The following is a 72,089-nucleotide window of genomic DNA, read 5'->3' as shown; positions in this document are numbered from 1 at the left end:
AATCAACTGCCCTGAGCCAGTTTTCTGAAACTATGTTGACTTTCACAAAATCCACTTTTGGCCTCTTCCAAGCTTGAAACGTATTTTAAGAGCATAAAAGGCTGAGAATGTACCGTAAACCAGTAAAGGTGGGTAAGCAGGTTGTAATGAAAACATCATGAAAGAGTGAAATGCACTGCCCTAAGCCAGTTTTTTAAAACTATGTTTACTTTCACAAAATCCACTTTTGGCCTCTTTCAAGCCTGAAACGTATTTTAACAACATAAAAGGCTACATTAAACCAGTAAAGGTAGGTACGCATCAGGTTCTAATGAAAACATCATGAAACAATGAAATCAACTGCCCTGAGCCAGTGTTTTGAAGAACATCCTTGAAACTATGTTTACTTTCACAAAATCCACTTTTGGCCTTTTCCAAGCCTGAAACGTATTCAGCAGAAAAGGCTGAGAATATACCGTAAACCAGTAAAGGTGGGTAATCATCAGGTTCTAATGAAAACATCATGAAACTGAACTGCCCTGAGCCAGTTTTTTGAAGAACATCCTTGAAACTATGTTTACTTTCACAAAATCCACTTTTGGCCTTTTCCAAGCCTGAAACGTATTCAGCAGAAAAGGCTGAGAATATACCGTAAACCAGTAAAGGTGGGTGAGCAGGTTGTAATGAAAACATCATGAAACAGTGAAATCAACTGCCCTGAGCCAGTTTTCTGAAACTATGTTGACTTTCAGAAAATGCACTTTTGGCCTCTTCCAAGCCTGAAACGTATTTTAAGAGCATAAAAGGCTGAGAATGTACCGTAAATCAGTAAAGGTGGGTAATCATCAGGTTCTAATGAAAACATCATGAAACAATGAAATCAACTGCCCTGAGCCAGTGTTTTGAAGAACATCCTTGAAACTATGTTTACTTTCACAAAATCCACTTTTGGCCTCTTCCAAGCCTGAAACGTATTTTAAGAGCAGAAAAGGCTGAGAATGTACCGTAAACCAGTAAAGGTGGGTTAGAATCAGTTTCTATCGAAAACATCATGAAACAGTGAAATCAACTGCCCTAAGCCAGTTTTTTGAAACTATGTTGACTTTCAGAAAATGCACTTTTGGCCTCTTCCAAGCCTGAAACGTATTTTAAGAGCATAAAAGGCTGAGAATGTACCGTAAATCAGTAAAGGTGGGTAATCATCAGGTTCTAATGAAAACATCATGAAACTGAACTGCCCTGAGCCAGTTTTTTGAAGAACATCCTTGAAACTATGTTTACTTTCACAAAATCCACTTTTTTGAGGAAAATCTTTTAAACTGTTTACTTTCACAAAATCCACTTTTTAGAAGAAAATCTTTGAAACTATGTTTACTTTAACAAAATCCACTTTTTTGAAGAAAATCTTTGAAACTGTTTGCTTTCACACAATCCACTTTTGGCCTCCTCTCTGCTTGAAATGTCTTTTAAGAGCATACAAAGTGAAAATGCATCTCTAGCCCTTGTGTTGTCCTGAAGAAATATTTTGCTGTCAAAATATGTTTTTTATTCATCAAATGGTCTGAAAATAATGGGGGGCGTTCGATACTATGCTCTTCATGATTAAAATTAATTTGAGGTAATTTGATTGAATTAACGGTGATTTATTGAATTGAATAACTTCTGTTGTCCTCTGGGGTCAAAAAGACCCCGCAGCACAAAGTGGCTCAATGAGGCAAGTTGTCACACCATACTGCTTTCCAAAACATCTTTGATCTTGGATGTTTGATGTGTGGGGTCAAGCAATGGTTATGACAATAAAAAAATAGGTCTTTTCTCACAGGTGTTGGGGCATTTCACATTTTAGAGAGAGACAGGCAGCACAATGAGGAGGCAGAAGCGCTATACTGCACAAAAATCTTTGAAACTATGTTTACTTTCACAAAATCAACTTTTGGCCTCCTCTCTGCCTGAAACGTCTTTTAAGAGCATAAAAAGTGAAAATGCATCTCTAGGCAGGAAAGTGCTGAAAGCTGCAGATATTCATGAACATGACATCAGACTGTGAAATCAACTGTCTTGAGGAAGTTTTTTGAAGAAAATCTTTGAAACTATGTTTTTTTCACAAAATCCACTTTTGGCCTCTTCCAAGCCTGCAACGTAATTTAAGAGCAGAAAAGGCTACATTAAACCAGTAAAGGTGGGTAAGCATGTTGTAATGAAAACATCATGAAAGAGTGAAATCAACTGCCCTGAGCCAGTTTTTTGAAGAAAATCTTTGAAACTATGTTTTTTTCACAAAATCCACTTTTGGCCTCTTCCAAGCCTGAAATGTATTTTAAGAACATAAAAGGCTACATTAAACCAGTAAAGGTACGCATCAGGTTCTAATGAAAACATCATGAAACTGAACTGCCCTGAGCCAGTTTTTTGAAGAAAACCTTTGAATGTATTTTGACTGTCACAAAATCCACTTTTTTTCTTTTCTTCCAAGCCTGAAATGTATTTTAAGAGCATAAAAGGCTAAGAATGTACCGTAAACCAATAAAGGTGTGTAAGAATCAGTTTCTATCGAAAACATCATGAAACATTGAAATCAACTGACCTGAGCCAGTTTTTTGACACTATGTTGACTTTCACAAAATCCACTTTTGGCCTTTTCCAAGCCTGAAACGTATTTTAAGAGCAGAAAAGGCTGAGAATGTACCGTAAACCAGTAAAGGTGGGTAAGCAGGTTGTAATGAAAACATCATGAAAGAGTGAAATCAACTGCCCTGAGCCAGTTTTTTGAAGAAAATCTTTGAAACTATGTTTTTTTCACAAAATCCACTTTTGGCCTCTTCCAAGCCTGAAATGTATTTTAAGAACATCAAAGGCTACATTAAACCAGTAAAGGTACGCATCAGGTTCTAATGAAAACATCATGAAACAATGAAATCAACTGCCCTGAGCCAGTGTTTTGAAGAACATCCTTGAAACTATGTTTACTTTCACAAAATCCACTTTTGGCCTTTTCCAAGCCTGAAACGTATTTTAAGAGCATAAAAGGCTGAGAATGTACCGTAAACCAGTAAAGGTGGGTAAGCAGGTTGTAATGAAAACATCATGAAACAGTGAAATCAACTGCCCTGAGCCAGTTTTCTGAAACTATGTTTACTTTCACAAAATCCACTTTTGGCCTCTTCCAAGTCTGAAATGTATTTTAAGAGCAGAAAAGGCTGAGAATGTACCGTAAACCAGTAAAGGTGGGTAATCATCAGGTTCTAATGAAAACATCATGAAACTGAACTGCCCTGAGCCAGTTTTTTGATGAAAACCTTTGAAAGTATTTTGACTGTCACAAAATCCACTTTTTTTTCTTTTTCCAAGCCTGAAACATATTTTAAGAGCATAAAAGGCTACATTAAACCAGTAAAGGTGGGTACGCATCAGGTTCTAATGAAAACATCATGAAACAATGAAATCAACTGCCCTGAGCCAGTTTTTTAAAGAACATCCTTGAAACTATGTTGACTTTCACAAAATCCACTTTTGGCCTCTTCCAAGCCTGAAACGTATTTTAAGAGCATAAAAGGCTGAGAATGTACCGTAAACCAGTAAAGGTGGGTAAGCAGGTTGTAATGAAAACATCATGAAAGAGTGAAATCAACTGCCCTGAGCCAGTTTTTTGAAGAAAATCTTTGAAACTATGTTGACTTTCACAAAATCCACTTTTGGCCTCTTCCAAGCCTGAAACGTATTTTAAGAGCATAAAAGGCTGAGAATGTACCGTAAACCAGTAAAGGTGGGTAAGCAGGCTGTAATGAAAACATCATGAAACAGTGAAATCCACTGCCCTAAGCCAGTTTTTTGAAACTCTGTTTACTTTCACAAAATCCACTTTTGGCCTCTTCCAAGCCTGAAATGTATTTTAAGAACATCAAAGGCTACATTAAACCAGTAAAGGTACGCATCAGGTTCTAATGAAAACATCATGAAACAATGAAATCAACTGCCCTGAGCCAGTGTTTTGAAGAACATCCTTGAAACTATGTTTACTTTCACAAAATCCACTTTTGGCCTTTTCCAAGCCTGAAACGTATTTTAAGAGCATAAAAGGCTGAGAATGTACCGTAAACCAGTAAAGGTGGGTAAGCAGGTTGTAATGAAAACATCATGAAACAGTGAAATCAACTGCCCTGAGCCAGTTTTCTGAAACTATGTTTACTTTCACAAAATCCACTTTTGGCCTCTTCCAAGTCTGAAATGTATTTTAAGAGCAGAAAAGGCTGAGAATGTACCGTAAACCAGTAAAGGTGGGTAATCATCAGGTTCTAATGAAAACATCATGAAACTGAACTGCCCTGAGCCAGTTTTTTGATGAAAACCTTTGAAAGTATTTTGACTGTCACAAAATCCACTTTTTTTTCTTTTTCCAAGCCTGAAACATATTTTAAGAGCATAAAAGGCTACATTAAACCAGTAAAGGTGGGTACGCATCAGGTTCTAATGAAAACATCATGAAACAATGAAATCAACTGCCCTGAGCCAGTTTTTTAAAGAACATCCTTGAAACTATGTTGACTTTCACAAAATCCACTTTTGGCCTCTTCCAAGCCTGAAACGTATTTTAAGAGCATAAAAGGCTGAGAATGTACCGTAAACCAGTAAAGGTGGGTAAGCAGGTTGTAATGAAAACATCATGAAAGAGTGAAATCAACTGCCCTGAGCCAGTTTTTTGAAGAAAATCTTTGAAACTATGTTGACTTTCACAAAATCCACTTTTGGCCTCTTCCAAGCCTGAAACGTATTTTAAGAGCATAAAAGGCTGAGAATGTACCGTAAACCAGTAAAGGTGGGTAAGCAGGCTGTAATGAAAACATCATGAAACAGTGAAATCCACTGCCCTAAGCCAGTTTTTTGAAACTCTGTTTACTTTCACAAAATCCACTTTTGGCCTCTTTCAAGCATGAAACGTATTTTAACAACATAAAAGGCTACATTAAACCAGTAAAGGTGGGTACGCATCAGGTTCTAATGAAAACATCATGAAACAATGAAATCAACTGCCCTGAGCCAGTTTTTTAAAGAACATCCTTGAAACTATGTTGACTTTCACAAAATCCACTTTTGGCCTCTTTCAAGCATGAAACGTATTTTAACAACATAAAAGGCTACATTAAACCAGTAAAGGTGGGTACGCATCAGGTTCTAATGAAAACATCATGAAACTGAACTGCCCTGAGCCAGTTTTTTGATGAAAACCTTTGAAAGTATTTTGACTGTCACAAAATCCACTTTTTTTTTTTCTTCCAAGCCTGAAACATATTTTAAGAGCATAAAAGGCTACATTAAACCAGTAAAGGTGGGTACGCATCAGGTTCTAATGAAAACATCATGAAACAATGAAATCAACTGCCCTGAGCCAGTTTTTTGAAGAACATCCTTGAAACTATGTTGACTTTCACAAAATCCACTTTTGGCCTCTTCCAAGTCTGAAATGTATTTTAAGAGCAGAAAAGGCTGAGAATGTACCGTAAACCAGTAAAGGTGGGTAATCATCAGGTTCTAATGAAAACATCATGAAACTGAACTGCCCTGAGCCAGTTTTTTGATGAAAACCTTTGAAAGTATTTTGACTGTCACAAAATCCACTTTTTTTTTTTCTTCCAAGCCTGAAACATATTTTAAGAGCATAAAAGGCTACATTAAACCAGTAAAGGTGGGTACACATCAGGTTCTAATGAAAACATCATGAAACAATGAAATCAACTGCCCTGAGCCAGTTTTTTAAAGAACATCCTTGAAACTATGTTTACTTTCACAAAATCCACTTTTGGCCTCTTTCAAGGCTGAAATGTATTTTAAGAACATAAAAGGCTACATTAAACCAGTAAAGGTGGGTACGTATCAGGTTGTAATGAAAACATCATGAAACAGTGAAATCCACTGCCCTAAGCCAGTTTTTTGAAACTCTGTTTACTTTCACAAAATCCACTTTTGGCCATTTCCAAGCCTGAAACGTATTTTAAGAGCAGAAAAGGCTGAGAATGTACCGTAAACCAGTAAAGGTAGGTAATCATCAGGTTCTAATGAAAACATCATGAAACTGAACTGCCCTGAGACAGTTTTTTGAAGAACATCCTTGAAACTATGTTGACTTTCACAAAATCCACTTTTGGCCTCTTCCAAGCCTGAAACGTATTTTAAGACCATAAAAGGCTACATTAAACCAGTAAAGGTGGGTAAGCATGTTGTAATGAAAACATCATGAAAGAGTGAAATCAACTGCCCTGAGCCAGTTTTTTGAAGAACATCCTTGAAACTATGTTTACTTTCACAAAATCCACTTTTGGCCTTTTCCAAGCCTGAAACGTATTTTAAGAGCATAAAAGGCTGAGAATGTACCGTAAACCATCATCAGTTTCTATCGAAAACATCATGAAACAGTGAAATCAACTGCCCTGAGCCAGTTTTTTGACATTATGTTGACTTTCACAAAATCCACTTTTGGCCTCTTCCAAGCCTCAAACGTATTTTAAGAGCATAAAAGGCTGATAATGTACCGTAAACCAGTAAAGGTGGGTAATCATCAGGTTCTAATGAAAACATCATGAAACTGAACTGCCCTGAGCCAGTTTTTTGAAGAACATCCATGAAACTATGTTGACTTTCACAAAATCCACTTTTGGCCTCTTCCAAGCCTGAAACGTATTTTAAGAACATAAAAGGCTACATTAAACCAGTAAAGGTGGGTAAGCATGTTGTAATGAAAACATCATGAAAGAGTGAAATCAACTGCCCTGAGCCAGTTTTTTGAAGAAAATCTTTGAAACTATGTTGACTTTCACAAAATCCACTTTTGGCCTCTTCCAAGCCTGAAATGTATTTTAAGAACATCAAAGGCTACATTAAACCAGTAAAGGTACGCATCAGGTTCTAATGAAAACATCATGAAACAATGAAATCAACTGCCCTGAGCCAGTGTTTTGAAGAACATCCTTGAAACTATGTTTACTTTCACAAAATCCACTTTTGGCCTCTTCCAAGCCTGAAACGTATTTTAAGAGCAGAAAAGGCTGAGAATGTACCGTAAACCAGTAAAGGTGGGTAAGCAGGTTGTAATGAAAACATCATGAAACAGTGAAATCAACTGCCCTGAGCCAGTTTTCTGAAACTATGTTGACTTTCACAAAATCCACTTTTGGCCTCTTCCAAGTCTGAAATGTATTTTAAGAGCAGAAAAGGCTGAGAATGTACCGTAAACCAGTAAAGGTGGGTAATCATCAGGTTCTAATGAAAACATCATGAAACAGTGAAATCCACTGCCCTAAGCCAGTTTTTTGAAACTCTGTTTACTTTCACAAAATCCACTTTTGGCCTCTTTCAAGCATGAAACGTATTTTAACAACATAAAAGGCTACATTAAACCAGTAAAGGTGGGTACGCATCAGGTTCTAATGAAAACATCATGAAACAATGAAATCAACTGCCCTGAGCCAGTTATTTGAAGAACATCCTTGAAACTATGTTGACTTTCACAAAATCCACTTTTGGCCTCTTTCAAGCATGAAACGTATTTTAACAACATAAAAGGCTACATTAAACCAGTAAAGGTGGGTACGCATCAGGTTCTAATGAAAACATCATGAAACAATGAAATCAACTGCCCTGAGCCAGTTTTTTGAAGAACATCCTTGAAACTATGTTGACTTTCACAAAATCCACTTTTGGCCTCTTCCAAGTCTGAAATGTATTTTAAGAGCAGAAAAGGCTGAGACTGTACCGTAAACCAGTAAAGGTGGGTAATCATCAGGTTCTAATGAAAACATCATGAAACTGAACTGCCCTGAGCCAGTTTTTTGATGAAAACCTTTGAAAGTATTTTGACTGTCACAAAATCCACTTTTTTTTCTTTTTCCAAGCCTGAAACATATTTTAAGAGCATAAAAGGCTACATTAAACCAGTAAAGGTGGGTACGCATCAGGTTCTAATGAAAACATCATGAAACAATGAAATCAACTGCCCTGAGCCAGTTTTTTAAAGAACATCCTTGAAACTATGTTGACTTTCACAAAATCCACTTTTGGCCTCTTCCAAGCCTGAAACGTATTTTAAGAGCATAAAAGGCTGAGAATGTACCGTAAACCAGTAAAGGTGGGTAAGCAGGTTGTAATGAAAACATCATGAAAGAGTGAAATCCACTGCCCTAAGCCAGTTTTTTGAAACTCTGTTTACTTTCACAAAATCCACTTTTGGCCTCTTTCAAGCATGAAACGTATTTTAACAACATAAAAGGCTACATTAAACCAGTAAAGGTGGGTACGCATCAGGTTCTAATGAAAACATCATGAAACAATGAAATCAACTGCCCTGAGCCAGTTTTTTGAAGAACATCCTTGAAACTATGTTGACTTTCACAAAATCCACTTTTGGCCTCTTCCAAGCCTGAAACGTATTTTAAGAACATAAAAGGCTACATTAAACCAGTAAAGTTGGGTACGCATCAGGTTCTAATGAAAACATCATGAAACAATGAAATCAACTGCCCTGAGCCAGTTTTTTAAAGAACATCCTTGAAACTATGTTGACTTTCACAAAATCCACTTTTGGCCTCTTCCAAGCCTGAAACGTATTTTAAGAGCATAAAAGGCTGAGAATGTACCGTAAACCAGTAAAGGTGGGTAATCATCAGGTTCTAATGAAAACATCATGAAACTGAACTGCCCTGAGCCAGTTTTTTGATGAAAACCTTTGAAAGTATTTTGACTGTCACAAAATCCACTTTTTTTTTTTCTTCCAAGCCTGAAACATATTTTAAGAGCATAAAAGGCTACATTAAACCAGTAAAGGTGGGTACGCATCAGGTTCTAATGAAAACATCATGAAACAATGAAATCAACTGCCCTGAGCCAGTTTTTTGAAGAACATCCTTGAAACTATGTTGACTTTCACAAAATCCACTTTTGGCCTCTTCCAAGCCTGAAACGTATTTTAAGAACATAAAAGGCTGAGAATGTACCGTAAACCAGTAAAGGTGGGTAATCATCAGGTTCTAATGAAAACATCATGAAACTGAACTGCCCTGAGCCAGTTTTTTGATGAAAACCTTTGAAAGTATTTTGACTGTCACAAAATCCACTTTTTTTTTTTCTTCCAAGCCTGAAACATATTTTAAGAGCATAAAAGGCTACATTAAACCAGTAAAGGTGGGTACACATCAGGTTCTAATGAAAACATCATGAAACAATGAAATCAACTGCCCTGAGCCAGTTTTTTAAAGAACATCCTTGAAACTATGTTTACTTTCACAAAATCCACTTTTGGCCTCTTTCAAGGCTGAAATGTATTTTAAGAACATAAAAGGCTACATTAAACCAGTAAAGGTGGGTACGCATCAGGTTCTAATGAAAACATCATGAAACAATGAAATCAACTGCCCTGAGCCAGTTTTTTAAAGAACATCCTTGAAACTATGTTGACTTTGACAAAATCCACTTTTGGCCTCTTCCAAGCCTGAAACGTATTTTAAGAGCATAAAAGGCTGAGAATGTACCGTAAACCAGTAAAGGTGGGTAAGCAGGTTGTAATGAAAACATCATGAAACAGTGAAATCCACTGCCCTAAGCCAGTTTTTTGAAACTCTGTTTACTTTCACAAAATCCACTTTTGGCCTTTTCCAAGCCTGAAACGTATTTTAAGAGCAGAAAAGGCTGAGAATGTACCGTAAACCAGTAAAGGTGGGTAATCATCAGGTTCTAATGAAAACATCATGAAACTGAACTGCCCTGAGCCAGTTTTTTGAAGAAAACCTTTGAATGTATTTTGACTGTCACAAAATCCACTTTTTTTCTTTTCTTCCAAGCCTGAAACGTATTTTAAGAGCATAAAAGGCTAAGAATGTACCGTAAACCAATAAAGGTGTGTAAGAATCAGTTTCTATCGAAAACATCATGAAACAGTGAAATCAACTGACCTGAGCCAGTTTTTTGACACTATGTTGACTTTCACAAAATCCACTTTTGGCCTCTTCCAAGCCTGAAATGTATTTTAAGAGCATAAAAGGCTGATAATGTACCGTAAACCAGTAAAGGTGGGTAATCATCAGGTTCTAATGAAAACATCATGAAACTGAACTGCCCTGAGCCAGTTTTTTGAAGAACATCCTTGAAACTATGTTGACTTTCACAAAATCCACTTTTGGCCTCTTCCAAGCCTGAAACGTATTTTAAGAACATAAAAGGCTACATTAAACCAGTAAAGGTGGGTACGCATCAGGTTCTAATGAAAACATCATGAAACAATGAAATCAACTGCCCTGAGCCAGTGTTTTGAAGAACATCCTTGAAACTATGTTTACTTTCACAAAATCCACTTTTGGCCTTTTCCAAGCCTGAAACGTATTTTAAGAGCAGAAAAGGCTGAGAATGTACCGTAAACCAGTAAAGGTGGGTGAGCAGGTTGTAATGAAAACATCATGAAACAGTGAAATCAACTGCCCTGAGCCAGTTTTTTAAAGAACATCCTTGAAACTATGTTGACTTTCACAAAATCCACTTTTGGCCTCTTCCAAGCCTGAAACGTATTTTAAGAGCATAAAAGGCTGAGAATGTACCGTAAACCAGAAAAGATGGGTAAGCAGGTTGTTATGAAAACATCATGAAACAGTGAAATCCACTGCCCTAAGCCAGTTTTTTGAAACTATGTTTACTTTCACAAAATCCACTTTTGGCCTCTTCCAAGCCTGAAACGTATTTTAAGAGCATAAAAGGCTACATTAAACCAGTAAAGGTGGCTACGCATCAGGTTCTAATGAAAACATCATGAAACAATGAAATCAACTGCCCTGAGCCAGTTTTTTGAAGAACATCCTTGAAACTATGTTGACTTTCACAAAATCCACTTTTGGCCTCTTCCAAGCCTGAAACGTATTTTAAGAGCATAAAAGGCTGAGAATGTACCGTAAACCAGTAACGGTGGGTAATCATCAGGTTCTAATGAAAACATCATGAAACTGAACTGCCCTGAGCCAGTTTTTTGAAGAAAACCTTTGAAAGTATTTTGATTGTCACTAAATCCACTTTTTTTTTTCTTCCAAGCCTGAAACATATTTTAAGAGCAGAAAAGGCTGAGAATATACCGTAAACCAGTAAAGGTGGGTGAGCAGGTTGTAATGAAAACATCATGAAACAGTGAAATCAACTGCCCTGAGCCAGTTTTCTGAAACTATGTTGACTTTCACAAAATCCACTTTTGGCCTCTTCCAAGCCTGAAACGTATTTTAAGAGCAGAAAAGGCTGAGAATGTACCGTAAACCAGTGAAGGTGGGTAAGAATCAGTTTCTATCGAAAACATCATGAAACAGTGAAATCAACTGCCCTAAGCCAGTTTTTTGAAACTATGTTGACTTTCAGAAAATGCACTTTTGGCCTCTTCCAAGCTTGAAACGTATTTTAAGAGCATAAAAGGCTTAGAATGTAACGTAAACCAGTAAAGGTGGGTAAGCAGGTTGTAATGAAAACATCACGAAAGAGTGAAATGCACTGCCCTAAGCCAGTTTTTTAAAACTATGTTTACTTTCACAAAATCCACTTTTGGCCTCTTTCAAGCCTGAAACGTATTTTAACAACATAAAAGGCTACATTAAACCAGTAAAGGTAGGTACGCATCAGGTTCTAATGAAAACATCATGAAACAATGAAATCAACTGCCCTGAGCCAGTGTTTTGAAGAACATCCTTGAAACTATGTTTACTTTCACAAAATCCACTTTTGGCCTTTTCCAAGCCTCAAACGTATTTTAAGAGCAGAAAAGGCTGAGAATATACCGTAAACCAGTAAAGGTGGGTAATCATCAGGTTCTAATGAAAACATCATGAAACTGAACTGCCCTGAGCCAGTTTTTTGAAGAACATCCTTGAAACTATGTTTACTTTCACAAAATCCACTTTTGGCCTTTTCCAAGCCTGAAACGTATTCAGCAGAAAAGGCTGAGAATATACCGTAAACCAGTAAAGGTGGGTGAGCAGGTTGTAATGAAAACATCATGAAACAGTGAAATCAACTGCCCTGAGCCAGTTTTCTGAAACTATGTTGACTTTCACAAAATCCACTTTTGGCCTCTTTCAAGCCTGAAATGTATTTTAACAACATAAAAGGCTACATTAAACCAGTAAAGGTGGGTACGCATCAGGTTCTAATGAAAACATCATGAAACAATGAAATCAACTGCCCTGAGCCAGTGTTTTGAAGAACATCCTTGAAACTATGTTTACTTTCACAAAATCCACTTTTGGCCTCTTCCAAGCCTGAAACGTATTTTAAGAGCAGAAAAGGCTGAGAATGTACCGTAAACCAGTAAAGGTGGGTAAGAATCAGTTTCTATCGAAAACATCATGAAACAGTGAAATCAACTGCCCTAAGCCAGTTTTTTGAAACTATGTTGACTTTCAGAAAATGCACTTTTGGCCTCTTCCAAGCTTGAAACGTATTTTAAGAGCATAAAAGGCTTAGAATGTACCGTAAACCAGTAAAGGTGGGTAAGCAGGTTGTAATGAAACAGTGAAATCAACTGCCCTGAGCCAGTTTTCTGAAACTATGTTGACTTTCACAAAATCCACTTTTGGCCTCTTCCAAGCTTGAAACGTATTTTAAGAGCATAAAAGGCTGAGAATGTACCGTAAACCAGTAAAGTTGGGTAAGCAGGTTGTAATGAAAACATCATGAAAGAGTGAAATGCACTGCCCTAAGCCAGTTTTTTAAAACTATGTTTACTTTCACAAAATCCACTTTTGGCCTCTTTCAAGCCTGAAACGTATTTTAACAACATAAAAGGCTACATTAAACCAGTAAAGGTAGGTACGCATCAGGTTCTAATGAAAACATCATGAAACAATGAAATCAACTGCCCTGAGCCAGTGTTTTGAAGAACATCCTTGAAACTATGTTTACTTTCACAAAATCCACTTTTGGCCTTTTCCAAGCCTCAAACGTATTTTAAGAGCAGAAAAGGCTGAGAATATACCGTAAACCAGTAAAGGTGGGTAATCATCAGGTTCTAATGAAAACATCATGAATCTGAACTGCCCTGAGCCAGTTTTTTGAAGAACATCCTTGAAACTATGTTGACTTTCACAAAATCCACTTTTGGCCTCTTCCAAGCCTGAAACGTATTTTAAGAGTATAAAAGGCTACATTAAACCAGTAAAGGTGGCTACGCATCAGGTTCTAATGAAAACATCATGAAACAATGAAATCAACTGCCCTGAGCCAGTTTTCTGAAACTATGTTGACTTTCACAAAATCCACTTTTGGCCTCTTTCAAGCCTGAAACGTATTTTAACAACATAAAAGGCTACATTAAACCAGTAAAGGTGGGTACGCATCAGGTTCTAATGAAAACATCATGAAACAATGAAATCAACTGCCCTGAGCCAGTGTTTTGAAGAACATCCTTGAAACTATGTTTACTTTCACAAAATCCACTTTTGGCCTCTTCCAAGCCTGAAACGTATTTTAAGAGCAGAAAAGGCTGAGAATGTACCGTAAACCAGTAAAGGTGGGTAATCATCAGGTTCTAATGAAAACATCATGAAACTGAACTGCCCTGAGCCAGTTTTTTGAAGAAAACCTTTGAAAGTATTTTGATTGTCACTAAATCCACTTTTTTTTTTCTTCCAAGCCTGAAACATATTTTAAGAGCAGAAAAGGCTGAGAATATACCGTAAACCAGTAAAGGTGGGTGAGCAGGTTGTAATGAAAACATCATGAAACAGTGAAATCAACTGCCCTGAGCCAGTTTTCTGAAACTATGTTGACTTTCACAAAATCCACTTTTGGCCTCTTCCAAGCCTGAAACGTATTTTAAGAGCAGAAAAGGCTGAGAATGTACCGTAAACCAGTGAAGGTGGGTAAGAATCAGTTTCTATCGAAAACATCATGAAACAGTGAAATCAACTGCCCTAAGCCAGTTTTTTGAAACTATGTTGACTTTCAGAAAATGCACTTTTGGCCTCTTCCAAGCTTGAAACGTATTTTAAGAGCATAAAAGGCTTAGAATGTAACGTAAACCAGTAAAGGTGGGTAAGCAGGTTGTAATGAAAACATCACGAAAGAGTGAAATGCACTGCCCTAAGCCAGTTTTTTAAAACTATGTTTACTTTCACAAAATCCACTTTTGGCCTCTTTCAAGCCTGAAACGTATTTTAACAACATAAAAGGCTACATTAAACCAGTAAAGGTAGGTACGCATCAGGTTCTAATGAAAACATCATGAAACAATGAAATCAACTGCCCTGAGCCAGTGTTTTGAAGAACATCCTTGAAACTATGTTTACTTTCACAAAATCCACTTTTGGCCTTTTCCAAGCCTCAAACGTATTTTAAGAGCAGAAAAGGCTGAGAATATACCGTAAACCAGTAAAGGTGGGTAATCATCAGGTTCTAATGAAAACATCATGAAACTGAACTGCCCTGAGCCAGTTTTTTGAAGAACATCCTTGAAACTATGTTTACTTTCACAAAATCCACTTTTGGCCTTTTCCAAGCCTGAAACGTATTCAGCAGAAAAGGCTGAGAATATACCGTAAACCAGTAAAGGTGGGTGAGCAGGTTGTAATGAAAACATCATGAAACAGTGAAATCAACTGCCCTGAGCCAGTTTTCTGAAACTATGTTGACTTTCACAAAATCCACTTTTGGCCTCTTTCAAGCCTGAAACGTATTTAAACAACATAAAAGGCTACATTAAACCAGTAAAGGTGGGTACGCATCAGGTTCTAATGAAAACATCATGAAACAATGAAATCAACTGCCCTGAGCCAGTGTTTTGAAGAACATCCTTGAAACTATGTTTACTTTCACAAAATCCACTTTTGGCCTCTTCCAAGCCTGAAACGTATTTTAAGAGCAGAAAAGGCTGAGAATGTACCGTAAACCAGTAAAGGTGGGTAAGAATCAGTTTCTATCGAAAACATCATGAAACAGTGAAATCAACTGCCCTAAGCCAGTTTTTTGAAACTATGTTGACTTTCAGAAAATGCACTTTTGGCCTCTTCCAAGCTTGAAACGTATTTTAAGAGCATAAAAGGCTTAGAATGTACCGTAAACCAGTAAAGGTGGGTAAGCAGGTTGTAATGAAACAGTGAAATCAACTGCCCTGAGCCAGTTTTTTAAAACTATGTTTACTTTCACAAAATCCACTTTTGGCCTCTTTCAAGCCTGAAACGTATTTTAACAACATAAAAGGCTACATTAAACCAGTAAAGGTAGGTACGCATCAGGTTCTAATGAAAACATCATGAAACAATGAAATCAACTGCCCTGAGCCAGTGTTTTGAAGAACATCCTTGAAACTATGTTTACTTTCACAAAATCCACTTTTGGCCTTTTCCAAGCCTCAAACGTATTTTAAGAGCAGAAAAGGCTGAGAATATACCGTAAACCAGTAAAGGTGGGTAATCATCAGGTTCTAATGAAAACATCATGAATCTGAACTGCCCTGAGCCAGTTTTTTGAAGAACATCCTTGAAACTATGTTTACTTTCACAAAATCCACTTTTGGCCTTTTCCAAGCCTGAAACGTATTCAGCAGAAAAGGCTGAGAATATACCGAAAACCAGTAAAGGTGGGTGAGCAGGTTGTAATGAAAACATCATGAAACAGTGAAATCAACTGCCCTGAGCCAGTTTTTTAAAGAACATCCTTGAAACTATGTTGACTTTCACAAAATCCACTTTTGGCCTCTTCCAAGCCTGAAACGTATTTTAAGACCATAAAAGGCTGAGAATGTACCGTAAACCAGAAAAGATGGGTAAGCAGGTTGTTATGAAAACATCATGAAACAGTGAAATCCACTGCCCTAAGCCAGTTTTTTGAAACTATGTTTACTTTCACAAAATCCACTTTTGGCCTCTTCCAAGCCTGAAACGTATTTTAAGAGCATAAAAGGCTACATTAAACCAGTAAAGGTGGCTACGCATCAGGTTCTAATGAAAACATCATGAAACAATGAAATCAACTGCCCTGAGCCAGTTTTTTGAAGAACATCCTTGAAACTATGTTGACTTTCACAAAATCCACTTTTGGCCTCTTCCAAGCCTGAAACGTATTTTAAGAGCATAAAAGGCTACATTAAACCAGTAAAGGTGGCTACGCATCAGGTTCTAATGAAAACATCATGAAACAATGAAATCAACTGCCCTGAGCCAGTTTTTTGAAGAACATCCTTGAAACTATGTTGACTTTCACAAAATCCACTTTTGGCCTCTTCCAAGCCTGAAACGTATTTTAAGAGCATAAAAGGCTGAGAATGTACCGTAAACCAGTAACGGTGGGTAATCATCAGGTTCTAATGAAAACATCATGAAACTGAACTGCCCTGAGCCAGTTTTTTGAAGAAAACCTTTGAAAGTATTTTGATTGTCACTAAATCCACTTTTTTTTTTCTTCCAAGCCTGAAACATATTTTAAGAGCATAAAAGGCTGAGAATATACCGTAAACCAGTAAAGGTGGGTGAGCAGGTTGTAATGAAAACATCATGAAACAGTGAAATCAACTGCCCTGAGCCAGTTTTTTGAAACTATGTTGACTTTCAGAAAATGCACTTTTGGCCTCTTCCAAGCTTGAAACGTATTTTAAGAGCATAAAAGGCTTAGAATGTACCGTAAACCAGTAAAGGTGGGTAAGAATCAGTTTCTATCGAAAACATCATGAAACAGTGAAATCAACTGCCCTAAGCCAGTTTTTTGAAACTATGTTGACTTTCAGAAAATGCACTTTTGGCCTCTTCCAAGCTTGAAACGTATTTTAAGAGCATAAAAGGCTTAGAATGTACCGTAAACCAGTAAAGTTGGGTAAGCAGGTTGTAATGAAAACATCATGAAAGAGTGAAATGCACTGCCCTAAGCCAGTTTTTTAAAACTATGTTTACTTTCACAAAATCCACTTTTGGCCTCTTTCAAGCCTGAAACGTATTTTAACAACATAAAAGGCTACATTAAACCAGTAAAGGTAGGTACGCATCAGGTTCTAATGAAAACATCATGAAACAATGAAATCAACTGCCCTGAGCCAGTGTTTTGAAGAACATCCTTGAAACTATGTTTACTTTCACAAAATCCACTTTTGGCCTTTTCCAAGCCTCAAACGTATTTTAAGAGCAGAAAAGGCTGAGAATATACCGTAAACCAGTAAAGGTGGGTAATCATCAGGTTCTAATGAAAACATCATGAAACTGAACTGCCCTGAGCCAGTTTTTTGAAGAACATCCTTGAAACTATGTTTACTTTCACAAAATCCACTTTTGGCCTTTTCCAAGCCTGAAACGTATTCAGCAGAAAAGGCTGAGAATATACCGTAAACCAGTAAAGGTGGGTGAGCAGGTTGTAATGAAAACATCATGAAACAGTGAAATCCACTGCCCTAAGCCAGTTTTTTGAAACTATGTTTACTTTCACAAAATCCACTTTTGGCCTCTTTCAAGCCTGAAACGTATTTTAAGAACATAAAAGGCTACATTAAACCAGTAAAGGTGGGTACGCATCAGGTTCTAATGAAAACATCATGAAACAATGAAATCAACTGCCCTGAGCCAGTTTTTTAAAGAACATCCTTGAAACTATGTTGACTTTCACAAAATCCACTTTTGGCCTCTTCCAAGCCTGAAACGTATTTTAAGAGCATATAAGGCTGAGAATGTACCGTAAACCAGTAAAGGTGGGTAAGCAGGTTGTAATGAAAACATCATGAAAGAGTGAAATCCACTGCCCTAAGCCAGTTTTTTGAAACTATGTTTACTTTCACAAAATCCACTTTTTTGAAGAAAATCTTTGAAACTGTGTTGACTTTCAGAAAATCCACTTTTGGCCTCTTTCAAGCCTGAAACGTATTTTAACAACATAAAAGGCTACCAGTAAAGGTAGGTACGCATCAGGTTCTAATGAAAACATCATGAAACAATGAAATCAATTGCCCTGAGCCAGTGTTTTGAAGAACATCCTTGAAACTATGTTTACTTTCACAAAATCCACTTTTGGCCTTTTCCAAGCCTGAAACGTATTTTAAGAGCATAAAAGGCTGAGAATGTACCGTAAACCAGTAAAGGTGGGTAAGCAGGTTGTAATGAAAACATCATGAAACAGTGAAATCAACTGCCCTGAGCCAGTTTTCTGAAACTATGTTTACTTTCACAAAATCCACTTTTGGCCTCTTTCAAGCCTGAAACGTATTTTAACAACATAAAAGGCTACATTAAACCAGTAAAGGTGGGTACGCATCAGGTTCTAATGAAAACATCATGAAACAATGAAATCAACTGCCCTGAGCCAGTGTTTTGAAGAACATCCTTGAAACTATGTTTACTTTCACAAAATCCACTTTTGGCCTCTTCCAAGCCTGAAACGTATTTTAAGAGCAGAAAAGGCTGAGAATGTACCGTAAACCAGTGAAGGTGGGTAAGAATCAGTTTCTATCGAAAACATCATGAAACAGTGAAATCAACTGCCCTAAGCCAGTTTTTTGAAACTATGTTGACTTTCAGAAAATGCACTTTTGGCCTCTTCCAAGCTTGAAACGTATTTTAAGAGCATAAAAGGCTGAGAATATACCGTAAACCAGTAAAGGTGGGTAATCATCAGGTTCTAATGAAAACATCATGAAACTGAACTGCCCTGAGCCAGTTTTTTGAAGAACATCCTTGAAACTATGTTTACTTTCACAAAATCCACTTTTGGCCTTTTCCAAGCCTGAAACGTATTCAGCAGAAAAGGCTGAGAATATACCGTAAACCAGTAAAGGTGGGTGAGCAGGTTGTAATGAAAACATCATGAAACAGTGAAATCAACTGCCCTGAGCCAGTTTTTTAAAGAACATCCTTGAAACTATGTTGACTCTGAGAAAATGCACTTTTGGCCTCTTCCAAGCTTGAAACGTATTTTAAGAGCATAAAAGGCTGATAATGTACCGTAAACCAGTAAAGGTGGGTAAGCAGGTTGTAATGAAACAGTAAAATCAACTGCCCTGAGCCAGTTTTCTGAAACTATGTTGACTTTCACAAAATCCACTTTTGGCCTCTTCCAAGCTTGAAACGTATTTTAAGAGCATAAAAGGCTGAGAATGTACCGTAAACCAGTAAAGGTGGGTAAGCAGGTTGTAATGAAAACATCATGAAAGAGTGAAATGCACTGCCCTAAGCCAGTTTTTTAAAACTATGTTTACTTTCACAAAATCCACTTTTGGCCTCTTTCAAGCCTGAAACGTATTTTAACAACATAAAAGGCTACATTAAACCAGTAAAGGTAGGTACGCATCAGGTTCTAATGAAAACATCATGAAACAATGAAATCAACTGCCCTGAGCCAGTGTTTTGAAGAACATCCTTGAAACTATGTTTACTTTCACAAAATCCACTTTTGGCCTTTTCCAAGCCTGAAACGTATTCAGCAGAAAAGGCTGAGAATATACCGTAAACCAGTAAAGGTGGGTAATCATCAGGTTCTAATGAAAACATCATGAAACTGAACTGCCCTGAGCCAGTTTTTTGAAGAACATTTTTGAAACTATGTTTACTTTCACAAAATCCACTTTTGGCCTTTTCCAAGCCTGAAACGTATTCAGCAGAAAAGGCTGAGAATATACCGTAAACCAGTAAAGGTGGGTGAGCAGGTTGTAATGAAAACATCATGAAACAGTGAAATCAACTGCCCTGAGCCAGTTTTCTGAAACTATGTTGACTTTCACAAAATCCACTTTTGGCCTCTTTCAAGCCTGAAACGTATTTTAACAACATAAAAGGCTACATTAAACCAGTAAAGGTGGGTACGCATCAGGTTCTAATGAAAACATCATGAAACAATGAAATCAACTGCCCTGAGCCAGTGTTTTGAAGAACATCCTTGAAACTATGTTTACTTTCACAAAATCCACTTTTGGCCTTTTCCAAGCCTCAAACGTATTTGAAGAGCAGAAAAGGCTGAGAATATACCGTAAACCAGTAAAGGTGGGTAATCATCAGGTTCTAATGAAAACATCATGAAACTGAACTGCCCTGAGCCAGTTTTTTGAAGAACATCCTTGAAACTATGTTTACTTTCACAAAATCCACTTTTGGCCTTTTCCAAGCCTGAAACGTATTCAGCAGAAAAGGCTGAGAATATACCGTAAACCAGTAAAGGTGGGTGAGCAGGTTGTAATGAAAACATCATGAAACAGTGAAATCAACTGCCCTGAGCCAGTTTTTTAAAGAACATCCTTGAAACTATGTTGACTCTCAGAAAATGCACTTTTGGCCTCTTCCAAGCTTGAAACGTATTTTAAGAGCATAAAAGGCTGATAATGTACCGTAAACCAGTAAAGGTGGGTAAGCAGGTTGTAATGAAACAGTAAAATCAACTGCCCTGAGCCAGTTTTCTGAAACTATGTTGACTTTCACAAAATCCACTTTTGGCCTCTTCCAAGCTTGAAACGTATTTTAAGAGCATAAAAGGCTGAGAATGTACCGTAAACCAGTAAAGGTGGGTAAGCAGGTTGTAATGAAAACATCATGAAAGAGTGAAATGCACTGCCCTAAGCCAGTTTTTTAAAACTATGTTTACTTTCACAAAATCCACTTTTGGCCTCTTTCAAGCCTGAAACGTATTTTAACAACATAAAAGGCTACATTAAACCAGTAAAGGTAGGTACGCATCAGGTTCTAATGAAAACATCATGAAACAATGAAATCAACTGCCCTGAGCCAGTGTTTTGAAGAACATCCTTGAAACTATGTTTACTTTCACAAAATCCACTTTTGGCCTTTTCCAAGCCTGAAACGTATTCAGCAGAAAAGGCTGAGAATATACCGTAAACCAGTAAAGGTGGGTAATCATCAGGTTCTAATGAAAACATCATGAAACTGAACTGCCCTGAGCCAGTTTTTTGAAGAACATCCTTGAAACTATGTTTACTTTCACAAAATCCACTTTTGGCCTTTTCCAAGCCTGAAACGTATTCAGCAGAAAAGGCTGAGAATATACCGTAAACCAGTAAAGGTGGGTGAGCAGGTTGTAATGAAAACATCATGAAACAGTGAAATCAACTGCCCTGAGCCAGTTTTCTGAAACTATGTTGACTTTCACAAAATCCACTTTTGGCCTCTTTCAAGCCTGAAACGTATTTTAACAACATAAAAGGCTACATTAAACCAGTAAAGGTGGGTACGCATCAGGTTCTAATGAAAACATCATGAAACAATGAAATCAACTGCCCTGAGCCAGTGTTTTGAAGAACATCCTTGAAACTATGTTTACTTTCACAAAATCCACTTTTGGCCTCTTCCAAGCCTGAAACGTATTTTAAGAGCAGAAAAGGCTGAGAATGTACCGTAAACCAGTAAAGGTGGGTTAGAATCAGTTTCTATCGAAAACATCATGAAACAGTGAAATCAACTGCCCTAAGCCAGTTTTTTGAAACTATGTTGACTTTCAGAAAATGCACTTTTGGCCTCTTCCAAGCCTGAAACGTATTTTAAGAGCATAAAAGGCTGAGAATGTACCGTAAATCAGTAAAGGTGGGTAATCATCAGGTTCTAATGAAAACATCATGAAACTGAACTGCCCTGAGCCAGTTTTTTGAAGAACATCCTTGAAACTATGTTTACTTTCACAAAATCCACTTTTTTGAGGAAAATCTTTTAAACTGTTTACTTTCACAAAATCCACTTTTTAGAAGAAAATCTTTGAAACTATGTTTACTTTAACAAAATCCACTTTTTTGAAGAAAATCTTTGAAACTGTTTGCTTTCACACAATCCACTTTTGGCCTCCTCTCTGCTTGAAATGTCTTTTAAGAGCATACAAAGTGAAAATGCATCTCTAGCCCTTGTGTTGTCCTGAAGAAATATTTTGCTGTCAAAATATGTTTTTTATTCATCAAATGGTCTGAAAATAATGGGGGGCGTTCGATACTATGCTCTTCATGATTAAAATTAATTTGAGGTAATTTGATTGAATTAACGGTGATTTATTGAATTGAATAACTTCTGTTGTCCTCTGGGGTCAAAAAGACCCCGCAGCACAAAGTGGCTCAATGAGGCAAGTTGTCACACCATACTGCTTTCCAAAACATCTTTGATCTTGGATGTTTGATGTGTGGGGTCAAGCAATGGTTATGACAATAAAAAAATAGGTCTTTTCTCACAGGTGTTGGGGCATTTCACATTTTAGAGAGAGACAGGCAGCACAATGAGGAGGCAGAAGCGCTATACTGCACAAAAATCTTTGAAACTATGTTTACTTTCACAAAATCAACTTTTGGCCTCCTCTCTGCCTGAAACGTCTTTTAAGAGCATAAAAAGTGAAAATGCATCTCTAGGCAGGAAAGTGCTGAAAGCTGCAGATATTCATGAACATGACATCAGACTGTGAAATCAACTGTCTTGAGGAAGTTTTTTGAAGAAAATCTTTGAAACTATGTTTTTTTCACAAAATCCACTTTTGGCCTCTTCCAAGCCTGCAACGTAATTTAAGAGCAGAAAAGGCTACATTAAACCAGTAAAGGTGGGTAAGCATGTTGTAATGAAAACATCATGAAAGAGTGAAATCAACTGCCCTGAGCCAGTTTTTTGAAGAAAATCTTTGAAACTATGTTTTTTTCACAAAATCCACTTTTGGCCTCTTCCAAGCCTGAAATGTATTTTAAGAACATAAAAGGCTACATTAAACCAGTAAAGGTACGCATCAGGTTCTAATGAAAACATCATGAAACTGAACTGCCCTGAGCCAGTTTTTTGAAGAAAACCTTTGAATGTATTTTGACTGTCACAAAATCCACTTTTTTTCTTTTCTTCCAAGCCTGAAATGTATTTTAAGAGCATAAAAGGCTAAGAATGTACCGTAAACCAATAAAGGTGTGTAAGAATCAGTTTCTATCGAAAACATCATGAAACAGTGAAATCAACTGACCTGAGCCAGTTTTTTGACACTATGTTGACTTTCACAAAATCCACTTTTGGCCTTTTCCAAGCCTGAAACGTATTTTAAGAGCAGAAAAGACTGAGAATGTACCGTAAACCAGTAAAGGTGGGTAAGCAGGTTGTAATGAAAACATCATGAAAGAGTGAAATCAACTGCCCTGAGCCAGTTTTTTGAAGAAAATCTTTGAAACTATGTTTTTTTCACAAAATCCACTTTTGGCCTCTTCCAAGCCTGAAATGTATTTTAAGAACATCAAAGGCTACATTAAACCAGTAAAGGTACGCATCAGGTTCTAATGAAAACATCATGAAACTGAACTGCCCTGAGCCAGTTTTTTGAAGAAAACCTTTGAATGTATTTTGACTGTCACAAAATCCACTTTTTTTCTTTTCTTCCAAGCCTGAAATGTATTTTAAGAGCATAAAAGGCTAAGAATGTACCGTAAACCAATAAAGGTGTGTAAGAATCAGTTTCTATCGAAAACATCATGAAACAGTGAAATCAACTGACCTGAGCCAGTTTTTTGACACTATGTTGACTTTCACAAAATCCACTTTTGGCCTTTTCCAAGCCTGAAACGTATTTTAAGAGCAGAAAAGGCTGAGAATGTACCGTAAACCAGTAAAGGTGGGTAAGCAGGTTGTAATGAAAACATCATGAAAGAGTGAAATCAACTGCCCTGAGCCAGTTTTTTGAAGAAAATCTTTGAAACTATGTTTTTTTCACAAAATCCACTTTTGGCCTCTTCCAAGCCTGAAATGTATTTTAAGAACATCAAAGGCTACATTAAACCAGTAAAGGTACGCATCAGGTTCTAATGAAAACATCATGAAACAATGAAATCAACTGCCCTGAGCCAGTGTTTTGAAGAACATCCTTGAAACTATGTTTACTTTCACAAAATCCACTTTTGGCCTTTTCCAAGCCTGAAACGTATTTTAAGAGCATAAAAGGCTGAGAATGTACCGTAAACCAGTAAAGGTGGGTAAGCAGGTTGTAATGAAAACATCATGAAACAGTGAAATCAACTGCCCTGAGCCAGTTTTCTGAAACTATGTTTACTTTCACAAAATCCACTTTTGGCCTCTTCCAAGTCTGAAATGTATTTTAAGAGCAGAAAAGGCTGAGAATGTACCGTAAACCAGTAAAGGTGGGTAATCATCAGGTTCTAATGAAAACATCATGAAACTGAACTGCCCTGAGCCAGTTTTTTGAAGAAAACCTTTGAATGTATTTTGACTGTCACAAAATCCACTTTTTTTCTTTTCTTCCAAGCCTGAAACGTATTTTAAGAGCATAAAAGGCTAAGAATGTACCGTAAACCAATAAAGGTGTGTAAGAATCAGTTTCTATCGAAAACATCATGAAACAGTAAAATCAACTGCCCTGAGCCAGTTTTCTGAAACTATGTTGACTTTCACAAAATCCACTTTTGGCCTCTTCCAAGCCTGAAACGTATTTTAAGATCATAAAAGGCTGAGAATGTACCGTGAACCAGTAACGGTGGGTAATCATCAGGTTCTAATGAAAACATCATGAAACAGTGAAATGCACTGCCCTAAGCCAGTTTTTTAAAACTATGTTTACTTTCACAAAATCCACTTTTGGCCTCTTTCAAGCCTGAAACATATTTTAACAACATAAAAGGCTACATTAAACCAGTAAAGGTAGGTACGCATCAGGTTCTAATGAAAACATCATGAAACAATGAAATCAACTGCCCTGAGCCAGTGTTTTGAAGAACATCCTTGAAACTATGTTTACTTTCACAAAATCCACTTTTGGCCTTTTCCAAGCCTGAAACGTATTTTAAGAGCATAAAAGGCTGAGAATGTACCGTAAACCAGTAAAGGTGGGTAAGCAGGTTGTAATGAAAACATCATGAAACAGTGAAATCAACTGCCCTGAGCCAGTTTTCTGAAACTATGTTTACTTTCACAAAATCCACTTTTGGCCTCTTCCAAGTCTGAAATGTATTTTAAGAGCAGAAAAGGCTGAGAATGTACCGTAAACCAGTAAAGGTGGGTAATCATCAGGTTCTAATGAAAACATCATGAAACTGAACTGCCCTGAGCCAGTTTTTTGATGAAAACCTTTGAAAGTATTTTGACTGTCACAAAATCCACTTTTCTTTCTTTTTCCAAGCCTGAAACATATTTTAAGAGCATAAAAGGCTACATTAAACCAGTAAAGGTGGGTACGCATCAGGTTCTAATGAAAACATCATGAAACAATGAAATCAACTGCCCTGAGCCAGTTTTTTAAAGAACATCCTTGAAACTATGTTGACTTTCACAAAATCCACTTTTGGCCTCTTCCAAGCCTGAAACGTATTTTAAGAGCATAAAAGGCTGAGAATGTACCGTAAACCAGTAAAGGTGGGTAAGCAGGTTGTAATGAAAACATCATGAAAGAGTGAAATCAACTGCCCTGAGCCAGTTTTTTGAAGAAAATCTTTGAAACTATGTTGACTTTCACAAAATCCACTTTTGGCCTCTTCCAAGCCTGAAATGTATTTTAAGAACATCAAAGGCTACATTAAACCAGTAAAGGTACGCATCAGGTTCTAATGAAAACATCATGAAACAATGAAATCAACTGCCCTGAGCCAGTTTTTTAAAGAACATCCTTGAAACTATGTTGACTTTCACAAAATCCACTTTTGGCCTCTTCCAAGCCTGAAACGTATTTTAAGAGCATAAAAGGCTGAGAATGTACCGTAAACCAGTAAAGGTGGGTAAGCAGGCTGTAATGAAAACATCATGAAACAGTGAAATCCACTGCCCTAAGCCAGTTTTTTGAAACTCTGTTTACTTTCACAAAATCCACTTTTGGCCTCTTTCAAGCATGAAACGTATTTTAACAACATAAAAGGCTACATTAAACCAGTAAAGGTGGGTACGCATCAGGTTCTAATGAAAACATCATGAAACTGAACTGCCCTGAGCCAGTTTTTTGATGAAAACCGTTGAAAGTATTTTGACTGTCACAAAATCCACTTTTTTTTTTTCTTCCAAGCCTGAAACATATTTTAAGAGCATAAAAGGCTACATTAAACCAGTAAAGGTGGGTACGCATCAGGTTCTAATGAAAACATCATGAAACAATGAAATCAACTGCCCTGAGCCAGTTTTTTGAAGAACATCCTTGAAACTATGTTGACTTTCACAAAATCCACTTTTGGCCTCTTCCAAGTCTGAAATGTATTTTAAGAGCAGAAAAGGCTGAGAATGTACCGTAAACCAGTAAAGGTGGGTAATCATCAGGTTCTAATGAAAACATCATGAAACTGAACTGCCCTGAGCCAGTTTTTTGATGAAAACCTTTGAAAGTATTTTGACTGTCACAAAATCCACTTTTTTTTTTTCTTCCAAGCCTGAAACATATTTTAAGAGCATAAAAGGCTACATTAAACCAGTAAAGGTGGGTACACATCAGGTTCTAATGAAAACATCATGAAACAATGAAATCAACTGCCCTGAGCCAGTTTTTTGAAGAACATCTTTGAAACTATGTTGACTTTCACAAAATCCACTTTTGGCCTCTTCCAAGCCTGAAATATATTTTAAGAACATCAAAGGCTACATTAAACCAGTAAAGGTACGCATCAGGTTCTAATGAAAACATCATGAAACAATGAAATCAACTGCCCTGAGCCAGTGTTTTGAAGAACATCCTTGAAACTATGTTTACTTTCACAAAATCCACTTTTGGCCTTTTCCAAGCCTGAAACGTATTTTAAGAGCAGAAAAGGCTGAGAATGTACCGTAAACCAGTAAAGGTGGGTGAGCAGGTTGTAATGAAAACATCATGAAACAGTGAAATCAAGTGCCCTGAGCCAGTTTTTTAAAGAACATCCTTGAAACTATGTTGACTTTCACAAAATCCACTTTTGGCCTCTTCCAAGCCTGAAACGTATTTTAAGAGCATAAAAGGCTGAGAATGTACCGTAAACCAGAAAAGATGGGTAAGCAGGTTGTTATGAAAACATCATGAAACAGTGAAATCCACTGCCCTAAGCCAGTTTTTTGAAACTATGTTTACTTTCACAAAATCCACTTTTGGCCTCTTCCAAGCCTGAAACGTATTTTAAGAGCATAAAAGGCTACATTAAACCAGTAAAGGTGGCTACGCATCAGGTTCTAATGAAAACATCATGAAACAATGAAATCAACTGCCCTGAGCCAGTGTTTTGAAGAACATCCTTGAAACTATGTTTACTTTCACAAAATCCACTTTTGGCTTTCTTCCAAGCCTGAAACGTATTTTAAGAGCAGAAAAGGCTGAGAATGTACCGTAAACCAGTAAAGGTGGGTAAGAATCAGTTTCTTTCGAAAACATCATGAAACAGTGAAATCAACTGTCCTAAGCCAGTTTTTTGAAACTATGTTGACTTTCAGAAAATGCACTTTTGGCCTCTTCCAAGCTTGAAACGTATTTTAAGAGCATAAAAGGCTTAGAATGTACCGTAAACCAGTAAAGGTGGGTAAGCAGGTTGTAATGAAACAGTGAAATCAACTGCCCTGAGCCAGTTTTCTGAAACTATGTTGACTTTCACAAAATCCACTTTTGGCCTCTTCCAAGCTTGAAACGTATTTTAAGAGCATAAAAGGCTGAGAATGTACCGTAAACCAGTAAAGTTGGGTAAGCAGGTTGTAATGAAAACATCATGAAAGAGTGAAATGCACTGCCCTAAGCCAGTTTTTTAAAACTATGTTTACTTTCACAAAATCCACTTTTGGCCTCTTTCAAGCCTGAAACGTATTTTAACAACATAAAAGGCTACATTAAACCAGTAAAGGTAGGTACGCATCAGGTTCTAATGAAAACATCATGAAACAATGAAATCAACTGCCCTGAGCCAGTTTTTTGAAGAACATCCTTGAAACTATGTTTACTTTCACAAAATCCACTTTTGGCCTTTTCCAAGCCTGAAACGTATTCAGCATAAAAGGCTGAGAATGTACCGTAAACCAGTAAAGTTGGGTAAGCAGGTTGTAATGAAAACATCATGAAACAGTGAAATGCACTGCCCTAAGCCAGTTTTTTAAAACTATGTTTACTTTCACAAAATCCACTTTTGGCCTCTTTCAAGCCTGAAACGTATTTTAACAACATAAAAGGCTACATTAAACCAGTAAAGGTAGGTACGCATCAGGTTCTAATGAAAACATCATGAAACAATGAAATCAACTGCCCTGAGCCAGTTTTTTGAAGAACATCCTTGAAACTATGTTGACTTTCACAAAATCCACTTTTGGCCTCTTCCAAGCCTGAAACGTATTTTAAGAGCATAAAAGGCTGAGAATGTACCGTAAACCAGTAACGGTGGGTAATCATCAGGTTCTAATGAAAACATCATGAAACTGAACTGCCCTGAGCCAGTTTTTTGAAGAAAACCTTTGAAAGTATTTTAATTGTCACTAAATCCACTTTTTTTTTTCTTCCAAGCCTGAAACATATTTTAAGAGCATAAAAGGCTGAGAATATACCGTAAACCAGTAAAGGTGGGTGAGCAGGTTGTAATGAAAACATCATGAAACAGTGAAATCAACTGCCCTGAGCCAGTTTTCTGAAACTATGTTGACTTTCACAAAATCCACTTTTGGCCTTTTCCAAGCCTGAAACGTATTTTAAGAGCAGAAAAGGCTGAGAATATACCGTAAACCAGTAAAGGTGGGTGAGCAGGTTGTAATGAAAACATCATGAAATAATGAAATCAACTGCCCTGAGCCAGTGTTTTGAAGAACATCCTTGAAACTATGTTTACTTTCACAAAATCCACTTTTGGCCTCTTCCAAGCTTGAAACGTATTTTAAGAGCATAAAAGGCTTAGAATGTACCGTAAACCAGTAAAGGTGGGTAAGCAGGTTGTAATGAAACAGTGAAATCAACTGCCCTGAGCCAGTTTTCTGAAACTATGTTGACTTTCACAAAATCCACTTTTGGCCTTTTCCAAGCCTGAAACGTATTCAGCAGAAAAGGCTGAGAATATACCGTAAACCAGTAAAGGTGGGTGAGCAGGTTGTAATGAAAACATCATGAAACAGTGAAATCAACTGCCCTGAGCCAGTTTTCTGAAACTATGTTGACTTTCACAAAATCCACTTTTGGCCTCTTTCAAGCCTGAAACGTATTTTAACAACATAAAAGGCTACATTAAACCAGTAAAGGTAGGTACGCATCAGGTTCTAATGAAAACATCATGAAACAATGAAATCAACTGCCCTGAGCCAGTGTTTTGAAGAACATCCTTGAAACTATGTTTACTTTCACAAAATCCACTTTTGGCCTTTTCCAAGCCTCAAACGTATTTTAAGAGCAGAAAAGGCTGAGAATATACCGTAAACCAGTAAAGGTGGGTAATCATCAGGTTCTAATGAAAACATCATGAAACTGAACTGCCCTGAGCCAGTTTTTTGAAGAACATCCTTGAAACTATGTTTACTTTCACAAAATCCACTTTTGGCCTTTTCCAAGCCTGAAACGTATTCAGCAGAAAAGGCTGAGAATATACCGTAAACCAGTAAAGGTGGGTGAGCAGGTTGTAATGAAAACATCATGAAACAGTGAAATCAACTGCCCTGAGCCAGTTTTTTAAAGAACATCCTTGAAACTATGTTGACTTTCACAAAATCCACTTTTGGCCTCTTCCAAGCCTGAAACGTATTTTAAGAGCATAAAAGGCTGAGAATGTACCGTAAACCAGTAAAGGTGGGTAAGCAGGCTGTAATGAAAACATCATGAAACAGTGAAATCCACTGCCCTAAGCCAGTTTTTTGAAACTCTGTTTACTTTCACAAAATCCACTTTTGGCCTCTTTCAAGCATGAAACGTATTTTAACAACATAAAAGGCTACATTAAACCAGTAAAGGTGGGTACGCATCAGGTTCTAATGAAAACATCATGAAACTGAACTGCCCTGAGCCAGTTTTTTGATGAAAACCGTTGAAAGTATTTTGACTGTCACAAAATCCACTTTTTTTTTTTCTTCCAAGCCTGAAACATATTTTAAGAGCATAAAAGGCTACATTAAACCAGTAAAGGTGGGTACGCATCAGGTTCTAATGAAAACATCATGAAACAATGAAATCAACTGCCCTGAGCCAGTTTTTTGAAGAACATCCTTGAAACTATGTTGACTTTCACAAAATCCACTTTTGGCCTCTTCCAAGTCTGAAATGTATTTTAAGAGCAGAAAAGGCTGAGAATGTACCGTAAACCAGTAAAGGTGGGTAATCATCAGGTTCTAATGAAAACATCATGAAACTGAACTGCCCTGAGCCAGTTTTTTGATGAAAACCTTTGAAAGTATTTTGACTGTCACAAAATCCACTTTTTTTTTTTCTTCCAAGCCTGAAACATATTTTAAGAGCATAAAAGGCTACATTAAACCAGTAAAGGTGGGTACACATCAGGTTCTAATGAAAACATCATGAAACAATGAAATCAACTGCCCTGAGCCAGTTTTTTGAAGAACATCTTTGAAACTATGTTGACTTTCACAAAATCCACTTTTGGCCTCTTCCAAGCCTGAAATATATTTTAAGAACATCAAAGGCTACATTAAACCAGTAAAGGTACGCATCAGGTTCTAATGAAAACATCATGAAACAATGAAATCAACTGCCCTGAGCCAGTGTTTTGAAGAACATCCTTGAAACTATGTTTACTTTCACAAAATCCACTTTTGGCCTTTTCCAAGCCTGAAACGTATTTTAAGAGCAGAAAAGGCTGAGAATGTACCGTAAACCAGTAAAGGTGGGTGAGCAGGTTGTAATGAAAACATCATGAAACAGTGAAATCAAGTGCCCTGAGCCAGTTTTTTAAAGAACATCCTTGAAACTATGTTGACTTTCACAAAATCCACTTTTGGCCTCTTCCAAGCCTGAAACGTATTTTAAGAGCATAAAAGGCTGAGAATGTACCGTAAACCAGAAAAGATGGGTAAGCAGGTTGTTATGAAAACATCATGAAACAGTGAAATCCACTGCCCTAAGCCAGTTTTTTGAAACTATGTTTACTTTCACAAAATCCACTTTTGGCCTCTTCCAAGCCTGAAACGTATTTTAAGAGCATAAAAGGCTACATTAAACCAGTAAAGGTGGCTACGCATCAGGTTCTAATGAAAACATCATGAAACAATGAAATCAACTGCCCTGAGCCAGTGTTTTGAAGAACATCCTTGAAACTATGTTTACTTTCACAAAATCCACTTTTGGCTTTCTTCCAAGCCTGAAACGTATTTTAAGAGCAGAAAAGGCTGAGAATGTACCGTAAACCAGTAAAGGTGGGTAAGAATCAGTTTCTTTCGAAAACATCATGAAACAGTGAAATCAACTGTCCTAAGCCAGTTTTTTGAAACTATGTTGACTTTCAGAAAATGCACTTTTGGCCTCTTCCAAGCTTGAAACGTATTTTAAGAGCATAAAAGGCTTAGAATGTACCGTAAACCAGTAAAGGTGGGTAAGCAGGTTGTAATGAAACAGTGAAATCAACTGCCCTGAGCCAGTTTTCTGAAACTATGTTGACTTTCACAAAATCCACTTTTGGCCTCTTCCAAGCTTGAAACGTATTTTAAGAGCATAAAAGGCTGAGAATGTACCGTAAACCAGTAAAGTTGGGTAAGCAGGTTGTAATGAAAACATCATGAAAGAGTGAAATGCACTGCCCTAAGCCAGTTTTTTAAAACTATGTTTACTTTCACAAAATCCACTTTTGGCCTCTTTCAAGCCTGAAACGTATTTTAACAACATAAAAGGCTACATTAAACCAGTAAAGGTAGGTACGCATCAGGTTCTAATGAAAACATCATGAAACAATGAAATCAACTGCCCTGAGCCAGTTTTTTGAAGAACATCCTTGAAACTATGTTTACTTTCACAAAATCCACTTTTGGCCTTTTCCAAGCCTGAAACGTATTCAGCATAAAAGGCTGAGAATGTACCGTAAACCAGTAAAGTTGGGTAAGCAGGTTGTAATGAAAACATCATGAAACAGTGAAATGCACTGCCCTAAGCCAGTTTTTTAAAACTATGTTTACTTTCACAAAATCCACTTTTGGCCTCTTTCAAGCCTGAAACGTATTTTAACAACATAAAAGGCTACATTAAACCAGTAAAGGTAGGTACGCATCAGGTTCTAATGAAAACATCATGAAACAATGAAATCAACTGCCCTGAGCCAGTTTTTTGAAGAACATCCTTGAAACTATGTTGACTTTCACAAAATCCACTTTTGGCCTCTTCCAAGCCTGAAACGTATTTTAAGAGCATAAAAGGCTGAGAATGTACCGTAAACCAGTAACGGTGGGTAATCATCAGGTTCTAATGAAAACATCATGAAACTGAACTGCCCTGAGCCAGTTTTTTGAAGAAAACCTTTGAAAGTATTTTAATTGTCACTAAATCCACTTTTTTTTTTCTTCCAAGCCTGAAACATATTTTAAGAGCATAAAAGGCTGAGAATATACCGTAAACCAGTAAAGGTGGGTGAGCAGGTTGTAATGAAAACATCATGAAACAGTGAAATCAACTGCCCTGAGCCAGTTTTCTGAAACTATGTTGACTTTCACAAAATCCACTTTTGGCCTTTTCCAAGCCTGAAACGTATTTTAAGAGCAGAAAAGGCTGAGAATATACCGTAAACCAGTAAAGGTGGGTGAGCAGGTTGTAATGAAAACATCATGAAATAATGAAATCAACTGCCCTGAGCCAGTGTTTTGAAGAACATCCTTGAAACTATGTTTACTTTCACAAAATCCACTTTTGGCCTCTTCCAAGCTTGAAACGTATTTTAAGAGCATAAAAGGCTTAGAATGTACCGTAAACCAGTAAAGGTGGGTAAGCAGGTTGTAATGAAACAGTGAAATCAACTGCCCTGAGCCAGTTTTCTGAAACTATGTTGACTTTCACAAAATCCACTTTTGGCCTTTTCCAAGCCTGAAACGTATTCAGCAGAAAAGGCTGAGAATATACCGTAAACCAGTAAAGGTGGGTGAGCAGGTTGTAATGAAAACATCATGAAACAGTGAAATCAACTGCCCTGAGCCAGTTTTCTGAAACTATGTTGACTTTCACAAAATCCACTTTTGGCCTCTTTCAAGCCTGAAACGTATTTTAACAACATAAAAGGCTACATTAAACCAGTAAAGGTAGGTACGCATCAGGTTCTAATGAAAACATCATGAAACAATGAAATCAACTGCCCTGAGCCAGTGTTTTGAAGAACATCCTTGAAACTATGTTTACTTTCACAAAATCCACTTTTGGCCTTTTCCAAGCCTCAAACGTATTTTAAGAGCAGAAAAGGCTGAGAATATACCGTAAACCAGTAAAGGTGGGTAATCATCAGGTTCTAATGAAAACATCATGAAACTGAACTGCCCTGAGCCAGTTTTTTGAAGAACATCCTTGAAACTATGTTTACTTTCACAAAATCCACTTTTGGCCTTTTCCAAGCCTGAAACGTATTCAGCAGAAAAGGCTGAGAATATACCGTAAACCAGTAAAGGTGGGTGAGCAGGTTGTAATGAAAACATCATGAAACAGTGAAATCAACTGCCCTGAGCCAGTTTTTTAAAGAACATCCTTGAAACTATGTTGACTTTCACAAAATCCACTTTTGGCCTCTTCCAAGCCTGAAACGTATTTTAAGACCATAAAAGGCTGAGAATGTACCGTAAACCAGAAAAGATGGGTAAGCAGGTTGTTATGAAAACATCATGAAATAGTGAAATCCACTGCCCTAAGCCAGTTTTTTGAAACTATGTTTACTTTCACAAAATCCACTTTTGGCCTCTTCCAAGCCTGAAACGTATTTTAAGAGCATAAAAGGCTACATTAAACCAGTAAAGGTGGCTACGCATCAGGTTCTAATGAAAACATCATGAAACAATGAAATCAACTGCCCTGAGCCAGTTTTTTGAAGAACATCCTTGAAACTATGTTGACTTTCACAAAATCCACTTTTGGCCTCTTCCAAGCCTGAAACGTATTTTAAGAGCATAAAAGGCTGAGAATGTACCGTAAACCAGTAACGGTGGGTAATCATCAGGTTCTAATGAAAACATCATGAAACTGAACTGCCCTGAGCCAGTTTTTTGAAGAAAACCTTTGAAAGTATTTTAATTGTCACTAAATCCACTTTTTTTTTTCTTCCAAGCCTGAAACATATTTTAAGAGCATAAAAGGCTGAGAATATACCGTAAACCAGTAAAGGTGGGTGAGCAGGTTGTAATGAAAACATCATGAAACAGTGAAATCAACTGCCCTGAGCCAGTTTTCTGAAACTATGTTGACTTTCACAAAATCCACTTTTGGCCTTTTCCAAGCCTGAAACGTATTTTAAGAGCAGAAAAGGCTGAGAATATACCGTAAACCAGTAAAGGTGGGTGAGCAGGTTGTAATGAAAACATCATGAAACAATGAAATCAACTGCCCTGAGCCAGTGTTTTGAAGAACATCCTTGAAACTATGTTTACTTTCACAAAATCCACTTTTGGCCTCTTCCAAGCTTGAAACGTATTTTAAGAGCATAAAAGGCTTAGAATGTACCGTAAACCAGTAAAGGTGGGTAAGCAGGTTGTAATGAAACAGTGAAATCAACTGCCCTGAGCCAGTTTTCTGAAACTATGTTGACTTTCACAAAATCCACTTTTGGCCTCTTCCAAGCTTGAAACGTATTTTAAGAGTATAAAAGGCTGAGAATGTACCGTAAACCAGTAAAGTTGGGTAAGCAGGTTGTAATGAAAACATCATGAAAGAGTGAAATGCACTGCCCTAAGCCAGTTTTTTAAAACTATGTTTACTTTCACAAAATCCACTTTTGGCCTCTTTCAAGCCTGAAACGTATTTTAACAACATAAAAGGCTACATTAAACCAGTAAAGGTAGGTACGCATCAGGTTCTAATGAAAACATCATGAAACAATGAAATCAACTGCCCTGAGCCAGTGTTTTGAAGAACATCCTTGAAACTATGTTGACTTTCACAAAATCCACTTTTGGCCTCTTCCAAGCCTGAAACGTATTTTAAGACCATAAAAGGCTGAGAATGTACCGTAAACCAGAAAAGATGGGTAAGCAGGTTGTTATGAAAACATCATGAAACAGTGAAATCCACTGCCCTAAGCCAGTTTTTTGAAACTATGTTTACTTTCACAAAATCCACTTTTGGCCTCTTCCAAGCCTGAAACGTATTTTAAGAGCATAAAAGGCTACATTAAACCAGTAAAGGTGGCTACGCATCAGGTTCTAATGAAAACATCATGAAACAATGAAATCAACTGCCCTGAGCCAGTTTTTTGAAGAACATCCTTGAAACTATGTTGACTTTCACAAAATCCACTTTTGGCCTCTTCCAAGCCTGAAACGTATTTTAAGAGCATAAAAGGCTGAGAATGTACCGTAAACCAGTAACGGTGGGTAATCATCAGGTTCTAATGAAAACATCATGAAACTGAACTGCCCTGAGCCAGTTTTTTGAAGAAAACCTTTGAAAGTATTTTAATTGTCACTAAATCCACTTTTTTTTTTCTTCCAAGCCTGAAACATATTTTAAGAGCATAAAAGGCTGAGAATATACCGTAAACCAGTAAAGGTGGGTGAGCAGGTTGTAATGAAAACATCATGAAACAGTGAAATCAACTGCCCTGAGCCAGTTTTCTGAAACTATGTTGACTTTCACAAAATCCACTTTTGGCCTTTTCCAAGCCTGAAATGTATTTTAAGAGCAGAAAAGGCTGAGAATATACCGTAAACCAGTAAAGGTGGGTGAGCAGGTTGTAATGAAAACATCATGAAACAGTGAAATCAACTGCCCTGAGCCAGTTTTCTGAAACTATGTTGACTTTCACAAAATCCACTTTTGGCCTCTTTCAAGCCTGAAACGTATTTTAACAACATAAAAGGCTACATTAAACCAGTAAAGGTGGGTACGCATCAGGTTCTAATGAAAACATCATGAAACTGAACTGCCCTGAGCCAGTTTTTTGAAGAAAACCTTTGAAAGTATTTTGATTGTCACTAAATCCACTTTTTTTTTTCTTCCAAGCCTGAAACATATTTTAAGAGCATAAAAGGCTAAGAATGTACCGTGAAGCAATAAAGGTGTGTAAGAATCAGTTTCTATCGAAAACATCATGAAACAGTGAAATCAACTGCCCTAAGCCAGTTTTTTGAAACTATGTTTACTTTCACAAAATCCACTTTTGGCCTCTTCCAAGCCTGAAACGTATTTTAAGAGCATATAAGGCTGAGAATGTACCGTGAACCAGTAAAGGCGTGTAAGAATCAGGTTCTAATGAAAACATCATGAAACTGAACTGCCCTGAGCCAGTTTTTTGAAGAAAACCTTTGAATGTATTTTGACTGTCACTAAATCCACTTTTTTTTTTTCTTCCAAGCCTGAAACGTATTTTAAGAGCATAAAAGGCTAAGAATGTACCGTGAACCAATAAAGGTGGGTAAGCAGGTTGTAATGAAAACATCATGAAACAGTGAAATCAACTGACCTGAGCCAGTTTTTTGAAACTATGTTTACTTTCACAAAATCCACTTTTTTGAAGAAAATCTTTGAAACTGTGTTGACTTTCAGAAAATCCACTTTTGGCCTCTTTCAAGCCTGAAACGTATTTTAACAACATAAAAGGCTACCAGTAAAGGTAGGTACGCATCAGGTTCTAATGAAAACATCATGAAACAATGAAATCAATTGCCCTGAGCCAGTGTTTTGAAGAACATCCTTGAAACTATGTTTACTTTCACAAAATCCACTTTTGGCCTTTTCCAAGCCTGAAACGTATTTTAAGAGCATAAAAGGCTGAGAATGTACCGTAAACCAGTAAAGGTGGGTAAGCAGGTTGTAATGAAAACATCATGAAACAGTGAAATCAACTGCCCTGAGCCAGTTTTCTGAAACTATGTTTACTTTCACAAAATCCACTTTTGGCCTCTTTCAAGCCTGAAACGTATTTTAACAACATAAAAGGCTACATTAAACCAGTAAAGGTGGGTACGCATCAGGTTCTAATGAAAACATCATGAAACAATGAAATCAACTGCCCTGAGCCAGTGTTTTGAAGAACATCCTTGAAACTATGTTTACTTTCACAAAATCCACTTTTGGCCTCTTCCAAGCCTGAAACGTATTTTAAGAGCAGAAAAGGCTGAGAATGTACCGTAAACCAGTGAAGGTGGGTAAGAATCAGTTTCTATCGAAAACATCATGAAACAGTGAAATCAACTGCCCTAAGCCAGTTTTTTGAAACTATGTTGACTCTCAGAAAATGCACTTTTGGCCTCTTCCAAGCTTGAAACGTATTTTAAGAGCATAAAAGGCTTAGAATGTACCGTAAACCAGTAAAGGTGGGTAAGCAGGTTGTAATAAAAACATCATGAAACAGTGAAATCAACTGCCCTGAGCCAGTTTTCTGAAACTATGTTGACTTTCACAAAATCCACTTTTGGCCTCTTCCAAGGCTGAAACGTATTTTAACAACATAAAAGGCTACATTAAACCAGTAAAGGTGGGTACGCATCAGGTTCTAATGAAAACATCATGAAACAGTGAAATCAACTGCCCTGAGCCAGTTTTCTGAAACTATGTTGACTTTCACAAAATCCACTTTTGGCCTCTTCCAAGCCTGAAACGTATTTTAAGAGGATAAAAGGCTGAGAATGTACCGTAAACCAGTAACGGTGGGTAATCATCAGGTTCTAATGAAAACATCATGAAACTGAACTGCCCTGAGCCAGTTTTTTGAAGAAAACCTTTGAAAGTATTTTGATTGTCACTAAATCCACTTTTTTTTTTCTTCCAAGCCTGAAACATATTTTAAGAGCATAAAAGGCTAAGAATGTACCGTGAACCAATAAAGGTGTGTAAGAATCAGTTTCTATCGAAAACATCATGAAACAGTGAAATCAACTGCCCTAAGCCAGTTTTTTAAAGAACATCCTTGAAACTATGTTGACTTTCACAAAATCCACTTTTGGCCTCTTCCAAGCCTGAAACGTATTTTAAGAGCATAAAAGGCTGAGAATGTACCGTAAACCAGAAAAGATGGGTAAGCAGGTTGTAATGAAAACATCATGAAACAGTGAAATCCACTGCCCTAAGCCAGTTTTTTGAAACTATGTTGACTTTCACAAAATCCACTTTTGGCCTCTTCCAAGCCTGAAACGTCTTTTAAGAGCATAAAAGGCTGAGAATGTACCGTAAACCAGTAAAGATGTGTAAGCATCAGCTTCTAATGAAAACATCATGAAACTGTGAAATCAACTGTCCTGAGCCAGTTTTTTGAAGAAAACCTTTGAAACTATGTTTACTTTCACAAAATCCACTTTTTAGAAGAAAATCTTTGAAACTATGTTTACTTTCACAAAATCCACTTTTTTGAAGAAAATCTTTGAAACTGTTTGCTTTCACACAATCCACTTTTGGCCTCCTCTCTGCTTGAAACGTCTTTTAAGAGCATAAAAAGTGAAAATGCATCTCTAGCCCTTGTGTTGTCCTGAAGAAATATTTTGCTGTCAAAATATGTTTTTTATTCATCAAATGGTCTGAAAATAATGGGGGGCGTTCGATACTATGCTCTTCATGATGAAAATAAATTTGAGGTAATTTGATTGAATTAACGGTGATTTATTGAATTGAATAACTTCTGTTGTCCTCTGGGGTCAAAAAGACCCCGCAGCACAAAGTGGCTCAATGAGGCAAGTTGTCACACCATACTGCTTTCCAAAACATCTTTGATCTTGGATGTTTGATGTGTGGGGTCAAGCAATGGTTATGACAATAAAAAAATAGGTCTTTTCTCACAGGTGTTGGGGCATTTCACATTTTAGAGAGAGACAGGCAGCACAATGAGGAGGCAGAAGCGCTATACTGCACAGGAGGCTTGTGAGGTAATTTTGAACTATGATGTGGAAAAGAATAACCAGGAGGACAATGCTGAACATAATGAGGAGGAAGAATCAACTGATGAGGACGATTCAGGGTCAGAAGAGACGGAAAATAATGATGAGGCGATGGATCCAACCTACAGACCACATGCTACTACTTCCTCTGAAGAAGCCCCCACATCGCCCGCTGAAATGGAAGAAGGGCATGAAGTGAAGGAAAATGATGACCATGATGAGGTAGAATCTGAAGCTGAAATGGAAGAAGTGTCAGAAGTGGAGAACTGCACTTATTATGATGAAGAGGAAGAATCAACTGATGAGGTAAAATCTGAAGCTGAAATGGAAGAAGTGTCAGAAGTGGAGGACTGCACTTATGATGAAGAAGAATATTTCCAGTCAAAGGATGAAAAAATGATCTGGTCTTCCATCCCTCCCAGTGACAGACGACGCATGTTGACAGTCGAGAGAGCAGAGAGAGAGACAAGCCACCATGGTCCAACCGCATATGCAAGGTCTCGTATTGATGACATAAAGTCCACTTTTGACCTGTTTCTGCCCAAGCCTATTGAAGAGGTGGTGCTGAACATGACAAACAAGGAGGGGCGACGTGTGTATGGCAACAAGTGGAGAAAGATGGATCGAATGGACCTGCAGGCATATGTGGGTTTGTTGATTCTCGCAGGCGTGTACCGATCCAGTAAAGAAGCTACATCTAGTTTATGGCATGCCGAGTCTGGTAGGGCAATTTTCCGTGCTACCATGACACTCAAGATGTTTCATAAAATCTCAAGAGTGATTCGATTTGATGATAAAGACACAAGAGAAGACCGCCGTGCACGAGACAAACTTGCTCACATTCGAGACGTATGGGACAAGTGGGTGTCTCTCCTGCCATTGATGTACGATCCAGGCACAAATGTGACTGTGGATGAGCGCCTGGTCCCCTTCAGAGGTCGCTGTCCATTCAAACAGTACATCCCGAGTAAACCAGGGAAATATGGGATCAAAATATGGGCAGCATGCGATGCCAGGTCCAGCTATGCATGGAACATGCAAATATACACTGGCAAACCTGCTGGTGCGCAGTCAGAAAAAAATCAGGGCATGCGAGTTGTCCTTGACATGACAGGAGGTCTCCAGGGGAAAACGATCACCTGTGACAACTTCTTCACTTCACATGCCCTTGGCCTGCAGCTGCTGAAAAGAAAGCTGTACATGATGGGAACAGTACGGAGGAATAAGCCTGAGCTTCCCCCTGCACTGGTGTCAAAAACGGACAGGGCTCTGTTCTCATCGAAGTTTGCCTTCACCGAGACCCATGCTCTGGTGTCCTATCACCCCAAAAAACAGATAAATGTTCTTCTGATGAGCACTCTGCATCGGGATGCTGCTGTGAGCAACAGGGATGACAAAAGGCCAAAAATCATCGAAGATTACAATCACAACAAAGGGGGTGTCGATAACCTTGACAAGGTAATGCACATTTATTATTCATAATATTTATAATATTATATATGGAAAGGATAATGCATTGAATTTGTATGTAGGAAAATAAACCTACATTTCTGAATATTTGTTGGTTGTTTCTTTTGTTTCAGGTTACAGTGTGTACACGTGCAAAAGGAAGACAGCCCGTTGGCCCCTCGTTGTCTTCTTCAACATTCTCGACGTGTCTGCATACAACTCATTTGTCCTGTGGTCTGAGATCAAGCCAGCCTGGAATCAGGGGAAGTCCAACAGGAGGAGACTGTTCATGGAGGAGCTTGGGCGACAACTGGTGATACCTCACATCAAGCGACGCATGGTCAGCATTATGTTGCTCTTCCTTCTGTAGTGACCTCACAATTTGAACTATTTGTATTTGTACTGTGATTTGTTATAATAAAGTTTGACTTGACTTGACAGGTTATTCCCCGCACGCCAGCCGCTGCCAGAATGGTTATGTCTATCCAGCAGCTCTACTCCAGCTCTACCTCTGCAGCAGCTCCCCCTCGCCCAGCTGCCCCTCCATGCAAAAGGGGAAGGTGCCAATTGTGCCAGAGTGATCTCAAAACAACACAAACGTGCCAAAAATGCAATGCATACATCTGCAAAAGTCATGCCATTACAACCTGCCTTGCATGCATCTGATGTACGATACAGGCACACATTCACATTCAGACTGTTTTTTTCTGAAAAGTTAGTTTTGAAAAGTTAAATGTTTTGGAAATGAATGTTGACATGTTTTATGTCAGTAATGAGTTGGAATAAAGTTGACTAAAAAGTTGAAAACACAACTTCAACTAGTTCAACTAGTATTGAACTAGAACTAGTTCAATACACATTCACGTCATCAATTATATTCTTTTAAACAGAGAACACAGGACAACACAGGACAGGGTGATAATTTATACTTTATAAACAGTCAAACCAGACGGGGTCATTTTTGACGCCAGAGGACAACAGGTGTTATTATTTGCTGCCATTAAAAAAATTCAAATGATTCAAGAACAGCATCCTCACTAAACTTTGATATATACCTCTCTGTGATAAGTCAAACAGTCAAAAATAATATAAAGTCAAAATAATTCATTGTTTCATTGTATTTTCACTCAAAAACAGGGTATACTATTATGTAAACAAGGTCTATTGGGCCTAAATTCCAAAACGAAGGTGTTGGACTGAAGTAAGACTAAAGGTGTAAAACAGAATTGATTGACAATTTATACTATATGCTTTAAAAACAGTCAAACCAGGTGGGGTCATTTTTGACCCCAGAGGACAACAAGTGTATAGCAATCGGGAGGACAACACAAGGGCTAGCCAGCAAAGTGCTGAAAGCTGCAGATATTCATGAACATGACATCAGATTGTGAAATCAACTGTCTTGAGGAAGTTTTTTGAAGAAAATCTTTGAAACTATGCTTACTTTCACAAAATCAACTTTTGGCCTCCTCTCTGCCTGAAACGTCTTTTAAGAGCATAAAAAGTGAAAATGCATCTCTAGGCAGGAAAGTGCTGAAAGCTGCAGATATTCATGAACATGACATCAGACTCTTAAATCAACTGTTCTGACGTAGTTTTTTGAAGAAAATCTTTGAAACTATGCTTACTTTCACAAAATCAACTTTTGGCCTCCTGTCTACCTGAAACGTCTTTTAAGAGCATAAAAAGTGAAAATGCATCTCTAGGCAGGAAAGTGCTGAAAGCTGCAGATATTCATGAACATGACATCAGACTGTGAAATCAACTGTCTTGAGGAAGTTTTTTGAAGAAAATCTTTGAAACTATGCTTACTTTCACAAAATCAACTTTTGGCCTCCTCTCTGCCTGAAACGTCTTTCAAGAGCATAAAAAGTGAAAATGCATCTCTAGGCAGGAAAGTGCTGAAAGCTGCAGATATTCATGAACATGACATCAGACTGTGAAATCAACTGTCTTGAGGAAGTTTTTTGAAGAAAATCTTTGAAACTATGCTTACTTTCACAAAATCAACTTTTGGCCTCCTCTCTGCCTGAAACGTCTTTTAAGAGCATAAAAAGTGAAAATGCATCTCTAGGCAGGAAAGTGCTGAAAGCTGCAGATATTCATGAACATGACATCAGACTGTGAAATCAACTGTCTTGAGGAAGTTTTTTGAAGAAAATCTTTGAAACTATGCTTACTTTCACAAAATCAACTTTTGGCCTCCTCTCTGCCTGAAACGTCTTTTAAGAGCATAAAAAGTGAAAATGCATCTCTAGGCAGGAAAGTGCTGAAAGCTGCAGATATTCATGAACATGACATCAGACTGTGAAATCAACTGTGCTGACGTAGTTTTTTGAAGAAAATCTTTGAAACTATGCTTACTTTCACAAAATCAACTTTTGGCCTCCTCTCTGCCTGAAACGTCTTTTAAGAGCATAAAAAGTGAAAATGCATCTCTAGGCAGGAAAGTGCTGAAAGCTGCAGATATTCATGAACATGACATCAGACTGTGAAATCAACTGTCTTGAGGAAGTTTTTTGAAGAAAATCTTTGAAACTATGCTTACTTTCACAAAATCAACTTTTGGCCTCCTCTCTGCCTGAAACGTCTTTTAAGAGCATAAAAAGTGAAAATGCATCTCTAGGCAGGAAAGTGCTGAAAGCTGCAGATATTCATGAACATGACATCAGACTGTGAAATCAACTGTGCTGACGTAGTTTTTTGAAGAAAATCTTTGAAACTATGCTTACTTTCACAAAATCAACTTTTGGCCTCCTCTCTGCCTGAAACGTCTTTTAAGAGCATAAAAAGTGAAAATGCATCTCTAGGCAGGAAAGTGCTGAAAGCTGCAGATATTCATGAACATGACATCAGACTGTGAAATCAACTGTCTTGAGGAAGTTTTTTGAAGAAAATCTTTGAAACTATGCTTACTTTCACAAAATCAACTTTTGGCCTCCTCTCTGCCTGAAACGTCTTTAAAGAGCATAAAAAGTGAAAATGCATCTCTAGGCAGGAAAGTGCTGAAATCTGCAGATATTCATGAACATGACATCAGACTGTGAAATCAACTGTGCTGACGTAGTTTTTTGAAGAAAATCTTTGAAACTATGCTTACTTTCACAAAATCAACTTTTGGCCTCCTCTCTGCCTGAAACGTCTTTTAAGAGCATAAAAAGTGAAAATGCATCTCTAGGCAGGAAAGTGCTGAAAGCTGCAGATATTCATGAACATGACATCAGACTGTGAAATCAACTGTCTTGAGGAAGTTTTTTGAAGAAAATCTTTGAAACTATGCTTACTTTCACAAAATCAACTTTTGGCCTCCTCTCTGCCTGAAACGTCTTTTAAGAGCATAAAAAGTGAAAATGCATCTCTAGGCAGGAAAGTGCTGAAAGCTGCAGATATTCATGAACATGACATCAGACTGTGAAATCAACTGTGCTGACGTAGTTTTTTGAAGAAAATCTTTGAAACTATGCTTACTTTCACAAAATCAACTTTTGGCCTCCTCTCTGCCTGAAACGTCTTTTAAGAGCATAAAAAGTGAAAATGCATCTCTAGGCAGGAAAGTGCTGAAAGCTGCAGATATTCATGAACATGACATCAGACTGTGAAATCAACTGTCTTGAGGAAGTTTTTTGAAGAAAATCTTTGAAACTATGCTTACTTTCACAAAATCAACTTTTGGCCTCCTCTCTGCCTGAAACGTCTTTAAAGAGCATAAAAAGTGAAAATGCATCTCTAGGCAGGAAAGTGCTGAAATCTGCAGATATTCATGAACATGACATCAGACTGTGAAATCAACTGTGCTGACGTAGTTTTTTGAAGAAAATCTTTGAAACTATGCTTACTTTCACAAAATCAACTTTTGGCCTCCTCTCTGCCTGAAACGTCTTTTAAGAGCATAAAAAGTGAAAATGCATCTCTAGGCAGGAAAGTGCTGAAAGCTGCAGATATTCATGAACATGACATCAGACTGTGAAATCAACTGTCTTGAGGAAGTTTTTTGAAGAAAATCTTTGAAACTATGCTTACTTTCACAAAATCAACTTTTGGCCTCCTCTCTGCCTGAAACGTCTTTTAAGAGCATAAAAAGTGAAAATGCATCTCTAGGCAGGAAAGTGCTGAAAGCTGCAGATATTCATGAACATGACATCAGACTGTGAAATCAACTGTCTTGAGGAAGTTTTTTGAAGAAAATCTTTGAAACTATGCTTACTTTCACAAAATCAACTTTTGGCCTCCTCTCTGCCTGAAACGTCTTTTAAGAGCATAAAAAGTGAAAATGCATCTCTAGGCAGGAAAGTGCTGAAAGCTGCAGATATTCATGAACATGACATCAGACTGTGAAATCAACTGTGCTGACGTAGTTTTTTGAAGAAAATCTTTGAAACTATGCTTACTTTCACAAAATCAACTTTTGGCCTCCTCTCTGCCTGAAACGTCTTTTAAGAGCATAAAAAGTGAAAATGCATCTCTAGGCAGGAAAGTGCTGAAAGCTGCAGATATTCATGAACATGACATCAGACTGTGAAATCAACTGTCTTGAGGAAGTTTTTTGAAGAAAATCTTTGAAACTATGCTTACTTTCACAAAATCAACTTTTGGCCTCCTCTCTGCCTGAAACGTCTTTAAAGAGCATAAAAAGTGAAAATGCATCTCTAGGCAGGAAAGTGCTGAAATCTGCAGATATTCATGAACATGACATCAGACTGTGAAATCAACTGTGCTGACGTAGTTTTTTGAAGAAAATCTTTGAAACTATGCTTACTTTCACAAAATCAACTTTTGGCCTCCTCTCTGCCTGAAACGTCTTTTAAGAGCATAAAAAGTGAAAATGCATCTCTAGGCAGGAAAGTGCTGAAAGCTGCAGATATTCATGAACATGACATCAGACTGTGAAATCAACTGTCTTGAGGAAGTTTTTTGAAGAAAATCTTTGAAACTATGCTTACTTTCACAAAATCAACTTTTGGCCTCCTCTCTGCCTGAAACGTCTTTTAAGAGCATAAAAAGTGAAAATGCATCTCTAGGCAGGAAAGTGCTGAAATCTGCAGATATTCATGAACATGACATCAGACTGTGAAATCAACTGTGCTGACGTAGTTTTTTGAAGAAAATCTTTGAAACTATGCTTACTTTCACAAAATCAACTTTTGGCCTCCTCTCTGCCTGAAACGTCTTTTAAGAGCATAAAAAGTGAAAATGCATCTCTAGGCAGGAAAGTGCTGAAAGCTGCAGATATTCATGAACATGACATCAGACTGTTAAATCAACTGTGCTGACGTAGTTTTTTGAAGAAAATCTTTGAAACTATGCTTACTTTCACAAAATCAACTTTTGGCCTCCTCTCTGCCTGAAACGTCTTTTAAGAGCATAAAAAGTGAAAATGCATCTCTAGGCAGGAAAGTGCTGAAAGCTGCAGATATTCATGAACATGACATCAGACTGTGAAATCAACTGTCTTGAGGAAGTTTTTTGAAGAAAATCTTTGAAACTATGCTTACTTTCACAAAATCAACTTTTGGCCTCCTCTCTGCCTGAAACGTCTTTTAAGAGCATAAAAAGTGAAAATGCATCTCTAGGCAGGAAAGTGCTGAAAGCTGCAGATATTCATAAACATGACATCAGACTGTGAAATCAACTGTCTTGAGGAAGTTTTTTGAAGAAAATCTTTGAAACTATGCTTACTTTCACAAAATCAACTTTTGGCCTCCTCTCTGCCTGAAACGTCTTTTAAGAGCATAAAAAGTGAAAATGCATCTCTAGGCAGGAAAGTGCTGAAAGCTGCAGATATTCATGAACATGACATCAGACTGTGAAATCAACTGTCTTGAGGAAGTTTTTTGAAGAAAATCTTTGAAACTATGCTTACTTTCACAAAATCAACTTTTGGCCTCCTCTCTGCCTGAAACGTCTTTTAAGAGCATAAAAAGTGAAAATGCATCTCTAGGCAGGAAAGTGCTGAAATCTGCAGATATTCATGAACATGACATCAGACTGTGAAATCAACTGTGCTGACGTAGTTTTTTGAAGAAAATCTTTGAAACTATGCTTACTTTCACAAAATCAACTTTTGGCCTCCTCTCTGCCTGAAACGTCTTTTAAGAGCATAAAAAGTGAAAATGCATCTCTAGGCAGGAAAGTGCTGAAAGCTGCAGATATTCATGAACATGACATCAGACTGTGAAATCAACTGTGTTGATGAATTTTTTTGAAGAAAATCTTTGAAACTATGCTTACTTTCACAAAATCAACTTTTGGCCTCCTCTCTGCCTGAAACGTCTTTTAAGAGCATAAAAAGTGAAAATGCATCTCTAGGCAGGAAAGTGCTGAAAGCTGCAGATATTCATGAACATGACATCAGACTGTGAAATCAACTGTCTTGAGGAAGTTTTTTGAAGAAAATCTTTGAAACTATGCTTACTTTCACAAAATCAACTTTTGGCCTCCTCTCTGCCTGAAACGTCTTTTAAGAGCATAAAAAGTGAAAATGCATCTCTAGGCAGGAAAGTGCTGAAATCTGCAGATATTCATGAACATGACATCAGACTGTGAAATCAACTGTGCTGACGTAGTTTTTTGAAGAAAATCTTTGAAACTATGCTTACTTTCACAAAATCAACTTTTGGCCTCCTCTCTGCCTGAAACGTCTTTTAAGAGCATAAAAAGTGAAAATGCATCTCTAGGCAGGAAAGTGCTGAAAGCTGCAGATATTCATGAACATGACATCAGACTGTTAAATCAACTGTGCTGACGTAGTTTTTTGAAGAAAATCTTTGAAACTATGCTTACTTTCACAAAATCAACTTTTGGCCTCCTCTCTGCCTGAAACGTCTTTAAAGAGCATAAAAAGTGAAAATGCATCTCTAGGCAGGAAAGTGCTGAAATCTGCAGATATTCATGAACATGACATCAGACTGTGAAATCAACTGTGCTGACGTAGTTTTTTGAAGAAAATCTTTGAAACTATGCTTACTTTCACAAAATCAACTTTTGGCCTCCTCTCTGCCTGAAACGTCTTTTAAGAGCATAAAAAGTGAAAATGCATCTCTAGGCAGGAAAGTGCTGAAAGCTGCAGATATTCATGAACATGACATCAGACTGTGAAATCAACTGTCTTGAGGAAGTTTTTTGAAGAAAATCTTTGAAACTATGCTTACTTTCACAAAATCAACTTTTGGCCTCCTCTCTGCCTGAAACGTCTTTAAAGAGCATAAAAAGTGAAAATGCATCTCTAGGCAGGAAAGTGCTGAAATCTGCAGATATTCATGAACATGACATCAGACTGTGAAATCAACTGTGCTGACGTAGTTTTTTGAAGAAAATCTTTGAAACTATGCTTACTTTCACAAAATCAACTTTTGGCCTCCTCTCTGCCTGAAACGTCTTTTAAGAGCATAAAAAGTGAAAATGCATCTCTAGGCAGGAAAGTGCTGAAAGCTGCAGATATTCATGAACATGACATCAGACTGTGAAATCAACTGTCTTGAGGAAGTTTTTTGAAGAAAATCTTTGAAACTATGCTTACTTTCACAAAATCAACTTTTGGCCTCCTCTCTGCCTGAAACGTCTTTTAAGAGCATAAAAAGTGAAAATGCATCTCTAGGCAGGAAAGTGCTGAAAGCTGCAGATATTCATGAACATGACATCAGACTGTGAAATCAACTGTGCTGACGTAGTTTTTTGAAGAAAATCTTTGAAACTATGCTTACTTTCACAAAATCAACTTTTGGCCTCCTCTCTGCCTGAAACGTCTTTTAAGAGCATAAAAAGTGAAAATGCATCTCTAGGCAGGAAAGTGCTGAAAGCTGCAGATATTCATGAACATGACATCAGACTGTGAAATCAACTGTCTTGAGGAAGTTTTTTGAAGAAAATCTTTGAAACTATGCTTACTTTCACAAAATCAACTTTTGGCCTCCTCTCTGCCTGAAACGTCTTTTAAGAGCATAAAAAGTGAAAATGCATCTCTAGGCAGGAAAGTGCTGAAAGCTGCAGATATTCATGAACATGACATCAGACTGTGAAATCAACTGTGCTGACGTAGTTTTTTGAAGAAAATCTTTGAAACTATGCTTACTTTCACAAAATCAACTTTTGGCCTCCTCTCTGCCTGAAACGTCTTTTAAGAGCATAAAAAGTGAAAATGCATCTCTAGGCAGGAAAGTGCTGAAAGCTGCAGATATTCATGAACATGACATCAGACTGTGAAATCAACTGTCTTGAGGAAGTTTTTTGAAGAAAATCTTTGAAACTATGCTTACTTTCACAAAATCAACTTTTGGCCTCCTCTCTGCCTGAAACGTCTTTAAAGAGCATAAAAAGTGAAAATGCATCTCTAGGCAGGAAAGTGCTGAAATCTGCAGATATTCATGAACATGACATCAGACTGTGAAATCAACTGTGCTGACGTAGTTTTTTGAAGAAAATCTTTGAAACTATGCTTACTTTCACAAAATCAACTTTTGGCCTCCTCTCTGCCTGAAACGTCTTTTAAGAGCATACAAAGTGAAAATGCATCTCTAGGCAGGAAAGTGCTGAAAGCTGCAGATATTCATGAACATGACATCAGACTGTGAAATCAACTGTCTTGAGGAAGTTTTTTGAAGAAAATCTTTGAAACTATGCTTACTTTCACAAAATCAACTTTTGGCCTCCTCTCTGCCTGAAACGTCTTTTAAGAGCATAAAAAGTGAAAATGCATCTCTAGGCAGGAAAGTGCTGAAATCTGCAGATATTCATGAACATGACATCAGACTGTGAAATCAACTGTGCTGACGTAGTTTTTTGAAGAAAATCTTTGAAACTATGCTTACTTTCACAAAATCAACTTTTGGCCTCCTCTCTGCCTGAAACGTCTTTTAAGAGCATAAAAAGTGAAAATGCATCTCTAGGCAGGAAAGTGCTGAAAGCTGCAGATATTCATGAACATGACATCAGACTGTTAAATCAACTGTGCTGACGTAGTTTTTTGAAGAAAATCTTTGAAACTATGCTTACTTTCACAAAATCAACTTTTGGCCTCCTCTCTGCCTGAAACGTCTTTTAAGAGCATAAAAAGTGAAAATGCATCTCTAGGCAGGAAAGTGCTGAAAGCTGCAGATATTCATGAACATGACATCAGACTGTGAAATCAACTGTCTTGAGGAAGTTTTTTGAAGAAAATCTTTGAAACTATGCTTACTTTCACAAAATCAACTTTTGGCCTCCTCTCTGCCTGAAACGTCTTTTAAGAGCATAAAAAGTGAAAATGCATCTCTAGGCAGGAAAGTGCTGAAAGCTGCAGATATTCATAAACATGACATCAGACTGTGAAATCAACTGTCTTGAGGAAGTTTTTTGAAGAAAATCTTTGAAACTATGCTTACTTTCACAAAATCAACTTTTGGCCTCCTCTCTGCCTGAAACGTCTTTTAAGAGCATAAAAAGTGAAAATGCATCTCTAGGCAGGAAAGTGCTGAAAGCTGCAGATATTCATGAACATGACATCAGACTGTGAAATCAACTGTGCTGACGTAGTTTTTTGAAGAAAATCTTTGAAACTATGCTTACTTTCACAAAATCAACTTTTGGCCTCCTCTCTGCCTGAAACGTCTTTTAAGAGCATAAAAAGTGAAAATGCATCTCTAGGCAGGAAAGTGCTGAAAGCTGCAGATATTCATGAACATGACATCAGACTGTGAAATCAACTGTCTTGAGGAAGTTTTTTGAAGAAAATCTTTGAAACTATGCTTACTTTCACAAAATCAACTTTTGGCCTCCTCTCTGCCTGAAACGTCTTTTAAGAGCATAAAAAGTGAAAATGCATCTCTAGGCAGGAAAGTGCTGAAAGCTGCAGATATTCATGAACATGACATCAGACTGTGAAATCAACTGTGCTGACGTAGTTTTTTGAAGAAAATCTTTGAAACTATGCTTACTTTCACAAAATCAACTTTTGGCCTCCTCTCTGCCTGAAACGTCTTTTAAGAGCATAAAAAGTGAAAATGCATCTCTAGGCAGGAAAGTGCTGAAAGCTGCAGATATTCATGAACATGACATCAGACTGTGAAATCAACTGTCTTGAGGAAGTTTTTTGAAGAAAATCTTTGAAACTATGCTTACTTTCACAAAATCAACTTTTGGCCTCCTCTCTGCCTGAAACGTCTTTAAAGAGCATAAAAAGTGAAAATGCATCTCTAGGCAGGAAAGTGCTGAAATCTGCAGATATTCATGAACATGACATCAGACTGTGAAATCAACTGTGCTGACGTAGTTTTTTGAAGAAAATCTTTGAAACTATGCTTACTTTCACAAAATCAACTTTTGGCCTCCTCTCTGCCTGAAACGTCTTTTAAGAGCATAAAAAGTGAAAATGCATCTCTAGGCAGGAAAGTGCTGAAAGCTGCAGATATTCATGAACATGACATCAGACTGTGAAATCAACTGTGCTGACGTAGTTTTTTGAAGAAAATCTTTGAAACTATGCTTACTTTCACAAAATCAACTTTTGGCCTCCTCTCTGCCTGAAACGTCTTTTAAGAGCATAAAAAGTGAAAATGCATCTCTAGGCAGGAAAGTGCTGAAAGCTGCAGATATTCATGAACATGACATCAGACTGTGAAATCAACTGTCTTGAGGAAGTTTTTTGAAGAAAATCTTTGAAACTATGCTTACTTTCACAAAATCAACTTTTGGCCTCCTCTCTGCCTGAAACGTCTTTAAAGAGCATAAAAAGTGAAAATGCATCTCTAGGCAGGAAAGTGCTGAAATCTGCAGATATTCATGAACATGACATCAGACTGTGAAATCAACTGTGCTGACGTAGTTTTTTGAAGAAAATCTTTGAAACTATGCTTACTTTCACAAAATCAACTTTTGGCCTCCTCTCTGCCTGAAACGTCTTTTAAGAGCATAAAAAGTGAAAATGCATCTCTAGGCAGGAAAGTGCTGAAAGCTGCAGATATTCATGAACATGACATCAGACTGTGAAATCAACTGTCTTGAGGAAGTTTTTTGAAGAAAATCTTTGAAACTATGCTTACTTTCACAAAATCAACTTTTGGCCTCCTCTCTGCCTGAAACGTCTTTTAAGAGCATAAAAAGTGAAAATGCATCTCTAGGCAGGAAAGTGCTGAAATCTGCAGATATTCATGAACATGACATCAGACTGTGAAATCAACTGTGCTGACGTAGTTTTTTGAAGAAAATCTTTGAAACTATGCTTACTTTCACAAAATCAACTTTTGGCCTCCTCTCTGCCTGAAACGTCTTTTAAGAGCATAAAAAGTGAAAATGCATCTCTAGGCAGGAAAGTGCTGAAAGCTGCAGATATTCATGAACATGACATCAGACTGTGAAATCAACTGTCTTGAGGAAGTTTTTTGAAGAAAATCTTTGAAACTATGCTTACTTTCACAAAATCAACTTTTGGCCTCCTCTCTGCCTGAAACGTCTTTTAAGAGCATAAAAAGTGAAAATGCATCTCTAGGCAGGAAAGTGCTGAAAGCTGCAGATATTCATGAACATGACATCAGACTGTGAAATCAACTGTCTTGAGGAAGTTTTTTGAAGAAAATCTTTGAAACTATGCTTACTTTCACAAAATCAACTTTTGGCCTCCTCTCTGCCTGAAACGTCTTTTAAGAGCATAAAAAGTGAAAATGCATCTCTAGGCAGGAAAGTGCTGAAAGCTGCAGATATTCATGAACATGACATCAGACTGTGAAATCAACTGTGCTGACGTAGTTTTTTGAAGAAAATCTTTGAAACTATGCTTACTTTCACAAAATCAACTTTTGGCCTCCTCTCTGCCTGAAACGTCTTTTAAGAGCATAAAAAGTGAAAATGCATCTCTAGGCAGGAAAGTGCTGAAAGCTGCAGATATTCATGAACATGACATCAGACTGTGAAATCAACTGTCTTGAGGAAGTTTTTTGAAGAAAATCTTTGAAACTATGCTTACTTTCACAAAATCAACTTTTGGCCTCCTCTCTGCCTGAAACGTCTTTTAAGAGCATAAAAAGTGAAAATGCATCTCTAGGCAGGAAAGTGCTGAAAGCTGCAGATATTCATGAACATGACATCAGACTGTGAAATCAACTGTCTTGAGGAAGTTTTTTGAAGAAAATCTTTGAAACTATGCTTACTTTCACAAAATCAACTTTTGGCCTCCTCTCTGCCTGAAACGTCTTTTAAGAGCATAAAAAGTGAAAATGCATCTCTAGGCAGGAAAGTGCTGAAAGCTGCAGATATTCATGAACATGACATCAGACTGTGAAATCAACTGTGCTGACGTAGTTTTTTGAAGAAAATCTTTGAAACTATGCTTACTTTCACAAAATCAACTTTTGGCCTCCTCTCTGCCTGAAACGTCTTTTAAGAGCATAAAAAGTGAAAATGCATCTCTAGGCAGGAAAGTGCTGAAAGCTGCAGATATTCATGAACATGACATCAGACTGTGAAATCAACTGTGCTGACGTAGTTTTTTGAAGAAAATCTTTGAAACTATGTTTACTTTCACAAAATCAACTTTTGGCCTCCTCTCTGCCTGAAACGTCTTTTAAGAGCATAAAAAGTGAAAATGCATCTCTAGGCAGGAAAGTGCTGAAAGCTGCAGATATTCATGAACATGACATCAGACTGTGAAATCAACTGTCTTGAGGAAGTTTTTTGAAGAAAATCTTTGAAACTATGTTTTTTTCACAAAATCCACTTTTGGCCTCTTCCAAGCCTGCAACGTAATTTAAGAGCAGAAAAGGCTACATTAAACCAGTAAAGGTGGGTAAGCATGTTGTAATGAAAACATCATGAAAGAGTGAAATCAACTGCCCTGAGCCAGTTTTTTGAAGAAAATCTTTGAAACTATGTTGACTTTCACAAAATCCACTTTTGGCCTCTTCCAAGCCTGAAATGTATTTTAAGAACATAAAAGGCTACATTAAACCAGTAAAGGTACGCATCAGGTTCTAATGAAAACATCATGAAACAATGAAATCAACTGCCCTGAGCCAGTGTTTTGAAGAACATCCTTGAAACTATGTTTACTTTCACAAAATCCACTTTTGGCCTTTTCCAAGCCTGAAACGTATTTTAAGAGCATAAAAGGCTGAGAATGTACCGTAAACCATCATCAGGTTCTAATGAAAACATCATGAAACTGAACTGCCCTGAGCCAGTTTTTTGAAGAAAACCTTTGAATGTATTTTGACTGTCACAAAATCCACTTTTTTTCTTTTCTTCCAAGCCTGAAATGTATTTTAAGAGCATAAAAGGCTAAGAATGTACCGTAAACCAATAAAGGTGTGTCAGAATCAGTTTCTATCGAAAACATCATGAAACAGTGAAATCAACTGACCTGAGCCAGTTTTTTGACACTATGTTTACTTTCACAAAATCCACTTTTGGCCTTTTCCAAGCCTGAAACGTATTTTAAGAGCATAAAAGGCTGAGAATGTACCGTAAACCAGTAAAGGTGGGTAAGCAGGTTGTAATGAAAACATCATGAAATAGTGAAATCAACTGCCCTGAGCCAGTTTTCTGAAACTATGTTTACTTTCACAAAATCCACTTTTGGCCTCTTCCAAGTCTGAAATGTATTTTAAGAGCAGAAAAGGCTGAGAATGTACCGTAAACCAGTAAAGGTGGGTAATCATCAGGTTCTAATGAAAACATCATGAAACTGAACTGCCCTGAGCCAGTTTTTTGATGAAAACCTTTGAAAGTATTTTGACTGTCACAAAATCCACTTTTTTTTTTTCTTCCAAGCCTGAAACATATTTTAAGAGCATCAAATGCTACATTAAACCAGTAAAGGTGGGTACGCATCAGGTTCTAATGAAAACATCATGAAACAATGAAATCAACTGCCCTGAGCCAGTGTTTTGAAGAACATCCTTGAAACTATGTTTACTTTCACAAAATCCACTTTTGGCCTTTTCCAAGCCTGAAACGTATTTTAAGAGCAGAAAAGGCTGAGAATGTACCGTAAACCAATAAAGGTGTGTAAGAATCAGTTTCTATCGAAAACATCATGAAACAGTGAAATCAACTGCCCTGAGCCAGTTTTTTGACATTATGTTGACTTTCACAAAATCCACTTTTGGCCTCTTCCAAGCCTGAAATGTATTTTAAGAGCATAAAAGGCTGATAATGTACCGTAAACCAGTAAAGGTGGGTAATCATCAGGTTCTAATGAAAACATCATGAAACTGAACTGCCCTGAGCCAGTTTTTTGAAGAACATCCTTGAAACTATGTTGACTTTCACAAAATCCACTTTTGGCCTCTTCCAAGCCTGAAACGTATTTTAAGAACATAAAAGGCTACATTAAACCAGTAAAGGTGGGTAAGCATGTTGTAATGAAAACATCATGAAAGAGTGAAATCAACTGCCCTGAGCCAGTTTTTTGAAGAAAATCTTTGAAACTATGTTGACTTTCACAAAATCCACTTTTGGCCTCTTCCAAGCCTGAAATGTATTTTAAGAACATCAAAGGCTACATTAAACCAGTAAAGGTACGCATCAGGTTCTAATGAAAACATCATGAAACAATGAAATCAACTGCCCTGAGCCAGTGTTTTGAAGAACATCCTTGAAACTATGTTTACTTTCACAAAATCCACTTTTGGCCTCTTCCAAGCCTGAAACGTATTTTAAGAGCAGAAAAGGCTGAGAATGTACCGTAAACCAGTAAAGGTGGGTAAGCAGGTTGTAATGAAAACATCATGAAAGAGTGAAATCAACTGCCCTGAGCCAGTTTTTTAAAGAACATCCTTGAAACTATGTTGACTTTCACAAAATCCACTTTTGGCCTCTTCCAAGCCTGAAACGTATTTTAAGAGCATAAAAGGCTGAGAATGTACCGTAAACCAGTAAAGGTGGGTAAGCAGGTTGTAATGAAAACATCATGAAACAGTGAAATCCACTGCCCTAAGCCAGTTTTTTGAAACTCTGTTTACTTTCACAAAATCCACTTTTGGTCTCTTTCAAGCATGAAACGTATTTTAACAACATAAAAGGCTACATTAAACCAGTAAAGGTGGGTACGCATCAGGTTCTAATGAAAACATCATGAAACAATGAAATCAACTGCCCTGAGCCAGTTTTTTGAAGAAAATCTTTGAAACTATGTTGACTTTCACAAAATCCACTTTTGGCCTCTTCCAAGTCTGAAACGTATTTTAAGAGCAGAAAAGGCTGAGAATGTACCGTAAACCAGTAAAGGTGGGTAAGCAGGTTGTAATGAAAACATCATGAAACAGTGAAATCCACTGCCCTAAGCCAGTTTTTTGAAACTCTGTTTACTTTCACAAAATCCACTTTTGGCCTTTTCCAAGCCTGAAACGTATTTTAAGAGCAGAAAAGGCTGAGAATGTACCGTAAACCAGTAAAGGTGGGTAATCATCAGGTTCTAATGAAAACATCATGAAACTGAACTGCCCTGAGCCAGTTTTTTGAAGAAAACCTTTGAATGTATTTTGACTGTCACAAAATCCACTTTTTTTCTTTTCTTCCAAGCCTGAAACGTATTTTAAGAGCATAAAAGGCTAAGAATGTACCGTAAACCAATAAAGGTGTGTAAGAATCAGTTTCTATCGAAAACATCATGAAACAGTGAAATCAACTGCCCTGAGCCAGTTTTTTGAAGAACATCCTTGAAACTATGTTGACTTTCACAAAATCCACTTTTGGCCTCTTCCAAGCCTGAAACGTATTTTAAGAACATAAAAGGCTACATTAAACCAGTGAAGGTGGGTAAGCATGTTGTAATGAAAACATCATGAAAGAGTGAAATCAACTGCCCTGAGCCAGTTTTTTGAAGAAAATCTTTGAAACTATGTTGACTTTCACAAAATCCACTTTTGGCCTCTTCCAAGTCTGAAACGTATTTTAAGAGCAGAAAAGGCTGAGAATGTACCGTAAACCAGTAAAGGTGGGTAATCATCAGGTTCTAATGAAAACATCATGAAACTGAACTGCCCTGAGCCAGTTTTTTGATGAAAACCTTTGAAAGTATTTTGACTGTCACAAAATCCACTTTTTTTTCTTCTTCCAAGCCTGAAACATATTTTTAGAGCATAAAAGGCTACATTAAACCAGTAAAGGTGGGTACGCATCAGGTTCTAATGAAAACATCATGAAACAATGAAATCAACTGCCCTGAGCCAGTTTTTTAAAGAACATCCTTGAAACTATGTTGACTTTCACAAAATCCACTTTTGGCCTCTTCCAAGCCTGAAACGTATTTTAAGAGCATAAAAGGCTGAGAATGTACCGTAAACCAGTAAAGGTGGGTAAGCAGGTTGTAATGAAAACATCATGAAACAGTGAAATCCACTGCCCTAAGCCAGTTTTTTGAAACTCTGTTTACTTTCACAAAATCCACTTTTGGCCTCTTCCAAGTCTGAAATGTATTTTAAGAGCAGAAAAGGCTGAGAATGTACCGTAAACCAGTAAAGGTGGGTAATCATCAGGTTCTAATGAAAACATCATGAAACTGAACTGCCCTGAGCCAGTTTTTTGATGAAAACCTTTGAAAGTATTTTGACTGTCACAAAATCCACTTTTTTTTCTTTTTCCAAGCCTGAAACATATTTTAAGAGCATAAAAGGCTACATTAAACCAGTAAAGGTGGGTACGCATCAGGTTCTAATGAAAACATCATGAAACAATGAAATCAACTGCCCTGAGCCAGTTTTTTAAAGAACATCCTTGAAACTATGTTGACTTTCACAAAATCCACTTTTGGCCTCTTCCAAGCCTGAAACGTATTTTAAGAGCATAAAAGGCTGAGAATGTACCGTAAACCAGTAAAGGTGGGTAAGCAGGTTGTAATGAAAACATCATGAAAGAGTGAAATCAACTGCCCTGAGCCAGTTTTTTGAAGAAAATCTTTGAAACTATGTTGACTTTCACAAAATCCACTTTTGGCCTCTTCCAAGCCTGAAATGTATTTTAAGAACATCAAAGGCTACATTAAACCAGTAAAGGTACGCATCAGGTTCTAATGAAAACATCATGAAACAATGAAATCAACTGCCCTGAGCCAGTTTTTTAAAGAACATCCTTGAAACTATGTTGACTTTCACAAAATCCACTTTTGGCCTCTTCCAAGCCTGAAACGTATTTTAAGAGCATAAAAGGCTGAGAATGTACCGTAAACCAGTAAAGGTGGGTAAGCAGGTTGTAATGAAAACATCATGAAACAGTGAAATCCACTGCCCTAAGCCAGTTTTTTGAAACTCTGTTTACTTTCACAAAATCCACTTTTGGTCTCTTTCAAGCATGAAACGTATTTTAACAACATAAAAGGCTACATTAAACCAGTAAAGGTGGGTACGCATCAGGTTCTAATGAAAACATCATGAAACAATGAAATCAACTGCCCTGAGCCAGTTTTTTGAAGAAAATCTTTGAAACTATGTTGACTTTCACAAAATCCACTTTTGGCCTCTTCCAAGTCTGAAACGTATTTTAAGAGCAGAAAAGGCTGAGAATGTACCGTAAACCAGTAAAGGTGGGTAAGCAGGTTGTAATGAAAACATCATGAAACAGTGAAATCCACTGCCCTAAGCCAGTTTTTTGAAACTCTGTTTACTTTCACAAAATCCACTTTTGGCCTTTTCCAAGCCTGAAACGTATTTTAAGAGCAGAAAAGGCTGAGAATGTACCGTAAACCAGTAAAGGTGGGTAATCATCAGGTTCTAATGAAAACATCATGAAACTGAACTGCCCTGAGCCAGTTTTTTGAAGAAAACCTTTGAATGTATTTTGACTGTCACAAAATCCACTTTTTTTCTTTTCTTCCAAGCCTGAAACGTATTTTAAGAGCATAAAAGGCTAAGAATGTACCGTAAACCAATAAAGGTGTGTAAGAATCAGTTTCTATCGAAAACATCATGAAACAGTGAAATCAACTGCCCTGAGCCAGTTTTTTGAAGAACATCCTTGAAACTATGTTGACTTTCACAAAATCCACTTTTGGCCTCTTCCAAGCCTGAAACGTATTTTAAGAACATAAAAGGCTACATTAAACCAGTGAAGGTGGGTAAGCATGTTGTAATGAAAACATCATGAAAGAGTGAAATCAACTGCCCTGAGCCAGTTTTTTGAAGAAAATCTTTGAAACTATGTTGACTTTCACAAAATCCACTTTTGGCCTCTTCCAAGTCTGAAACGTATTTTAAGAGCAGAAAAGGCTGAGAATGTACCGTAAACCAGTAAAGGTGGGTAATCATCAGGTTCTAATGAAAACATCATGAAACTGAACTGCCCTGAGCCAGTTTTTTGATGAAAACCTTTGAAAGTATTTTGACTGTCACAAAATCCACTTTTTTTTCTTCTTCCAAGCCTGAAACATATTTTTAGAGCATAAAAGGCTACATTAAACCAGTAAAGGTGGGTACGCATCAGGTTCTAATGAAAACATCATGAAACAATGAAATCAACTGCCCTGAGCCAGTTTTTTAAAGAACATCCTTGAAACTATGTTGACTTTCACAAAATCCACTTTTGGCCTCTTCCAAGCCTGAAACGTATTTTAAGAGCATAAAAGGCTGAGAATGTACCGTAAACCAGTAAAGGTGGGTAAGCAGGTTGTAATGAAAACATCATGAAACAGTGAAATCCACTGCCCTAAGCCAGTTTTTTGAAACTCTGTTTACTTTCACAAAATCCACTTTTGGCCTCTTCCAAGCCTGAAACGTATTTTAAGAACATAAAAGGCTACATTAAACCAGTAAAGGTGGGTACGCATCAGGTTCTAATGAAAACATCATGAAACAATGAAATCAAATGCCCTGAGCCAGTTTTTTGAAGAAAATCTTTGAAACTATGTTGACTTTCACAAAATCCACTTTTGGCCTCTTCCAAGTCTGAAATGTATTTTAAGAGCAGAAAAGGCTGAGAATGTACCGTAAACCAGTAAAGGTGGGTAATCATCAGGTTCTAATGAAAACATCATGAAACTGAACTGCCCTGAGCCAGTTTTTTGATGAAAACCTTTGAAAGTATTTTGACTGTCACAAAATCCACTTTTTTTTTTTCTTCCAAGCCTGAAACATATTTTAAGAGCATAAAAGGCTACATTAAATCAGTAAAGGTGGGTACACATCAGGTTCTAATGAAAACATCATGAAACAATGAAATCAACTGCCCTGAGCCAGTTTTTTAAAGAACATCCTTGAAACTATGTTTACTTTCACAAAATCCACTTTTGGCCTCTTTCAAGGCTGAAATGTATTTTAAGAACATAAAAGGCTACATTAAACCAGTAAAGGTGGGTACGCATCAGGTTCTAATGAAAACATCATGAAACAATGAAATCAACTGCCCTGAGCCAGTTTTTTAAAGAACATCCTTGAAACTATGTTGACTTTGACAAAATCCACTTTTGGCCTCTTCCAAGCCTGAAACGTATTTTAAGAGCATAAAAGGCTGAGAATGTACCGTAAACCAGTAAAGGTGGGTAATCATCAGGTTCTAATGAAAACATCATGAAACTGAACTGCCCTGAGCCAGTTTTTTGAAGAAAACCTTTGAATGTATTTTGACTGTCACAAAATCCACTTTTTTTCTTTTCTTCCAAGCCTGAAACGTATTTTAAGAGCATAAAAGGCTAAGAATGTACCGTAAACCAATAAAGGTGTGTAAGAATCAGTTTCTATCGAAAACATCATGAAACAGTGAAATCAACTGACCTGAGCCAGTTTTTTGACACTATGTTGACTTTCACAAAATCCACTTTTGGCCTCTTCCAAGCCTGAAATATATTTTAAGAGCATAAAAGGCTGATAATGTACCGTAAACCAGTAAAGGTGGGTAATCATCAGGTTCTAATGAAAACATCATGAAACTGAACTGCCCTGAGCCAGTTTTTTGAAGAACATCCTTGAAACTATGTTGACTTTCACAAAATCCACTTTTGGCCTCTTCCAAGCCTGAAACGTATTTTAAGAACATAAAAGGCTACATTAAACCAGTAAAGGTGGGTAAGCATGTTGTAATGAAAACATCATGAAAGAGTGAAATCAACTGCCCTGAGCCAGTTTTTTGAAGAACATCTTTGAAACTATGTTGACTTTCACGAAATCCACTTTTGGCCTCTTCCAAGCCTGAAATGTATTTTAAGAACATCAAAGGCTATATTAAACCAGTAAAGGTACGCATCAGGTTCTAATGAAAACATCATGAAACAATGAAATCAACTGCCCTGAGCCAGTTTTTTAAAGAACATCCTTGAAACTATGTTGACTTTCACAAAATCCACTTTTGGCCTCTTCCAAGCCTGAAACGTATTTTAAGAGCATAAAAGGCTGAGAATGTACCGTAAACCAGTAAAGGTGGGTAAGCAGGTTGTAATGAAAACATCATGAAACAGTGAAATCCACTGCCCTAAGCCAGTTTTTTGAAACTCTGTTTACTTTCACAAAATCCACTTTTGGCCTCTTTCAAGCATGAAACGTATTTTAACAACATAAAAGGCTACATTAAACCAGTAAAGGTGGGTAAGCATGTTGTAATGAAAACATCATGAAAGAGTGAAATCAACTGCCCTGAGCCAGTTTTTTGAAGAACATCTTTGAAACTATGTTGACTTTCACAAAATCCACTTTTGGCCTCTTCCAAGCCTGAAATGTATTTTAAGAACATCAAAGGCTACATTAAACCAGTAAAGGTACGCATCAGGTTCTAATGAAAACATCATGAAACAATGAAATCAACTGCCCTGAGCCAGTTTTTTGAAGAACATCCTTGAAACTATGTTGACTTTCACAAAATCCACTTTTGGCCTCTTCCAAGCCTGAAACGTATTTTAAGAACATAAAAGGCTACATTAAACCAGTAAAGGTGGGTACGCATCAGGTTCTAATGAAAACATCATGAAACAATGAAATCAACTGCCCTGAGCCAGTTTTTTGTAGAAAATCTTTGAAACTATGTTGACTTTCACAAAATCCACTTTTGGCCTCTTCCAAGTCTGAAATGTATTTTAAGAGCAGAAAAGGCTGAGAATGTACCTTAAACCAGTAAAGGTGGGTAATCATCAGGTTCTAATGAAAACATCATGAAACTGAACTGCCCTGAGCCAGTTTTTTGATGAAAACCTTTGAAAGTATTTTGACTGTCACAAAATCCACTTTTTTTTTTTCTTCCAAGCCTGAAACATATTTTAAGAGCATAAAAGGCTACATTAAACCAGTAAAGGTGGGTACACATCAGGTTCTAATGAAAACATCATGAAACAATGAAATCAACTGCCCTGAGCCAGTTTTTTAAAGAACATCCTTGAAACTATGTTTACTTTCACAAAATCCACTTTTGGCCTCTTTCAAGGCTGAAATGTATTTTAAGAACATAAAAGGCTACATTAAACCAGTAAAGGTGGGTACGCATCAGGTTCTAATGAAAACATCATGAAACAATGAAATCAACTGCCCTGAGCCAGTTTTTTAAAGAACATCCTTGAAACTATGTTGACTTTGACAAAATCCACTTTTGGCCTCTTCCAAGCCTGAAACGTATTTTAAGAGCATAAAAGGCTGAGAATGTACCGTAAACCAGTAAAGGTGGGTAATCATCAGGTTCTAATGAAAACATCATGAAACTGAACTGCCCTGAGCCAGTTTTTTGAAGAAAACCTTTGAATGTATTTTGACTGTCACAAAATCCACTTTTTTTCTTTTCTTCCAAGCCTGAAACGTATTTTAAGAACATAAAAGGCTAAGAATGTACCGTAAACCAATAAAGGTGTGTAAGAATCAGTTTCTATCGAAAACATCATGAAACAGTGAAATCAACTGACCTGAGCCAGTTTTTTGACACTATGTTGACTTTCACAAAATCCACTTTTGGCCTCTTCCAAGCCTGAAATGTATTTTAAGAGCATAAAAGGCTGATAATGTACCGTAAACCAGTAAAGGTGGGTAATCATCAGGTTCTAATGAAAACATCATGAAACTGAACTGCCCTGAGCCAGTTTTTTGAAGAACATCCTTGAAACTATGTTGACTTTCACAAAATCCACTTTTGGCCTCTTCCAAGCCTGAAACGTATTTTAAGAACATAAAAGGCTACATTAAACCAGTAAAGGTGGGTAAGCATGTTGTAATGAAAACATCATGAAAGAGTGAAATCAACTGCCCTGAGCCAGTTTTTTGAAGAACATCTTTGAAACTATGTTGACTTTCACGAAATCCACTTTTGGCCTCTTCCAAGCCTGAAATGTATTTTAAGAACATCAAAGGCTATATTAAACCAGTAAAGGTACGCATCAGGTTCTAATGAAAACATCATGAAACAATGAAATCAACTGCCCTGAGCCAGTTTTTTAAAGAACATCCTTGAAACTATGTTGACTTTCACAAAATCCACTTTTGGCCTCTTCCAAGCCTGAAACGTATTTTAAGAGCATAAAAGGCTGAGAATGTACCGTAAACCAGTAAAGGTGGGTAAGCAGGTTGTAATGAAAACATCATGAAACAGTGAAATCCACTGCCCTAAGCCAGTTTTTTGAAACTCTGTTTACTTTCACAAAATCCACTTTTGGCCTCTTTCAAGCATGAAACGTATTTTAACAACATAAAAGGCTACATTAAACCAGTAAAGGTGGGTACGCATCAGGTTCTAATGAAAACATCATGAAACAATGAAATCAACTGCCCTGAGCCAGTTTTTTGAAGAACATCCTTGAAACTATGTTGACTTTCACAAAATCCACTTTTGGCCTCTTCCAAGCCTGAAACGTATTTTAAGAACATAAAAGGCTACATTAAACCAGTAAAGGTGGGTACGCATCAGGTTCTAATGAAAACATCATGAAACAATGAAATCAACTGCCCTGAGCCAGTTTTTTGAAGAAAATCTTTGAAACTATGTTGACTTTCACAAAATCCACTTTTGGCCTCTTCCAAGTCTGAAATGTATTTTAAGAGCAGAAAAGGCTGAGAATGTACCGTAAACCAGTAAAGGTGGGTAATCATCAGGTTCTAATGAAAACATCATGAAACTGAACTGCCCTGAGCCAGTTTTTTGATGAAAACCTTTGAAAGTATTTTGACTGTCACAAAATCCACTTTTTTTTTTTCTTCCAAGCCTGAAACATATTTTAAGAGCATAAAAGGCTACATTAAACCAGTAAAGGTGGGTACGCATCAGGTTCTAATGAAAACATCATGAAACAATGAAATCAACTGCCCTGAGCCAGTTTTTTGAAGAACATCCTTGAAACTATGTTGACTTTCACAAAATCCACTTTTGGCCTCTTCCAAGCCTGAAACGTATTTTAAGAACATAAAAGGCTACATTAAACCAGTAAAGGTGGGTACGCATCAGGTTCTAATGAAAACATCATGAAACAATGAAATCAACTGCCCTGAGCCAGTTTTTTGAAGAAAATCTTTGAAACTATGTTGACTTTCACAAAATCCACTTTTGGCCTCTTCCAAGTCTGAAATGTATTTTAAGAGCAGAAAAGGCTGAGAATGTACCGTAAACCAGTAAAGGTGGGTAATCATCAGGTTCTAATGAAAACATCATGAAACTGAACTGCCCTGAGCTAGTTTTTTGATGAAAACCTTTGAAAGTATTTTGACTGTCACAAAATCCACTTTTTTTTTTTCTTCCAAGCCTGAAACATATTTTAAGAGCATAAAAGGCTACATTAAACCAGTAAAGGTGGGTACACATCAGGTTCTAATGAAAACATCATGAAACAATGAAATCAACTGCCCTGAGCCAGTTTTTTAAAGAACATCCTTGAAACTATGTTTACTTTCACAAAATCCATTTTTGGCCTCTTTCAAGGCTGAAATGTATTTTAAGAACATAAAAGGCTACATTAAACCAGTAAAGGTGGGTACGCATCAGGTTCTAATGAAAACATCATGAAACAATGAAATCAACTGCCCTGAGCCAGTTTTTTAAAGAACATCCTTGAAACTATGTTGACTTTGACAAAATCCACTTTTGGCCTCTTCCAAGCCTGAAACGTATTTTAAGAGCATAAAAGGCTGAGAATGTACCGTAAACCAGTAAAGGTGGGTAAGCAGGTTGTAATGAAAACATCATGAAACAGTGAAATCCACTGCCCTAAGCCAGTTTTTTGAAACTCTGTTTACTTTCACAAAATCCACTTTTGGCCTCTTTCAAGCATGAAACGTATTTTAAGAACATAAAAGGCTACATTAAACCAGTAAAGGTACGCATCAGGTTCTAATGAAAACATCATGAAACTGAACTGCCCTGAGCCAGTTTTTTGAAGAAAACCTTTGAATGTATTTTGACTGTCACAAAATCCACTTTTTTTCTTTTCTTCCAAGCCTGAAACGTATTTTAAGAGCATAAAAGGCTAAGAATGTACCGTAAACCAATAAAGGTGTGTAAGAATCAGTTTCTATCGAAAACATCATGAAACAGTGAAATCAACTGACCTGAGCCAGTTTTTTGACACTATGTTGACTTTCACAAAATCCACTTTTGGCCTCTTCCAAGCCTGAAACGTATTTTAAGAACATAAAAGGCTACATTAAACCAGTAAAGGTGGGTAAGCATGTTGTAATGAAAACATCATGAAAGAGTGAAATCAACTGCCCTGAGCCAGTTTTTTGAAGAACATCTTTGAAACTATGTTGACTTTCACAAAATCCACTTTTGGCCTCTTCCAAGCCTGAAATATATTTTAAGAACATCAAAGGCTACATTAAACCAGTAAAGGTACGCATCAGGTTCGAATGAAAACATCATGAAACAATGAAATCAACTGCCCTGAGCCAGTGTTTTGAAGAACATCCTTGAAACTATGTTTACTTTCAGAAAATCCACTTTTGGCCTCTTCCAAGCATGAAACGTATTTTAAGAGCAGAAAAGGCTGAGAATGTACCGTAAACCAGTAAAGGTGGGTAAGCAGGTTGTAATGAAAACATCATGAAACAGTGAAATCAACTGACCTGAGCCAGTTTTCTGAAACTATGTTGACTTTCACAAAATCCACTTTTGGCCTCTTTCAAGCATGAAACGTATTTTAACAACATAAAAGGCTACATTAAACCAGTAAAGGTGGGTACGCATCAGGTTCTAATGAAAACATCATGAAACAATGAAATCAACTGCCCTGAGCCAGTGTTTTGAAGAACATCCTTGAAACTATGTTTACTTTCACAAAATCCACTTTTGGCCTTTTCCAAGCCTGAAACGTATTTTAAGAGCAGAAAAGGCTGAGAATGTACCGTAAACCAGTAAAGGTGGGTGAGCAGGTTGTAATGAAAACATCATGAAACAGTGAAATCAACTGACCTGAGCCAGTTTTTTAAAGAACATCCTTGAAACTATGTTGACTTTCACAAAATCCACTTTTGGCCTCTTCCAAGCCTGAAACGTATTTTAAGAGCATAAAAGGCTGAGAATGTACCGTAAACCAGAAAAGATGGGTAAGCAGGTTGTTATGAAAACATCATGAAACAGTGAAATCCACTGCCCTAAGCCAGTTTTTTGAAACTATGTTTACTTTCACAAAATCCACTTTTGGCCTCTTCCAAGCCTGAAACGTATTTTAAGAGCATAAAAGGCTGAGAATGTACCGTAAACCAGTAACGGTGGGTAATCATCAGGTTCTAATGAAAACATCATGAAACTGAACTGCCCTGAGCCAGTTTTTTGAAGAAAACCTTTGAAAGTATTTTGATTGTCACTAAATCCACTTTTTTTTTTCTTCCAAGCCTGAAACATATTTTAAGAGCAGAAAAGGCTGAGAATATACCGTAAACCAGTAAAGGTGGGTGAGCAGGTTGTAATGAAAACATCATGAAACAGTGAAATGCACTGCCCTAAGCCAGTTTTTTAAAACTATGTTTACTTTCACAAAATCCACTTTTGGCCTCTTTCAAGCCTGAAACGTATTTTAACAACATAAAAGGCTACATTAAACCAGTAAAGGTAGGTACGCATCAGGTTCTAATGAAAACATCATGAAACAATGAAATCAACTGCCCTGAGCCAGTGTTTTGAAGAACATCCTTGAAACTATGTTTACTTTCACAAAATCCACTTTTGGCCTTTTCCAAGCCTGAAACGTATTCAGCAGAAAAGGCTGAGAATATACCGAAAACCAGTAAAGGTGGGTGAGCAGGTTGTAATGAAAACATCATGAAACAGTGAAATCAACTGCCCTGAGCCAGTTTTTTAAAGAACATCCTTGAAACTATGTTGACTTTCACAAAATCCACTTTTGGCCTCTTCCAAGCCTGAAACGTATTTTAAGACCATAAAAGGCTGAGAATGTACCGTAAACCAGAAAAGATGGGTAAGCAGGTTGTTATGAAAACATCATGAAACAGTGAAATCCACTGCCCTAAGCCAGTTTTTTGAAACTATGTTTACTTTCACAAAATCCACTTTTGGCCTCTTCCAAGCCTGAAACGTATTTTAAGAGCATAAAAGGCTACATTAAACCAGTAAAGGTGGCTACGCATCAGGTTCTAATGAAAACATCATGAAACAATGAAATCAACTGCCCTGAGCCAGTTTTTTGAAGAACATCCTTGAAACTATGTTGACTTTCACAAAATCCACTTTTGGCCTCTTCCAAGCCTGAAACGTATTTTAAGAGCATAAAAGGCTACATTAAACCAGTAAAGGTGGCTACGCATCAGGTTCTAATGAAAACATCATGAAACAATGAAATCAACTGCCCTGAGCCAGTTTTTTGAAGAACATCCTTGAAACTATGTTGACTTTCACAAAATCCACTTTTGGCCTCTTCCAAGCCTGAAACGTATTTTAAGAGCAGAAAAGGCTGAGAATGTACCGTAAACCAGTAACGGTGGGTAATCATCAGGTTCTAATGAAAACATCATGAAACTGAACTGCCCTGAGCCAGTTTTTTGAAGAAAACCTTTGAAAGTATTTTGATTGTCACTAAATCCACTTTTTTTTTTCTTCCAAGCCTGAAACATATTTTAAGAGCATAAAAGGCTGAGAATATACCGTAAACCAGTAAAGGTGGGTGAGCAGGTTGTAATGAAAACATCATGAAACAGTGAAATCAACTGCCCTGAGCTAGTTTTCTGAAACTATGTTGACTTTCACAAAATCCACTTTTGGCCTTTTCCAAGCCTGAAACGTATTTTAAGAGCAGAAAAGGCTGAGAATATACCGTAAACCAGTAAAGGTGGGTGAGCAGGTTGTAATGAAAACATCATGAAACAGTGAAATCAACTGCCCTGAGCCAGTTTTCTGAAACTATGTTGACTTTCACAAAATCCACTTTTGGCCTCTTTCAAGCCTGAAACGTATTTTAACAACATAAAAGGCTACATTAAACCAGTAAAGGTGGGTACGCATCAGGTTCTAATGAAAACATCATGAAACAATGAAATCAACTGCCCTGAGCCAGTGTTTTGAAGAACATCCTTGAAACTATGTTTACTTTCACAAAATCCACTTTTGGCCTCTTCCAAGCCTGAAACGTATTTTAAGAGCAGAAAAGGCTGAGAATGTACCGTAAACCAGTAAAGGTGGGTAAGAATCAGTTTCTATCGAAAACATCATGAAACAGTGAAATCAACTGCCCTAAGCCAGTTTTTTGAAACTATGTTGACTTTCACAAAATCCACTTTTGGCCTCTTCCAAGCCTGAAACGTATTTTAAGAGCATATAAGGCTGAGAATGTACCGTAAACCAGTAAAGGTGGGTAAGCAGGTTGTAATGAAAACATCATGAAAAAGTGAAATCCACTGCCCTAAGCCAGTTTTTTGAAACTATGTTTACTTTCACAAAATCCACTTTTGGCCTCTTCCAAGCCTGAAACGTATTTTAAGAGCATAAAAGGCTAAGAATGTACCGTGAACCAATAAAGGTGGGTAAGCAGGTTGTAATGAAAACATCATGAAACAGTGAAATCAACTGACCTGAGCCAGTTTTTTGAAACTATGTTTACTTTCACAAAATCCACTTTTTTGAAGAAAATCTTTGAAACTGTGTTGACTTTCAGAAAATCCACTTTTGGCCTCTTTCAAGCCTGAAACGTATTTTAACAACATAAAAGGCTACCAGTAAAGGTAGGTACGCATCAGGTTCTAATGAAAACATCATGAAACAATGAAATCAATTGCCCTGAGCCAGTGTTTTGAAGAACATCCTTGAAACTATGTTTACTTTCACAAAATCCACTTTTGGCCTTTTCCAAGCCTGAAACGTATTTTAAGAGCATAAAAGGCTGAGAATGTACCGTAAACCAGTAAAGGTGGGTAAGCAGGTTGTAATGAAAACATCATGAAACAGTGAAATCAACTGCCCTGAGCCAGTTTTCTGAAACTATGTTTACTTTCACAAAATCCACTTTTGGCCTCTTTCAAGCCTGAAACGTATTTTAACAACATAAAAGGCTACATTAAACCAGTAAAGGTGGGTACGCATCAGGTTCTAATGAAAACATCATGAAACAATGAAATCAACTGCCCTGAGCCAGTGTTTTGAAGAACATCCTTGAAACTATGTTTACTTTCACAAAATCCACTTTTGGCCTCTTCCAAGCCTGAAACGTATTTTAAGAGCAGAAAAGGCTGAGAATGTACCGTAAACCAGTGAAGGTGGGTAAGAATCAGTTTCTATCGAAAACATCATGAAACAGTGAAATCAACTGCCCTAAGCCAGTTTTTTGAAACTATGTTGACTTTCAGAAAATGCACTTTTGGCCTCTTCCAAGCTTGAAACGTATTTTAAGAGCATAAAAGGCTTAGAATGTACCGTAAACCAGTAAAGGTGGGTAAGCAGGTTGTAATGAAAACATCATGAAAAAGTGAAATCCACTGCCCTAAGCCAGTTTTTTGAAACTATGTTTACTTTCACAAAATCCACTTTTGGCCTCTTCCAAGCCTGAAACGTATTTTAAGAGCATAAAAGGCTAAGAATGTACCGTGAACCAATAAAGGTGGGTAAGCAGGTTGTAATGAAAACATCATGAAACAGTGAAATCAACTGACCTGAGCCAGTTTTTTGAAACTATGTTTACTTTCACAAAATCCACTTTTTTGAAGAAAATCTTTGAAACTGTGTTGACTTTCAGAAAATCCACTTTTGGCCTCTTTCAAGCCTGAAACGTATTTTAACAACATAAAAGGCTACCAGTAAAGGTAGGTACGCATCAGGTTCTAATGAAAACATCATGAAACAATGAAATCAATTGCCCTGAGCCAGTGTTTTGAAGAACATCCTTGAAACTATGTTTACTTTCACAAAATCCACTTTTGGCCTTTTCCAAGCCTGAAACGTATTTTAAGAGCATAAAAGGCTGAGAATGTACCGTAAACCAGTAAAGGTGGGTAAGCAGGTTGTAATGAAAACATCATGAAACAGTGAAATCAACTGCCCTGAGCCAGTTTTCTGAAACTATGTTTACTTTCACAAAATCCACTTTTGGCCTCTTTCAAGCCTGAAACGTATTTTAACAACATAAAAGGCTACATTAAACCAGTAAAGGTGGGTACGCATCAGGTTCTAATGAAAACATCATGAAACAATGAAATCAACTGCCCTGAGCCAGTGTTTTGAAGAACATCCTTGAAACTATGTTTACTTTCACAAAATCCACTTTTGGCCTCTTCCAAGCCTGAAACGTATTTTAAGAGCAGAAAAGGCTGAGAATGTACCGTAAACCAGTGAAGGTGGGTAAGAATCAGTTTCTATCGAAAACATCATGAAACAGTGAAATCAACTGCCCTAAGCCAGTTTTTTGAAACTATGTTGACTTTCAGAAAATGCACTTTTGGCCTCTTCCAAGCTTGAAACGTATTTTAAGAGCATAAAAGGCTTAGAATGTACCGTAAACCAGTAAAGGTGGGTAAGCAGGTTGTAATGAAACAGTGAAATCAACTGCCCTGAGCCAGTTTTCTGAAACTATGTTGACTTTCACAAAATCCACTTTTGGCCTCTTCCAAGCTTGAAACGTATTTTAAGAGCATAAAAGGCTGAGAATGTACCGTAAACCAGTAAAGTTGGGTAAGCAGGTTGTAATGAAAACATCATGAAAGAGTGAAATGCACTGCCCTAAGCCAGTTTTTTAAAACTATGTTTACTTTCACAAAATCCACTTTTGGCCTCTTTCAAGCCTGAAACGTATTTTAACAACATAAAAGGCTACATTAAACCAGTAAAGGTAGGTACGCATCAGGTTCTAATGAAAACATCATGAAACAATGAAATCAACTGCCCTGAGCCAGTGTTTTGAAGAACATCCTTGAAACTATGTTTACTTTCACAAAATCCACTTTTGGCCTTTTCCAAGCCTCAAACGTATTTGAAGAGCAGAAAAGGCTGAGAATATACCGTAAACCAGTAAAGGTGGGTAATCATCAGGTTCTAATGAAAACATCATGAAACTGAACTGCCCTGAGCCAGTTTTTTGAAGAACATCCTTGAAACTATGTTTACTTTCACAAAATCCACTTTTGGCCTTTTCCAAGCCTGAAACGTATTCAGCAGAAAAGGCTGAGAATATACCGTAAACCAGTAAAGGTGGGTGAGCAGGTTGTAATGAAAACATCATGAAACAGTGAAATCAACTGCCCTGAGCCAGTTTTTTAAAGAACATCCTTGAAACTATGTTGACTCTCAGAAAATGCACTTTTGGCCTCTTCCAAGCTTGAAACGTATTTTAAGAGCATAAAAGGCTGAGAATGTACCGTAAACCAGTAAAGGTGGGTAAGCAGGTTGTAATGAAAACATCATGAAAGAGTGAAATGCACTGCCCTAAGCCAGTTTTTTAAAACTATGTTTACTTTCACAAAATCCACTTTTGGCCTCTTTCAAGCCTGAAACGTATTTTAACAACATAAAAGGCTACATTAAACCAGTAAAGGTAGGTACGCATCAGGTTCTAATGAAAACATCATGAAACAATGAAATCAACTGCCCTGAGCCAGTGTTTTGAAGAACATCCTTGAAACTATGTTTACTTTCACAAAATCCACTTTTGGCCTTTTCCAAGCCTGAAACGTATTCAGCAGAAAAGGCTGAGAATATACCGTAAACCAGTAAAGGTGGGTAATCATCAGGTTCTAATGAAAACATCATGAAACTGAACTGCCCTGAGCCAGTTTTTTGAAGAACATTTTTGAAACTATGTTTACTTTCACAAAATCCACTTTTGGCCTTTTCCAAGCCTGAAACGTATTCAGCAGAAAAGGCTGAGAATATACCGTAAACCAGTAAAGGTGGGTGAGCAGGTTGTAATGAAAACATCATGAAACAGTGAAATCAACTGCCCTGAGCCAGTTTTCTGAAACTATGTTGACTTTCACAAAATCCACTTTTGGCCTCTTTCAAGCCTGAAACGTATTTTAACAACATAAAAGGCTACATTAAACCAGTAAAGGTGGGTACGCATCAGGTTCTAATGAAAACATCATGAAACAATGAAATCAACTGCCCTGAGCCAGTGTTTTGAAGAACATCCTTGAAACTATGTTTACTTTCACAAAATCCACTTTTGGCCTTTTCCAAGCCTCAAACGTATTTGAAGAGCAGAAAAGGCTGAGAATATACCGTAAACCAGTAAAGGTGGGTAATCATCAGGTTCTAATGAAAACATCATGAAACTGAACTGCCCTGAGCCAGTTTTTTGAAGAACATCCTTGAAACTATGTTTACTTTCACAAAATCCACTTTTGGCCTTTTCCAAGCCTGAAACGTATTCAGCAGAAAAGGCTGAGAATATACCGTAAACCAGTAAAGGTGGGTGAGCAGGTTGTAATGAAAACATCATGAAACAGTGAAATCAACTGCCCTGAGCCAGTTTTTTAAAGAACATCCTTGAAACTATGTTGACTCTCAGAAAATGCACTTTTGGCCTCTTCCAAGCTTGAAACGTAT

The sequence above is a fragment of the Anarhichas minor genome, unplaced genomic scaffold, assembly GCF_050575085.1.
Source record: "Anarhichas minor isolate MPS153535 unplaced genomic scaffold, ASM5057508v1 ptg000036l, whole genome shotgun sequence".
NCBI lineage: Eukaryota > Metazoa > Chordata > Actinopteri > Perciformes > Anarhichadidae > Anarhichas > Anarhichas minor.
This window is presented reverse-complemented; position numbering follows the sequence as displayed.